The sequence below is a fragment of the Pleurodeles waltl genome, chromosome 2_2, assembly GCF_031143425.1.
Source record: "Pleurodeles waltl isolate 20211129_DDA chromosome 2_2, aPleWal1.hap1.20221129, whole genome shotgun sequence".
Taxonomy (NCBI): domain Eukaryota; kingdom Metazoa; phylum Chordata; class Amphibia; order Caudata; family Salamandridae; genus Pleurodeles; species Pleurodeles waltl.
In genome coordinates, this window is record NC_090439.1 from 1101050704 (window position 1) to 1101122792 (window position 72089).

The 72089-nt window shown below is 44.8% G+C and overlaps 1 protein-coding gene across 2 annotated transcripts; it reads left to right on the forward strand.

Moving 5' to 3' along the window:
- The first annotated feature begins 9951 nt into the window (after positions 1–9951).
- Positions 9952–44121, forward strand: LOC138282879 (lymphocyte antigen 6E-like). 2 transcript variants are annotated; one of them, XM_069220871.1, is made up of 3 exons: positions 9952–10065; positions 11875–11997; positions 42802–44121. In XM_069220871.1, exons 1-3 carry the CDS (start codon positions 10014–10016, stop codon positions 43227–43229), a joined length of 603 nt encoding a protein of 200 aa, XP_069076972.1. In that variant the 5' UTR covers positions 9952–10013; the 3' UTR covers positions 43230–44121. The 2 variants fall into 2 exon arrangements, with proteins under 2 accessions (XP_069076972.1, XP_069076973.1); XM_069220872.1 differs by lacking the exon at positions 9952–10065 and adding an exon at positions 11362–11451.
- Positions 44122–72089: the final 27968 nt, after the last annotated feature.

Genomic DNA, 72089 nt, shown 5'->3' on the forward strand with positions numbered 1-72089 from the left:
GCAAGTTTGCAGATGCTAAGGCCACCCTTTGCAAACCGGGATTGAAACATGCTATGCTCTACCAGCTCACCTTCACGTCAAAGTGGATGGCCAACATCACATCTACACCAACCCCACCGAAGTGGTCAAGTCATGTAAACAACGTGTGAGACTCAACTCCCCTCCGTAGACTCAATCCCTGTAATGCTCATCCCCTGCCTTGTCACAATCAGCAGCAAATTTCACCCACGACTGTCTTTTATAACTGCGACATTTGGGGTCTCGACCCTATATACAACATATACACCAGCAACGTACTTATCTCTCTTTCTAATACTTTCCCCTTTTTAGACTCTTGACACTTTCAGCCACAGATACAATTGCTGACATGTCTCCTTCAAAGAGCCCACCATACTTGAGGCGTTGTCATTGCCCCCAGGAAAATATCTAATTTTTATCTCATGTTTATGTTCTTTTTTTTTTAGATTCACCAGTAATGGGTTACTGGTGTGGGTGTGGGGTGGGATATATTATTTGTTATTGAATCTGCCTTTGTTGGTTTTTGATGCACTGTACTCATTGAACCTAACCTTCCTTATGCGCTTCATCAACATGCCCAAGACACATACCCGTAATGTAGGACATCGATATTCCCCCTTATGTCCTCTAGGGAAGCAGAACTAAGTTGCCTCACATTGAACATTTGGGGGCTAAATAACCCCCGTAAAGGGAAACAAGTCTTGGCATACCCCACCAGGCACCGGATAACGCTACCATTTGTACAAGAGACGCACTTTTCACCCCACGACAGCTGTCAATTTGCTTGCCCTTGGGACCTGAATCACGTATTTTCCTTTAACAGTACTTACTCCCAAGGGGTTTGCTTACTGCTCCAAAACTTCCTGCCCTTCATTTACCATACAGAGATCGCTGACGAGGATGTTAGCTATCTCCTCATCTCCAGCACCCTACTGGGCAGGATATTCCTGTTATTTAATGTTTAAGCCACTAATGATGATCTGCCTGAATTCTACCACACACTCACAACCTTGATACCTGTATGCCAGCAGGCCTCTTTCTTCTCGGTGGAGATTCCACCCTCTATCTAACTTCACCGGGATACCTGTTATCAATAAACCTCACTCCTTGTGGTTTGTTAGACTTCTACCACCGCACAGATGCGTGACATACACACTATTCTCATACTAAAGACTACACTTTTTATTCCGCCCTGCAAATTCCTGGTTGCCCATTGACTACTGTTTTACTTTCCCCAATCTTTCACTTTAGTCGCGAGATGTGACACATGTGTCCCGCACACTCTCCAACCATATGCCTGTGCTCCTCACCCCTCTGATAGCGCACTCTAGCTTCACACCCAAACAGTGGCATTTCCCGGAACTCGCACTCCAAGATACTGTTTTCGGATCGGGCCTTCTTACAGCCATTAACAAATCCTTCTCATTGAACTCAGGTTCTGTCTCTAAACAGGCTGTTCTATGGGAGGCTTTTAAACCTATATTAGAGGGGTCTGTATCTCCACTCTCTCAAGAGTGTTAAAAAGCATAGGCAATGACTTGGCCCGAGTGGAAAGGGAACTGCTAACCATTGACTCGGCCACCTCTGAGGGCACCCAAACATCAGCGATGCGTAAGAGATCGCTCCACTTACAGGAATTTCAAAACTTGGCAGATTGGGAGGTGGCCTTTCTTGGCCAGATCGCCCGCACCCAGACCTACCGGTCCATACCCTAGCTTGAATTAAGCGCCCCCAACTATAAAGCCACATATACCACGAGTCTGTAAACTGATGATGAGGCTGTGATCTTCGATAATGATAATATTGTCTGCACACTCCTCGACTACTACCGAACCCTATACACCTTGTGGCATGCAGACACTGCTGAGGAGATCGCTTCTTACCTGTCTGAGGTTGCCATGGTCTGGCTTTCCTCACTGCTCACATCACGCAGAAGAAATCTCCCAGGCCATCGGCGCCCTTAGTGGATCTGAAGCCCTCGGGTTGGATGGCTTCATGGGCCATTTTTACAAAGCCTTTAAATCAGTCTTAGTCCCACATATCTCCGAAGTCTATGTGGAGGCTCTCGTGGATGGCATTCTCTATCCCACTTTATAGGAAGCTGTTATTACCCTTCTTCTCAAACCTGGCAAACCTCTGCAACTTTGCACCTGGTAAAGACTTCTGTCACTACTCAACTGTGATGATAAAATGTTGCCAAAGATGATAGCAATGCGACTAGCACTCCTCATACAGCACATCTCTCCTCTCCAGGTGAGGTTTGTACTGCACCGTTCCACCTCCATCAATCTATGTACGATATTAGCAACAAATAATCAGATTAACCCTAAACTCCCCGTAGCTGTCTCCCTTCTTGACACGAAGAAGGCATTTGACTCCCTCGCCGTTCCTGTCAGCCATGCTCAAGATGGGTATCCCCTGGGGCTTCCTAGATCTGATTTTCCTCCTCTATGCTGCCCCAATGGCCCACGTGCAAGTAAATGGGCATCTCACTGACGCCCTACCCATATCCCTGGGCCCTCAGTAGGGGTGCCCCTTTCCCCTCTTTTTTTTCATTATCACCCTTGACTCCCTATTTTGATACTTTCAGGAGCGTCATCTACATAGGGGACTACACTTTCAGAATGGCCCCATTTTAGACACTGTTTACGCAGACAATATACTGCTCTTTGTTAGGGATCCCACCACGCACCTCTCTCCCATCATCCGGGAAATTATCTATCCAGCTTGGCACCCTATCTGGCCTCTTGATAAATTGGCATAAATCCGAATTATTCCCTCTCACTGAGGCAACAGTTCCATGCCCCCTTGAGTTTCCCCTAAAATGGTATGATGATTCTCCTAAATATCTGGGCTTTTTTTCTTCACCGACAAAAGGATGAAGTGATCCGTCGCAATTACGGGCCTGCTATAGACACCCTTTATTCCCAAATAGGTGGATGGATACTATCCATTGTGGGTAGCATTGATATCATGAAATGGTTGTGCTTCCCTGATTTCTTTACCTGGTCCTGAGCATTCCAATCCCACTGAACATTTCTTTTTTCTCTACATTGCGAACCCTCCTGACATTCCTAATATGGGCGGGCTGCCCCCCCAGAATCAAATGGGAAACCCTTACCCTCCCCTAATCCAAAGGCGGCTTTGCAGTACCAGACCTCTAGCGCTATTATCTGGTGTCACAATGCCACTTTTCCTACTGCTAGTACCACCCAGATGCCAGACTCCCATACCTAAAACCAGAACAACACCAAGTGGACCACCTTCCCTTGGCCTCTCTTCTCCCAAAGGGATTGCCCAGAGAACCCTGTGACATTCACACCCTCTCTCGCATGTTGGGCCTGGTCTAAGCTCTGTTAGTACTTAGGGTTTAGCATCCTCTATTCACCAGGCATGCCTCTTCCTAACAACCCATGGCTCCCAATGACTCGCAAACAGTAGTGCAATGGACGCTATCCACACATCAGATCCGTGCAGTGGGGGACCTCTTCACTAATGGTCAACTATGGACCTTTTTTGTCCATCTTCGATTGCACAGTACCCTATGGGAGGCATTACCCACGTTTCCTGGCAAACCTCCAGACTTTCCCCTCTTACTATGATTATGTCGATAGTTGAAAACACTAGGCTGGTCTCTTGCCTTTATCACTGCAGTCTCGAACTGTGACCCTCGCTCTGTGTTACAGCACAAGCGGTCTGGTAGGGGGACTTGAAACTCCTCCATTCCACAAAAAGTGTGGAACTTCTGCTGCCTGCATACTAAGCTGGTTTTAATGAATAGTTAGATAAACTCTTGAACTATAAGTTCCTGCACCGAGCATACACCACTCCCGAGGCTATTGCTAAATTCGATCCCTTGCGATCACATAAGTGTCCTAAATGTACGGCAGCCAATGCCGACCGCTCATCTCACATGGACCTGCACTATTATACAGGACTATTGGCAGCCATATTTTCACTTCACGTTGACATGTTAGACCATGCAGTAGCCCCTGGCACCCTCCTGGCACTCCTGGGATATGTTAAACCTCTTGCACCACAACACAGATGATCTGCAGCAATGGCGCTTCTATTGGCTAAGCGGTGCATTGCCATGATGTGAGGCAGCAGTAGACCTACAACTAATAATTGGCTATGCGACATCATCTATTGTGACCCCACGAGGGAACCGTACACCTCACTTCTCCCCCCTGCGTCAAGACCTAAGGGTATCTGAGGCCCCCTCGGCTCATGCTTACTGACTCATGACATGCCTATCTTACCTGTAGTTGTGTTCGCCTCCTAAACTTTTTGCAGGGCCTCTGCCTGTTGGGGGCATCGCTTTAAAGAATGTGGGGAGGTTTTAGAATGGGGAATACGTAGGGAAGGTGGAATGGAATGTGAAGGTCTCCACCAATAAATATAAGAGTTATACCTCGTTCCTGCGTGCTGCTTCCTACAGATTTGACGACAAATGTCTGGAGGACCCTTTTGTGCCGCTTCCTGTGTGCAGTCTCATTACTTTTGCTGCCGGAGTCCTGCCTGTCCTGCCGCCGGGCGATCGGAGAAACACTTCAAATCGAAATTTTCACTTATTAAGAGACGTGGCCAACGCCTCTGACGATACCGGCGGGCAAGTATACCTAATTGCCCTCGTGTGTTGTTTGTTTTTCCCATAAAACTTTACAGGAGGTGGAAACAATTCAGTTGTGGTTGCTTAGCAACCACGGACGCTCCTCAGCGCAAGCACGTTTTGTAAAACGCTCGCTGCGTTTAATTTCCTTATCGCATTGCGATGGTCTTTCCGAGGTCTGTTACGGTTGCCTAGCAACCGCAGACACTGACCATCGCAGACGCTATTTGGAAAACGCAGGCTATTTTTTTTTTATTTACGGACTGTTTCCTTTAAAAGTACTGTAAAACGACAAGTGTTATAAAACGACTGTGAAACTATTTTCCCTGGATATTTACTGGTATTCCCAGTTTCGGCCTGTCTCTTGCCGGTGATGGCTTAAGTCTCTTATTTTTGCTGTCGTAATTGTTTTTTTTTTCATATTTCCTTTTCATAACATCTTGCAACAGTAAAAAAAATTATTTTTCCCCTTTTAAAAAAAAAACACAATAAAACTGAAATGCAATTTGAACCTCCTGCGAAATTTTTACAACTAAAAGGGGACCCACCTATTCCTTGGTCTAGGTGGAAGGAAGTATTTTTAACTTACTTAAAGGCAATTGATGAAGATGGAATGTCTCAGTGAAGGAAGAAGAACATTTTATTACAATGTTTATGCTCCGAATGGCAGCTCATTTTTAGGACACTACCACAAGTAACGATTCAAGATGAAGAAATTGATGTTTTCAAAGATGCTTTATGCAAACTAGAAAATAGATTTAAACCAACCATGAGCATTGCGTTGAACAGATTTAAATTTTATACTAGGACTCAACAAGAAGGTGAAGCATTTGATGAATTTTTGATGAGTCTACGCAGTCTGTCTATGCAGTGTAATTTTGGACCCATCACCGACGATATGATCAGGGATCAGATCATCGTGCATGTGAGGAGCAAAAGGATTCAGGAACAATTATGGGTGATGGGGGATCCAAAGTTACAGGATGTAATAAATACGGCGAAAGCATTAGAACAATCAGAAAAGTGGATGAGGACGGTACAAAACACTGAGAAAAGTAATTTATCATACTGGGATGTGGTTGGAGCTGTTGGTAACAGTACTGTCTATAATAAATTCATGTCGAAGAGTACTACAGGAAATAAGAGGGATGACAGAAATAAGAAAATAGATAGAATGTCATGTTATAGGTGTGGGAGTTTAAGTCATATTGCAAATACTTCGCAGTGCCCTGCAATTGGTAAAGAATGCAACAAATGTGGAAAGTTTGGACACTTTGCCAGAGTATGTAGGGATATTAAAGGGGGTGATGGCAATGAAAAAAGGAAAATCTCATACATGCAGGATGAGAGGGAAAAAGGGGTAGTGTTGTCTGTTAAAAATGATGTTATCGACAAAACTGGGAAGGAGGTGAAACAGCCTAAGTGTACAATAGTGGTCGAATGTCAAGAACTGGAACTCATGGCGGATTCTGGTTCTCCTTGGACAATCATCACTTGCGATTATTTTGCAGAGACGTTTCGGTTGGTTTGGGGTGTATCTGACTTGGCTTCCTCAGACATTTTGGCTGAAGGGTTTGATGGTACAGCAATCAATATTCTGGGGTATGTGAAGACAGTTCTGTGTTTTAAAGAACGTACTGCAGTAATCAAGATGTATGTTGCTGAGAAAGGTGTTAACGTCCTAGGCTGGAGGGACCGAGCTGAGTTGGGAATAATTCTGAACCCCAGGGTCAGTGAACCAGTGATGTTGGTGGGAGTTGGGGAGAAGTCTAGTTGGATTACATCCGAATTTCCACATGTGTATTCTGAAACCTTGGGCAAGTTGAGAAATTACAGCCATAAGATTAGACTGAAAGAGAATGCTAAACCGGTTGTGCAGAAATTAAGGAACGTTCCCATTGGTGGACGTGAGGAGTTGAAAAATATCTTGGGAGAAATGGTTAAAGAGGGCGTTATTGAAGAAGTGGAGTCATCTGAGGGGGTTTCACCCATTATTTTAGCTCGCAAACCAGATAACTCATTGAGACTGTGTGTAGACTTGAGAGCATTGAATGCTAATATTATAGTTAATTGCCATCCTCTACCAAATATAAATGAAGTAGTTAGCATGCTTGATGGAGCGAAAATCTTCTCTACGTTGGATTTGAGGTCGGCCTATCACCAAATTGAACTCACTGAAGACTCCTGTCATCTCACTGCGTTTATCACGCCGCAAGGACTATACCAGTTTAAATGTATACCCTTTGGATTAGCATCGGCGGCATCAGTATTTCAGAGAGCAATGTTTATAATGTTTAAGGATATGGACAAATATGTTAAGTGTTTCGAAGACGATGTTTTGATATATTCTAAAGACGAAGAGGAACACAGAGAACATCTTGTTAAAGTGTGCGTTGTGTTCAATAGGAATTGGCTAACCTTGAACTTCAAGAAATGTCATTTTTTGTGCGGAGTCAGTTGATTATCTGGGGCATACCATCTCTGGGATTGGAGTTGTACCCAAAAGTTCCCTGGTTAAAGCTATTATTAATGCACCTATGCCTGACAATCGGGAGAAACTCTTGTCCTTTGCTGGGTTATGTGAATATTATAGCAAGTTCATTGAAAATTTTGCGACTAAGATGGAACCTTTAAGAGAGTTAACCCGTAAGAATGTGGAGTTTGTGTGGTTGGAAAGGCAGGAGCGTGCATTTGAGGCTATCAAAAAAAGAAATTGCTTGTGCACCTACTCTCAGGCCATTCAATATCAGAGCTTAATGTATTGTGACAGTGGATGCCAGTATGTATGGTGTTGGGGGTGTATTGTCACAAAGATGTGGAAAAGATGAATGGAATGTTACGTTTGCTTCCCGCACTTTGAATGATGCGGAAAGGAGATATGCGGTTATCGAGAAGGAGTTGGTTGCATGTGTTTGGGCTATTGAACACTTTCGTAACTACATATGGGGCTCACGTTTTGTACTTCGTACTGATCATAAACCCCTTGTAGGCATTTTATCCCCGGGTGGTGGTTGGAATGCAACTGCCCGCATTGCAAGGTTGGTCTCGAGACTGCCGGAGTATTCCTTCGATGTTAAATATGTACCAGGGAAAAGCAATTCTGTGGCTGATTGCCTATCGCGACTTCCTCAAGAAACCCCGGATATGCCAGAGAGAGGCGAATCTGGAGATTTGGACATTGTTTCTATGGTGTCTGAATTCATTGCCAACGAGTTTAAAGCTGTTGAGGAGAAAGAATGGTTTGAAAAGGATCAAGAGGACTTAGTGTTACAGCAAGTCAAAGGTTATGTGAGATCGGGTTGGCCAAAGAAAGAAAGTATTTTAGAAGAGGTGGCCCCTTTCTTTAAGATAAGAGAGGAGTTGGAGATTGAGAACGATCTTTTGTTTAAGAAAGAGAAGTGTATTCCACCTATGGGCATGCAATCGGTGATTTTGAGTTTGGCCCATGTTGGTCATCCGGGTATGTCGTCCATGAAAAGATTAATACGTACCTCCTTTTGGTGGCCAGGCATGGATAAGATGGCGGAGAGGACGGTTAGGGAGTGTATGGTATGTGTAAATGCTGAAAAAATGCTGAAGACTGTGCCTGCGCCTTTGCGTCCTGTTCCGTGGCCAGATTCTCCATGGCAAAAGTTGGGGTTTGACATTTCAGGTCCATTCCCATTTCTACCTCATGAAGCTAGGTTTGCCTTGGTGTTAGAAGATTACCATTCCAAGTGGCCAGAAGTAAAGTTGGTACCACAGGTGACTTTGACTGTGGTTATTGAATTCCTTAAGGAAGTATTTGCTAAGGAAGGGTATCCTGAGATTCTTGTATCAGATAATGGGGTTCAGCTTGTGTTGAAAGAGATACAGAATTTCCTCAAGTACTGCAACATCAAACATGTGACCACTTCGTTATATGAACCACAAGAGAATGGTCAGGTTGAGAGATTTAATCGTGTTCTAAAGGAATGTATTGGTTGGGCACGGGGTTTTGGAGGATCTTGGAAGGAGAAAGTGAGGGAGAAGTTATGGTATTACCGTATTACCCCTCACAGCACCACAGGTGTTAGTCTGTTTAGATTGTTAAGGGGTAGACATCATGTGTCTAAGCTTTCTCCCTGGTGGTTCAAAAAGAAATGTGGCAAAGGTTCTGATGAGCTTGATCTTGAGAAAGTTAAAGATTTTGTGATGGTAAAACAAGGAAAAAGCAAGGAATCATATGATAGGAAGTGGAAGGTGAGAGAGCCGACATTAATTGTAGGTGATTGGGTTAGGGGTAAGAAAATCAGTATTGATAAGAAAAGGCATGCCCAAGTTTGGAAAAGCCATGAGGGTTGTAAAAGTGTTCAATAAGAAGGTGATTACACAGGATGGCAGAGTTTGGAATGTTAACAGACTGGCAAAGTGTTCTCCTGAACATGGTGGTGAATTGAATCTTATGGTTTCGTGATCTTTAATGAGTGAGAGATCTGTAGAACCCATTTGTGTGGATGTGAGTGATAGTGGTGCCAGAGGTACGGTTGTTGAGGCTGGAAATTCTGTTGAGGTTGGAAATTCTGAGTACAATAGAGATTGGGAGAGTAACGAGAGCAACGAAAGGAGTAGTATGTGTGAGAGTGTGGAAGACGATTCCATAGCATCAAGAGTGAAGTTCGATGGGCGCACTAGACAGAAGTCTTCACGGTTAGCTGATTATGTGTAAATATGTATATTATAATACACTATGTTCTTAGTCTATACGATTAGGATTATTTAGTTTTTTTTATTTTAGGTTGTTAATTCTTATGTTTATTTTGTTAAGGGGGAAATGTGTTGTTTTCTTTTGTTAATCTTTTGTTAATGTTGGGGGCATCGCTTTAAAGAATGTGGGGAGGTTTTAGAATGGGGAATACTTAGGGAAGGTGGAATGGAATGTGAAGGTGGAACGGGGATCATTGAATGTTGTAAACTGAAGAGATCGGATGCATTTTGTCTCTACCAATAAATATAAGAGTTATACCTCGTTCCTGCATGCTGCTTCCTACACCTTTTAGCAGGGCCTGTGCCTAACACCCTTTTTGGGGTTGTGCATGTTGGCTGGATACAGTGTTTCTCCTACAGTGCTCATTAAGCTATGCACTACAGATTGTGGCTGTGCATGTTCTTTGAAAAAAGCATTAAACACATTTTTTTTAAAAAAAATGCTGTCCATTCCTTACCCTAAAGCACTTTCCATGGCCCTGTAAATAGAAAATTATTTCCCTGGAGGGGACCTTGACAGTGAACATTTTTCAGTCTCCTCAAAAATGCTGGCGATGGTGACCTGACCTCCACTGCGAACAAAAAACAGCTGAGAGGGTATATATAGACCACGGACAGCCCCAACCTCAGGTTTGAAAGCTTCCCGTGTCCTGTGAAGATGAAGGCACTTCTCACCGCCCTCCTCGCTGTGGCCGTGTGCGTGCAGAGAGGTATGTGGAAAAGAGGCGGGAGGGCAAGATGCACGAGGGGGACCACATGCCCACCGGTCCCAGGACCAGAGGTGGGCGAGGGGCTCAGCTTGCCATCCTGCAGCGGGGGCGCGCTTACCAATACCTCTGTGGGCCTAATGATGCCAGCATTAAGAATCCTGAAACTGAAATGTAATATTAATCATCATCATTAGGGCGATTATGTTTTATTATTATTATTATCATCGTCATTAACGAAAATGCTGACATTATAACAAGTATTATTGATGTTATTGTTTATAATAACAACAATAAAAATAACAATAATTCTAATAGTAATAATAATAATAATCATCATCATCGCGTTGAGAAGAACCACAATAACACCAACACATAAAAACACTAATAGTAGTACTAATCGATTATTATTATCAGATATCAATGTCTCAGTCGGATTTAATCTTTGTGAATGCGGCTTGAAATGTATTTAGACCAACAAAACCGATTTATTTGGTGAATCTGAGTAAAGAGGCCGATGTGCAACACTATTTTGATTGTAAAGTAAGTCGTTTTTTTATGTGTTTTATTTTCGTTATTTAAATTTCACGGAAAGTGGAAGAAAAGGCAGGAGAATGCGTGGCACAGTATTGTACAATCTACGCGGGTTCGGTCGGCAGCTCACTAGCTCCCGCGCACCGCTCACCGCACACCTCACGCGCACCGCGCACCTCACACCGCGCACCCGCGCACCTCACACCTCATGCGCACCGCGCACCTCACACCACGCACCCGAGCACCGCACCCCTCACAACGCGCACCTCACACCGCGTACTGCACACCTACATTCTACAAGACTAAAGATAGGAGTGGGAGCTCAGAACTGTAACTGTAAGGGGGGCCACTGATGTGTCCACATGCCTGGTTCGTGATTGGTCGAGGACGGAAATTAACGAAAAACATCAAAGGGGGCTTTCTGTGATGCGGAAGGAGGGTCATGCTGTCATGGTGAATGCATTCATTTACCACCGAAAGGAAGAGTAAAGAAACAGACTGCCAACTTGGGGATGTATGCCCCCGCACCCCTAAGTGAGTCGTCTGCGTCACTCCTGTGGCTTTCCACGGTGGGGTGTCGTGGCCTAAAAAGAAAGGACTAGTGGGGAATGATTACTCTTCAGGTGTTGCTGACGTGGGTCTGTGACCTTTGAACTAAGGCCCTGACGTAGCTCAAGAATTTGGAATACCGCCCGAGAGTCAACCACAGCCCTCACTTCCGGGTGCTTGTCCCTAACCATCTCCGCCCCATTCTTTGTCCTCCTGTCTTGGAGCTAGGTTTGAGCTGTATGACTCCCCTAATACATACATGAATACACTCATTCATACCATGTATGCATCTTTACAAGAATACATGTAAGTACAGAGACGTACAATATAGAACACATTCCAGTGCCAGAGGTGCAGGGATGCAGGTGAGTGACGTAAACGTGTTATAATTCTTACATCTTTTATAGCGCCCAGCTTTGCGCTTGCACGTACCCAGAAGGTAAGTGTAGAGGTAACAAGCCCTGTAGCGTTACCCTTGCACTGAAAGTAACACTACTGCCTAGGCATGTGACTAACAATGGTCCTGATTTACACCGACATTCATCAAACTTTCCAGCCCAGTGGTTAAGAACATTCCATCGCAGGTTCTCCCCTGGATTCAGCACGTGCTTCAGAAATCAGAGGAGTTGTTAATACCCCTCTACCCTAAACCGAGCCCTGTGTCTGTTGGAGGGGGTGGGGACGTCAGTACCGTGGCTCCTTCCATTAACATCTGCCTTTTCCTTGCAGCGCGCTCCCTGCAGTGCTACAACTGTGACAACCAGGCGAGCGAGGACACGTGCCTGAAGGTCACCACCTGCACCCTGTTCGACGGCAACATCTGCCTGACTTCGGTGAACGTGTACCCCTTACGTGAGTACCCGCGCATTGCACATACACACCGGGCGACTTGTTTGTGAAACCGAGGACACGCACACTGGGCAGCTCCACGTGAGTGACAGCAGCTGCGAATGAGCACCTCACAAGACGCGTGGCCACTTACAGGAACTTTACACTAGCGGAAGAACGGGCCAGCTCCGTTTTGTACTATTCCTGCTGTTTGAAGGGAGCAAACACATTTCACCCCACTTCACATTAAGGAGAGTGTTTTACACCGGGGCAAAAAATACAAAGAAATCGTATTTGGAACAATTTCTAAAGAGAAAAAAAAACATAATTATTGGTTGTAATTAATTTTTAAGATATACTAGAAGTTATCTTAAAAAAACTAAGCAAACTAATTATTTTTTTAAACCATTTTTGCAAACAAAAATGCCCTAGCTAATTTGGCCGCTATTTAGAACCACGTGCCATGTCCTTTCTTCATTTCTTATTATATAAGCATAGCAACAACAACTTGCGTTCAGTTTGCTTATATTTGTTCTGGTGCAGATTTTTAGTTTGGGGCAAATACTGTTTGCAACATTCTTTGTTTCCCAAAAGCAAAAATAGTGCAATGGAGGGTGGCCGGTGGCGGTGTATAGCGTCTATAGATGACCTCGGGTCTCACACTATTACTCACCACAATGACCGATGGCTCAATCAGGTGCAGACAGTCGGGAACGTATTATAGATATGGTCCCTGATTGTACTGCCGTGCACCTTTAGAAGGTTGCACTGGGCTCAAACAGGGGCAGTGCGCCACGTTACCGACAATGCGCCACCCCTATGCGGCCATAAGCTCGCTCTGCCCTGAGAATGGACTGGTCGTTTGAAACAGCTGCTCCGCCATTCACAGCGGAGGCAGTACCCGGCCTCCAATGGGAAGGGGAATAGAAATCCCCCTGCAGGTGAGTGCTGTGAGTGACTCGGGGCTCCATGACACCCACTTCCCCCCATTTAGGGTGACCACCTGGCATTGAGGCAAATTCTGGACAGGATTGTAAAAAATTCAGGACAAAGGGTCAAAATACAAAAATTCAGGACAAAGGGTCAAAATTCAGGATAAAAATTCAAGAACAAACGTTTTATAGACACACGCAAGAGAGGCCATGCCTCACTATGTTGTCAGTGCATTTATGTACTTTTTTTTAACATAGCTCTATTTATTCACTGTGGTCTTTTTGTGATTGCCTCCTGGTATGCTACATTCAGGTGTCACATTACGTCCCTGTTCAGTAGTAAATTAATGCCCTTCAGTACTGCGGCAAGGCCATCACCCCTACCCAAATCTACCCGATCTTTCTTGAAGAGAAAGTAACAGCAAAATTTTGATTATGTTTCCGAACATTTAAAAACCCCTGGCAAGCAGTATGGGAAACATTAAGGTAATTAACCTTATTCTAGTTTAAACAAATTGAACAAAAACATCTGGCTTACCCCAACCACCAATGGACTTTCAACCTTTTTTTTTTTTAAAGAGGTTGGGCAGAAGGTGTGGGCAACAGTCTCACACCTAATGTCAGGATGTGATGTACCCATAACTTGTCTCTAGTCTCACTGCACTAGAGTGTATGTCTGGGACTCTACATTTACCTCAGAAATGGGAGCCCGGACTACCAATCAAAGATAATAAAAGAGTAGGATGAAATCGAGATCAAATGGGAGATCCACAGCAAGTAATTCAAAGGGTTGTTGCTAAAGACTGGATAAATAAAGAAGAGAAGAACAAGGTGGGATAATTCCTAAAATCAGACAAGATGGGTCCACCAAGACTATTCTAAGGTATTGGATACCTACGGAGTTGTCTCTGCACACAGGAGCGAAACAGAAGAGGCACTGTCAAGTGGGTGAACAAGCAACACCCATCCACCTTGGCAAACTCTTCTGGTGCAATGGTACACTGTCCATGCTTGTGAAGGGTGAGCAGAGGCCAGACCCCTTGCCAGGTTGTGCAAGGCAATTGCCCGCTTTATCCATGTCTTTAAATGGTTTTGAAATTGAGAAAAAGCCAAACTAGAGATCTGGGTTATCCCTAAGTGTCAAGTACACATACAATCTTCAAAATATTTGGCATGTAAATTTCACAAACAAAATGTACAAATTTTAAAATGTAATTAGTGTTTCTTTAACATATGGCACTGTTTTCCCCTTTATATACAATTAGATCTCAGCTTGAACTAGGAACCAGTTACCTTTTGATACCTAGTGATTAATATCTACCATTCTTACACTGATTTCCGGGATGAAAATCTCGGCAGAGTGAACGGTCCCTCCAAGCCCAGTTTGCTTTTTGGTCTTCTCTTCTGCTTCCTGTAGTGGGCCACATGGCACTAGTGAAGATGGTGTGCTACCTCGATAATAGAATTATTTTGCAAACCTTCCCCTGCTCGTCCTTCATTCCTTCTTCAGACATGCCACACATCTGATTTGGTCGCTGCGGCACCGTCTGGTAGCTCTTTCCACTCTAAAGCTACCTGTGACTGAGGGTGGATTAGGTCTTCTGGACCTAGAATGCTATTATTCAGCTGCAAGGGTCCAATGGGTGGCTCGCTGGCTTTCTGCCCACCTCCCTGCATGAGATGGGGTTTACCAGTAAAGACTTTTAAGGAAGGCTTAATGCACTGCTCATTGTTTCCTACTGACCATTCTACGGATCACCATCCGGGGTTATCATGCCCGGCTTTCACTTGCCTTGCCAGAACTTGTAAACTCACAGACACGAAGAAACCCTATGCTCCTGCACTACCTTTGCTAAGCCTTCCCACTCGCACAGGATGGCTGTGCTCAGAGCAACTCCATCAGTGGTATGTTGCAGGTATCTTAAAATTGGGGAATTTGTTTCTGGACAACAAGCTACTAAATTTCCAAACCCTTGTGGCAGACTACCATCTTCACCCCGGTCAACTCCTTACTTACAACCACCTTAAACAATCATTAAATGCCCTATTCCATGTCTGCCACCTAGCACTAACCCTACAAGAGGTATGCCAGAAGCTCTATACCATAGGAAATAATGGCAAACTGATAGAATTGGTGTACAGACCTTTCCTGCAACATGGAATCCACTCCAGGTCTTCTTGTCATACTACCTGGGTGATTAATGTGGCCAAACCTCTGCAAGATATGGACTAAAATACTGGCCTTTCCCCACAACATATCCCATAGCTGTCACTTTAAGTAAATTCATAGTGCTTCCATGTCAATGCATTCTGCCCGTTGCTTGCCATTGGCCTTGTGGTTTGTAACTCACAATTTGTTGCTTTCAATTTGCTGGCTTTATTTGTTTTAGACTATGCAGCTTGAATTCGTCCCTTCCCTTGACAGAACCTTATTTACAGTATCCTCCCGAGTGCTCTCTTTCTGTGAACAGGCCTGTAAATCTTGTTCTTATCTTATCATATTTGCTGTGCATTCAAAGAACAAAGTCAAATGTCAGGCTCTGTCTTCGGTGGGAACTTAGTGTTTCCTTTCCTTTCTCTGACTTCAAAGTGAGAGGATTTATGCAACAATCTTGCTGGATACTGAGGTTAGGAAAGAGTTTTTTCTATCACATGAAAACATTTAAATAAACTTCAGAATATATCAGAATTAGGAGTACAAATGAAGCACATTTTTGTTAATTCTGAACTGTGCTGGAAACAAATACCTTTACATGATTAAAACAAATCATTGCATTAGGTGATGCAATTTCCACACATCATCGCCTGTACACAGTATGTTTCAAAAACTGTATATCTGTGCAAATATAATGGTCATTTCAATCAAAAATGTGTTGTCTGTAATGGCAGTGTATTAGCAAACCATCCATACTGCACTCCACTCTGCTCTGCACCACTCCACACCACTGCACCCTACTCTGCATCACTCCACTTTACACCACTCCATGCCATTGCACTCGTCTCCATTCTGAACCACTCCACATTATGCCACTGCACTCTATGCTACTTCACACTATGCCTCTTTACTCTACTCTGTACCCCTCTACTCTATGCCACTGCACTTTACGCCTCTCTACACCACTGCGCTCTGCTCCTCTGCACGCCATACCACTCCAGTCTAGGCAACACCAATCTAATCCGCACAACTCCACTCTCTGCCACTCTGCAATACTGCACTGTACGCCACTGCACTCTAAGCTAATACACTCTATGCTAGTGCACTTTACTCTGTAACACTCAACAAAATGCCCCTGCACTCTACATCAATACACTGCACATCACTCTAATCTACTCTGCACCTCTGCACTCTATGCCACAGCACTCTACACTACTTTACTCTATGCCATCACACTCTATGCCCCTTTATGCAACTCCACTCTAACCTGCACCTCTCCACTCTAAGCCACCTCACTCTACTGTGAAATAATCTATTTTATGCCACTGCACTCTGTGCCACTGCATTCTATGCCACTGCACTCTACCCTGCACCTCTCCACTCTATGCAACTGCACTCTACTCTGAAACAATCTATTCTACGCCACTGTACTCTATACCACTCTGACCACTGCACTCTAGTTCAATGCACTCTACACCACTGCAAGTTGACACTCTACTCTGCAACACTGCACTGGCCGCCACTATACTCTACACCACTCTGCTCTGTACTACTGCATTCTGCACCAATACACTCTGTTCCACTGCACTCTATGCCACTCTACTCTGCCCATGCCACTCTATGCAACTGCAGTCTACACCAGTGCAGTCTAAACAACTGCACTGTATGCCACTGCCCTTTACTCTGCACTACTGTACTCTATGCTACTGTTATCTGTACTACTCTACACCACTGCACTGACACTCAGCTCTACACCACTCTACTCTACACCACTCTACTCTATGTCACTGCACTCTAGGCACTTTACTCTACTCTACACCACTCTACAATACTCCACTCTGCACCACTCTACACCACTGCACTCTATGCCACGAGTCTACTCTGCACTTTGATACTGCACCACTCTGCATTACTGCACTCGCTGCTACTCTATTGTATGCCACTATACTCCACTGCACTCTGTAACTCTACCCCATGCCACTCTATGCCACTGCACTCTATGCCAATACACTCTAAACAACTGCACTGTACGCCACTGCCCTCTACTCTGTACCACTGTACTCTACACCACTGCTCTCTGTGCCACTCTACATCACTGCACTGACACTCTACTCTGCAGCGTTGCACTCTCCACCACTGTACTATACACCAATCTACTATTTACTACTGCATTCTATGCCAGTGCACTCTATGCCACTCTACTCTGCATCACTCCACTCTACACAACTGCACTCTACAGCACTATACTCTACTCTGCACCACTCCACACTATGCCACTGCACGCCCTGCAACGCGAGTCTACTCTGCACTCTATGCCACTGCACCACTCTACACTACTGCTCTCTCTGCCACTCTTTTATGCCACTCTACTCCACTGCACTCCATGCCACTCTACTCTGTCCAACGCCACTCCATGCCACTGCACTCTACGCTAACACACTCTAAACAACTGCACTCCACTCCACTGAACTCCACTGCTCCTATGCCACTTTACTCCACACCACTATGCACTAACTTTAAGCCATGCTGAACAGCAGCTACTCTGGTGTATAACATGGCTAATGGCTAAAACACATTAGTAAAGCCAATAACTCTTTCGTAGATGAGACCTATTGGCTTTGCCAATGTTTCTTAGTACTATTAGGTACCGAGGTCCCTGAAAGAACTGAAAAATACAATTACATCATAATAAAGGCTGCTACAAAATGTGCAAATACATTTTGGTTAAAGAAAAAAAGTGCTTCTCAAATACAGATTTGAATAGTGTACAGTTTATACCTAGTGCTAAAAAATTTATAACACTCCATTAAAACCACACACTCCGCAGCTCACCTTGGAACACCATTACAATACCTCTCCAAAAGAAATATCTTTGCCACCAGAAAACTTCAAGTGACTCCTTTCAGTAAAGTCAATGCAGGTTTTCAAGCCCCTTTGCCTTTGCAGATTTACCAGTTGCCCACATTTGCATGTCTTTAGGGAAGAAGACCCCCTGGCAAGAAGGTCTGATTCTTATCTGTCTGCCCCTCCCTCAGAGCGCACGAGACTCCCAGCCTTTGAAACATGCTGGGGAAACTAAACTGCCATTAATTTCACCCTGCTGTCTTTTGTCCTTTTGGTAAAAAGCTAAAATCAGGGACAAATTATGGGAAGTCCGTGAAATTTATGGACGGGTGGTCACCCTACCCCCATTGCGGGGCCACACTCCTGAGGCATAGCAACTGCACCACCCCCATGCGGCACACTATTAGTGTGCGTCCTGATGGTCTTTTTGCTTCTGCACCCATCCTCTTAATGTGGCGCTGGCACAGAGAGAAACTGTCTCCCTCATTTGCATGTGCCAAGCCCCTATGCAAATGAGGAAATACTCCCTAAGGATAACTCCTGCGCCATATCTGCGCCTGCGCTCTTTGTAATACTCTCTGTGCGAGCATCTTTGGCCCCCTCCGTATAAGTCTATAACATATCATGCCAGTAGAGCTGATGGTGCAGTATATCGTAGCAGAGTGCCATGTGTGGGCGCTTGTCGCGCACTCAGCATGCGCTATGATAGACTTAAATTTAGACGATGCGTGTGATACTCCTTTTACTTTTCACCCACCACAACTGCTGTAACAAATATGTTTGAGATATTCAGACAAATTTAGAACACATAATCAGGCAAATTTAGAAGACATACCTTTGATAAGCACATCAATATAGACTATAGCCCTGAAGAAGTCAATGGTGATAATGCCAGATGACGAAGCGTATTGGCTAGAGTGCTTGCAAGTGTGATGAAGCAGAACAAAGACGAGACTGATTGTGCAACAACTCAACTCTACATAGCACTTGGGTTAACGAGTGCCTGGAGGTGCAATAGATACAACCGCCTTTGCTCTACAATACGACTTCTAGCAGCCACTGAAAGCCAATACTATATATATAAAAAAAAGCTACTGCTGTATAATCCAGCTCCTAGCAGTCACAGAGTGTACCTAATCCAGGGCCATGTAATCCTGCCAGGTAATCCAATTCCTACCCCCCCCCCCCCCCCCCAGTGCACCAACAATAATCCTGCCTTCTTGTCCTGTGTAATCGGATAGTGACATCCACAGACTGCCCACTGATAGATGTTGCTCGTGAAGGGTAGTCAACCTCCTAACTGCCCAGTGGTCTAATAAACCTGCATAGACCGTGACAAGGGTGCACTATTAGTGGCAAGGAAAGAAGGCAGAACGGTGACAAGAGATCACCATTAGTGGCGAGGAAGGCAGAACGGTGACAAGAGATCACTATTAGAGGCAGGAAGGCAGGGCAGTGTCAAGGGTTCACCATTAGAGTGGGTTGGCAGAGGGGGAAACTGCCAAGAGTTCACTATTAGAGGCGAGAAAGGAAGGCAGGACAGTGACAGGAGTTCACTATTAGGTGGGCGGGGGTTGGCAGACAGGGGGTAACAGTAACGAGAGATCACTTATAAAACGAGCAGGGAGGGGGTCGGTGCCAAGAGATCACTCGTAGAGCGCAACAGTGAAAAGAGCGCTCTCAGCAGCGGAGCAGAGAAGGCGGGCGGTCAGACGCCATCAGCATCAGAGTCCGGACCGGGAATGGTGTGGTCTCGGAGGGGCCCCGCAGCAGCTGTGTAACACAGACCCCGGCGCAGGGGGCCCTATTCAGCCCAAAGTCTATGAATATTTGTGGGATATTGACGACTCGGGGCCCCTTCTCACATTCTGCCGAGAGGGGGCCGACATTTCGCGCTACGCCGCTGCCCCGCAGTTGAAGCACGAGTGTTTTTAGTGTTTTTAGACTCAGTCCTGCCGGAGAACCGGCTTAGCCGAGTCTTTGTTCAGAAGGTCGCGCCCCTGTCCTTGAGGGACACTTCTTTCCCCGGGCCAGAAGGGAGGATTGACACGTATTCAGCGTTCTCTCCCAAACATGACTAGCTGGGCTGGACCAGGCGTGGCCTGAATACTGTGACACACCTATATTTAAGGAACACACCCAAAGGGCTGGGCGGTCTCCGGAGGGGCAGCGCTGGAGATGGCCGTCTCAGGCTGTGACTTCAAAGATGCACCAGCGCCTGGAGGTCCTCACGGCCGATTTGCTCCGTTTTAATACATTTCGATCAGTGTTTAATATGTGCTTGCTGTTTCCGGTGCGGGGCACCGGTACTTATTTTTGAGGGCCGCACTTATTTTTTCTGCCTCAAGCATTTACTGCGAGCAAAAGACACATGTGGGAAAGACGAGGAAGAGAAAGACGGAAAAGCGTCACAATGGGAGAAAGCAGAAAGCTTCAAGATTGGGTTGAAGAGGCAGGGAGTGGCGGTAAATGGATTAAAGAGCTCTTAGATGGTTTAAGGATTAAGCTGCCTCAGTATCACGTGTTCGCACATTTAATTGTAGCAGCCACGTGTTTAAGAGGAGGGCTCTGGTCACCGGCACCTTTTCATTTACAAATTAAGCACTGACTGATTCTCGATTGTTGTAATCGAAGCACCAAGCACGAGCTGCTGCAGTGGCATTTTGGTGTTTAACGTGCACTTTTACAGTATGTTTTTAAGTTATGTCAGTGGTAAACCCAAATAAATTACAGCAGATAGCTGACATACTGCCCCAAAGTAGGAGCCAGCTTTCTGTTTACACTTAGCCTTCTTGCCCCATGCTGAAGAGCACACCAGCTTTCACTGTGTGCCATGAAGTCTGCCACTTTATGTTAAGAGATGGGAATTGTGTCAAGGTTTACCCAGCCACCAATACCATACTGGAAGACCCTCTGCAGTCTCTGCAGGGAGAACAAGCATTTGCAATGCAATGGGTCTTGCGTTTGCTCGAGTTAGAGCTATTAGCGTTGTAAATTCCCAACTGGGCTTCTCTTGCCACATAAATTGAAAATGAAAAGTAAAACAGTTGACATAAGCGAGCCGATTCAAAGCACCAATGCCGCCATGAGTATGGACGCGAAAAAGAAGTTTGCTCGCAGTCAAACGTATTGGCAAAAGTGCAATTATCTATGTAACAGGGTTGATGGCCAAGGCAGTAACAAAACAGAAAGCATTTACCAATGATGATAAAGGATTTTTGAAAGGCAAGCCCATGAATGAGTGAAAGTAATGGGGGTGCGTTGAGCGTGGTTAAAAGCCCAAAGATAGATTACAACAGGAGAAAGCGCTTGCGCGCTCAACCTAAAAAGCTACCTGCCCACCAGACTGCAACCTAAAAAGGAAACTATATAAAGTTGGACAAAGTTGTGGTCAGCCATTAAGATGCAAAAGACGACAGCTCGGGTTAGTCACGATCATTGGAAAGGCGACGCTTGTTTTTCTAGGAACCCCAGGAGTACCATGAAGATTTGGCCCATGGTTCTTAAAAGATTGTCGCAAGAATCCCTATATTTACTTATTCAAAGTGTTGTCACATGGAATCATTAGTGAGGTTGATCCTGTTTTAGTAAATACTCACTTGTTGTCTGTTTAGTTTAAACTAACAACGACTGGTTGTCTGTCAACACTCGTTTTGGGGAACTTTCCTGTGTGAATCAGGAATGATTATTATAATATGCTTTTGAGCAGCAAGCATAGGGTTTTGCTGTTGTTTTCTAGTTGCTCAATTACATCCCATTTTAGGTAGTTTGCCGTGTGTTCCATGGTTATGTAATGATTTGTCCATTTGCTTGTGGTCTTCTTACATCCTACATTGCCAGGATATTCATCTATCCAGGTTTTAATCTTTCTGCAAGTCATTCCTATGTATTTAAGACCGAGAGGACAGGTAACCATGAATATTGCATTTCTCGAGTTGCAATGTTTATGTCTTTTCAATGTCTATGGCACTTTTAAACCTAACTCCATTGTCCTGGTCTGTCCGGCTAGATAACATACACTACAGTAGCCACATGGGTAATGCCCCACTACCTTAGGAAGGCTCCATGCATGAAGTGGAGGCTGTGTATTCATTTTTGTTTTTTTTCCTCTTCCATGTACCAGGGCGTCTCTGACACTCCTTGCCCATTTGTGTGAAAACTTGGGTTTTTCCCAGGACAAGGAATTTATGTTTAATATATGCCAGTTCCTCTAGATAGTCTTTTTCACCTGATTCAAGGCTATGTCATAGGTAATAACACATAACAGTCCTGGGTCAGTATTGTCCCAATTTCTCATTTCTAAGGGGATGTCCCTATTCTGGTTTCTGACCCTCTTTTTAGGTTTCTCTCTGATATGTTCAAGGTAATCACGTCCCCTCAGTTTCCTAGAGAGGGTCGTTGTCTGAATTTTGAAATCGGAAATCCTGCTATAATTCCTTCTAATTCGTTAAAATTGCCCATAGCGAAGATTCTTCCGCAATGGGTGGGGGTCAAAACAGTCAGATTTCAGCAGACTGTGTTTGTCTCTGGGCTTGTGATGTCTGTTTGCGTGCAGGACACTATTCATCCATTGGAAAACAGGGACAGTCAAGTCCCTAACGCCTTTTCAAATAAACAGAATATCATCAATGTACCTGTTCCAAGTCAATATGTTGGTTCTGAAAGGATGTGAGGTGCTCAGAATAAACTTCCTTTCCAAATTATGACGTACAGCCAGATGTACTGGGAGCAAATGTACTACCCATTAAAGTACCATTGATTTGTAGATATACTGTGCCCTCATACTCAAAAAAATGTTTTGTCGACGCTAGTCTTGCGTACTCCATCATGAAATGTCATGGGCTAGATAACCACAGTTCGCAGAACAGAGGATTTCTTGTATGACCTGCAGTGTATCCTCCTGAGGTAAGCGTGTCTAGAGACATTCTATATCTAAGCTTGTTAGAAGATTGTCTTCTGGGTCAAAGCTGATGTCTTTAAGGACTAACAAAGCCTTAGCATCCTTTAAGCAGGTTAGAGTGCTCTGTACCATGTTTTTAAGGAAGAAATCAATGATCTGGGACCAAGATTCTAAAATTGAACCTAAAGTTGAAACTATCAGGCATGCCGGTGGGGGTATCCCGTTTCTGTGTTTTTTAGGGAATATATAAAAATATGGTGTTCTAGGGACATCCGGTTTGGCCCAGAAGACAATATTTGTATAAGCTTAGATATAGAAAGTCTTACCTCAGGAGGATATACTAGAGGTCATACAAGGAATCTTTTACACAGCAAACTGGGATTATTCTACCCCATGGCAATTTGTGATGAAGCACTCAAGACTAGCAGTACAAAACATGCTTTTGAGTCTAACAACAGTATTAAGGCATTGAGCAACTTTGTATAAAATGCAAGTTACCACCTACATACCTCAAGCAGTGCTCTCCTCTAGGCACACTGACACTGTAAGCTTTTTTTGTGATTAAAACATGGTGCCAGAGACTACACAATTATGTCTGTAGCAAGTGCATTGGCACATGAGCTCTAGTACCAGTATTAGGTTCTGAGGCTTGCTGGACTCGCACAGATGTCTGCAGAACGTTTTTTAAAATGCAGTCTGTATTAAGCTAGGCAGAATAGGACTACATCACATTTTTCTTCTTGTCAATTCAAATAGGTGCGGAGTTTGTACAAATAATGCACATGTAATATTAGATCACAGACTGACCGTCAATAACTCTGCTCTTCGTGATGCTGCCCATTCATAATCCCTCTTGATTTCATCCTCTTGTGGCCTCACCCCCTCCATCAATATGTGCGTTTCAGAATATTTTCCCCTTTTCCACTATTGGCCCACCGAGCTATATGGCTGGCTATGTTTTCCTTGCCAAATATATTCATTAGCACTATAGCCTAGTGCATCAAGGTGCACTGTTTGTAGCCCGCAGTTCTTGGATTCTAATACTAGTGAGATACATCACTTGGTCAACTTGTTTTCTGTACAGATCTGTCAGTAAACTGCAGGTTGAAGACTTGAGTTCTCATAAGATGGCTCAAAAAGTCAAAGTGCTTAAGCAGAAAATTGCTTATAACCTGCAGGTCATAAGTTTGAATCCCAGTAAGAAACTTCAGTTTGGAAGGTGACACAGGGAGGGCAATAGGTTGTTGGGTGTACTCTACAGGTATCATAGGAAAGTGTTAGTGGTGAGTAGAGAGCAATACCCTCACCTTACTTTGTTAGGGGGAGGGCCCTTCATCTTTTGCTACTTCACTGGTGGCCACCTTCAAGCACAGCTCTCGGGTACTTTCCAGTGAATTGGCCTTCTCACCCAATTCACCTTCTAGGCCTAAGTGCCATGTGGGATATAATGGCAGGAAGGTGGAAGTCTCACAGCACGCCAGAATTCTCGTTTGGGAACAATTTGTGAAGTGCTGAGAACAGACCAGCTCTTCTTAAACTTCTTTCTTGCAAGCACTTCAGACCAGCACACACTGTAGCCACATTTTGCCATTGAGAGTCTGAAGCGCTTGCGAGAGAGACGTTTATCGTATGTTGTGCAGTTTAACATACATATGTGATAATTGGGGTTACCAGCCATCCGCACTGATGTATTTGACAACACCCAGTTCCAAATTGAATGCTAATTGGACCCCAACATTGACTTATCAACAAGGCGTTACAGGTAACTTTCTGCCTGGGAGTCTTATTCAAGATTCTCCAGTTACTTGCTGATAAACCTGTCAGTGTTAGGGTGGTCTTCCCCAAGTTTGTTTGCTTGTGTGCCTCACATTTTCCTGTATCTTCTTTGTTGGCCTGAAGGGTCTGAGCACTTTACTACTGCTGACCAATGTTAAAGTGCATGTGCTTCTCCCCTAAACACGGTAACATTGGATTATCCACAATTGGCATATTTAATTTACTTGTGGAGTGCCTCTGACCTTATTTGGTTTCTTATCTTTAATTTATAAAGGGACACGTTAGAGGTTCGATGGACCTATTGACCACGCTCAGAGTAAATCCTACCATAGGACTCAATTTCAATACCAATCAATAGCAATATCAATCAATAAAATCATCAATCTCGGGAGTCAGTAATTTCCATGCACCATGACCTCTTTGACCATAACCACAACTTTATGTAAGAGTTAGAATGTTTATTTCCCTATATTAACAATGCTAATATCACATAACTTAATCTCAATATCAAATGATAAACATACAGAAACAACACTGCTTGACCAAATCTAAAAAATCTCAACTTATTCAAAGCATGTATGGTTACGCATCCTAGGATTACAATGCAAATCGCTAACAAGAATAACTCACAATAGAAATAGCATATGTTTAGGTTCAGCAAAGAAACTTCATTAACTGTTGTTAATAATTAGCAAACATCTTCTGTGAGTCTCCTAGCTAACCTTCAGATTAGAGTAGCATGTTTGGGCCTCATGCAAAACAATTTAGTCAACACAAATTTGGAAAAACATCTAGCTATAGATCTATCAAAATTAGCAGTTGGTACCTAGGAACAAAAGACAAATTACATCAATCAATAATATTTGGTTAATACCTTGCCTCAATATGGGTCAGCAAGCTGCGACTGTCTTTGTCAATTGATCATCTGTTCGGTCAGCATCAGCATCGGACCATGAAAGGAAATGGTTCAGAACAGGGGACTCTAACTATCTGAACCATTTGTAAAGCATAGTCTGAGGATCAGCATTCAGCATCAAAAGTTTAAGAAATAAATTTAAAGATAGAACTAAAGTCCTCACAAGCTGTTCAGCTCCTCAAACAGAATAAGGACGCTCCTCTCAGGAGGATATCAACGTTGGAAAAAGCTTATCTCTTTTCAGTGCAGTCGGGCTAAGGTAAAACCACCCAGAACACTTTCCACATTGACATTGGTCAAAGAATCGTACATTTACATTTAGTCAAATGAAAGTAGAACTTCAAATCTAAAATATAACTAAACTGTCTTTCACATGTAAATGATTGGCTCCTCTTCTCCTGTTCTCCGGACGCAACCACCTCAGATGCATCCTTCTCAACACCCGCTCAGTCCACAAGCACGCCATCGATCTCTGGGACCTTCTCGGCTCCTCCTCCCCGGACATCGCCTCCCTGATGGAGACCTGGATGAAGCCATCCTCAGCACCCGACATCGCCATAGGCATCCCGGACGGCTACAAGATCACCTGCAGAGACCGCACCAACAGATCGGGAGGAGGGATCGCCATCGTCCACAGGAACACCATCAGACTCTCAACCAACACCGAAGACACCCTCAGCACCGCCGAACACATGCACTTCCATATCCACATTGATCCCAAGACCACCCTCAGAGGTACCCTCATCTACAGACATACCGGACCTCGACCTCAGTTCAGTGACTCCATCGCCGATGTCGTCAGCACTCAAGCCCTTGCTTCTACAGACTACATCCTCCTCAGAGACCTGAACTTCCACCTCAAAAACAGCAATGACAGCAACTCCACCACCCTGCTCGACAACCTCGCCAACATCGGAGTCAAACAGCTCATCGCGTCACCCACCCACTCCGGACACACGCAAGACCCCATCTTCTCCGCCAGCAGCCACACCGCCTTCAGCCACACCACTGAACTCCACTAGACCAACCACCACTGCATCCACTTCAACTTCGAGAAACCCACCACTCACCAACACCCGCAACCAATCCCCCGCCACAGCTGGACCAGCTGATCTCTGCCCTCGCCCGAGCCCCACCAGCCGACACCACTGACACGACACAGCTGCCCGCAACCTCAGGCAATGGATCGACGATTGCGCCAACGATGTCGCCCCGATCAAGAAACCCTTCTACAACCCTGCCATCAGAAAGGCCACCTAGTTCACCACCGACCTCCGGACCTCCAAACAGACTTGCTGAAAACCCGAGAAGAAGTGGCGGCAAGAACAGACACCAACCACCCGCATGGCCCTCAAGAACGCCATCTGCAAGCACCACCAGCTCATCCGGACCACCAAGAGATCCTCCTTCAAGGAACGAATTGGCAACAATGTGCACAACAGCAAAGAGCTCTTCAACATCGTGAAGGAACTCTCCAACCCCAGCTCCAGCACCAACGACATCCCACCTTCGCAAGACCTCTGCGTCACCTTCTTTCACCGCAAGATCGCAGACATCCACGATACCTTCAACACCAAGACCCCAAAGACAGTTGCCAACACCTCCGACTCATCGCCCCCCAGCCACACCAACCTCCTGCTCTCCTGGACACACGTCAGTGACGTTGACACCACCAAAGTAATGAACACCATTCACTCCGGCTCACCATGTGACCCCTGCCCGCACCACATCTACAACAAAGCGAGCTCCATCATCGCCCCCCAACTCCGTTTGATCATCAACAGCTCCTTCGAGACCGCCACCTTCCTGGAAAGCTGGAAGCATGTCGAGATCAATGCCTTATTAAAGAAACCCAGGGCAGACCCTAAGGACCTCAAAACCTACCAGCCCATCTCCCTGTTTCCGTTCCCAGCAAAGGTCATTGAGAAGATCGTCAACAGGTAACTGACCCACCACCTTAAGGAAAACAACACTCTGGACCTGCCCCAATCTGGTTTCCGCAGCAACCACAGCACCAAGACCGCCCTCATCGCTGCCACCGACGACATCAGGACCTTCATGGACAAAGTCGAAACCGCAGCTCTCAATCTCCTGACCTCTCGGCCGCCTTTGACACCATCTGCCACTACACCCCGCGTACACGCCTCCATGACGTAGGGATCTGCGACAAAGCCCTAGACTGGATCACCTCCTTCCTCACCGGCAGAACCCAGAGAGTCCACCTCCCTCCATTCTGACCTGAAGCCACCAAGACCATCTGTGGCGTGCCACAGGGCTCCTCCCTCAGCCGACCCTCTTCAATGTCTACGTGGCACTGCTCGCCAACATTGTTCGATCTCACAACCTCAACCTCGTCTCATTTGCTGATGACACCCAGCTGATACTCTCCCTCACCAAGGACCCTGTCACTGCCAAAACCAACCTCCACGAAGGTATGAAGGCCGTCGCCAACTGGATGGAGAACAGCCACCTAAAACTGAACTTAGACAAGACAGAGGTCCTCATCCTCAGCCCCACCACCTCCGCCTGGGACGCCTCCTGGTGGACGACCATGCTGGGAGCTGCGCCAACACCCACCAACCACGCACACAACCTGGGTTTCATCCTTGACTCATCGCTCTCCATGACCCAACAAGTCAACGCCGTCTCATCCTCCTGCTTCAACACCCTCTGCATGCTCCACAAGATCTACAGGTGGATCCCTACTGAAACCAGAAGGACAGTCACCCAGGGCCTCGTCAACAGCAGACTGGACTACGGCAACGCTCTCTATGCGGAAACCACAGCCATTCTCCAGAAAAGACTGCAACGAATACAGAATACCTTCACCCGCCTCATCCTCGACATCCCCTGCCGTAGCCACATCACAGCCCACCTGAGAGACCTACACTGGCACCCCGTCAACAAAAGGATCACCTTCAAACTCCTCAACCACACCCACAAAGCACTCCAAAACGCCGGACCTGCATACCTCAATGATCGACTCACCTTCTACACCCTAAACCAACATCTCCGCCGACCTCGCCCTCGCCACTGTTCCATGCATCCATAGGACAACAACCGGCGGCAGACCATTCGCATACCTCGCTGCCAAGACCTGAAACACCCTCCACATCCACTTACGACAGACCAAGGACCTATTGACCTTCAGGAGACACCTCAAGACCTGGCTGTACAAGCATTAGTAGCTCCCCACCCAACCCTCAAGCGCCTTGAGACCCTCACGGGTGAGTAGCGCACTCTACAAATGTACTTATTCATTCATTGATTGATTGAATCTCATCCTCGGACTCGTCAAGTAACAATTTTGTATCTCTCTGTCCTTCCGTCAGTGCATCCATCGCCACTCCAGAGATACCTCCAAATCTGACAATCTCATCCAATAACACGTCAAAGTTGCGTGCAGGGTCACTTACATACAGTGTCACGTCGTCGGCATACATGGAGATCAGAATCGCTCTCTGACGAAACGGCAGCCCCCGCACACTGTGGTGCTGTCTCAAAAAGGCCACAGGCGGCTCCATTGCGATCGCAAAAAGCAATGGCGACAGGGGGCATCCCTGCCTAGTTCCATGCGCCACCGCAAAGGGCTCCAACACACATCCGTTCACCCGTAGACGAGCCACTGGCTGTGAATATAACAAACGTATCCAGTTCACAAAACGCCTACTCATTCCCACCCTCTCAAGAAGCGCAAACAGATATTTCCACAGCAATGAATCGAACGCCTTAGTAGCATCTAGGAACACCACCACAGCCGCATCATCGACGGAAACTGAACCAGCCACGATGAAAAACGTACGCAGATTATGTGCAGTGGACCGTCCCGGGATAAACCCTGACTGATCCGGCAGCACCAGTCTCGTCATAAGAGGCTGCAGCCGTGCCGCTATCAATTTAGTCAATATCTTGTTGTCAATGTTGATCATCGATAGGGGCCGATACGAGTCACAGCTAACTGAAGCCTTACCAGGCTTAAGAACCGTAACAATAAGCGCCTCGCGCAGAGAGGCCGGGAGGACTCCCCCCCCGCAGGGTCTCATCGTACACCTCTAATAGATAGGGCGCCAAGATGTCGGCATATTCTTTATAAAACGCCGGAGTCAACCCATCCAACCCGGAGCCTTGTGTCCTGGAAGGCTCTGAATTGCAGCCTTGACCTCTTCTATAGTGAAGGGAGCATCAAAATATTCCCTATGCGCCCTGTCAAACCAGAGGAGACTAATGTCAGAGAAATATCCCTGAATCACCTCCACGGGAACCGCAGAGGGAGCAGAATAAAGATCCTGAAAAAATGCAGTGAAGACCTTCAAAACCTCAGACGTACCCGTCACTCGCTCCCCACTCGGATCATCCATTTCGGTCACTTAACTGCAAATTTCCCTAAAAAATGTAATTCTCTCAGAGACGCCTCTTCATACGCGGAGACTGCAGCCCGCAAGGCTGCCAATGTATCTCCGGACCAGTCCGACAGCAGCCGAGTCTCCAGGTCCGCAATCTGCCCCTCCAACTCAGCCAGCTCGCGACGCAGCGCGTGTAATACACTGTGTTGCTTTGAAATGCATATCCCGCGTACAACCACCTTAAAGGCTTCCCACAGCGTACCAGCAGACTCTACCGAGCCCGCATTCTGTTCAAAATAAAGGTTAATGTCACGGCGCAATTCCTCACAGAACAACTCATCTCTAAGTGCCCCGAGCGGCAGCTTCCACACATAGGTCTGTGCAGGCCCACTAGGTATCTCCAGCTCTACTCGCACCGGGGAGTGATCAGACAGCGTGCGCGCCAAATGGTCAACCGAGCGGGTCCATAAAGCCACATTGAGTGAGCCTATCCAGCGATCAAGGCGCGACCAACTATTATGCATATAATTAACACAGGTGCCTTCCCGAACCACAGGATGTCTCATCCGCCACAGGTCCACCAACGACGCATCCTCCATAATTGCAGACAGAACGCGAGCAGCAGCAGTACGCTGCACCCGAGCCGAGCTTTCTCTATCAAGAATGGGATCAAGGGTCACATTGAAGTATCCTCCCCATAACACAGCTCCTCCCCCAAGAGACTCAATCAATCGCCAGACCTCACTGAAGAACTCAGGGTCATCCGAATTGGGTCCGTACACCGACGCGAGGTGGCACGGCTTATCCATCAGCACCCCGCTAAGCAGAACATACTGCCCCAATGGGTCAACAATCACCTTACGAGTATGCCACTGTAACCCCTTTCGTATCAAGATCGCTACGCCTCTAGCATAACGCGAGTACACAGAGCCGTGGCATTCCCCAGTCCATCCCGCCTTTAAGTAATGCAAAGTATTCTCCACTAGGTGCGTCTCCTGTAGCATGCATATATCTATATTCTGCCTCTTGACATAAGCCGACATAAGACGCACCTTCTGTCTGTCATTTATGCCACGCACATTCCATTTTAAACAACGGATCAAAGACGCTCTCATCGGTGTCATCCCCGCTCCCCAACAGACATACAGCAGGATTCTATCGCTCCTCCATCCCGGCCAACCCCTCTCATACACAGAAAGAAAAACAGAAAAGCACATAGTGCAACAATCCCAAGATCGCCCCCACCCCCCAACCACACAGACCCCCCAAACGGGTCGAATGTATAGCCCTCCCCCCAAAAACCACAGTTACCCAAATATGTAAATAGTGGGGACTCATCCAGAGGGCGGAAGCTAACCGCCCAACCCGCCTAGTATCGGGCAGGGAAGGCAGGCAGGGGGCCCAACGCAAAAGGAGTGTCTTCAGGACGAGCGGCACAAAATTATCTCACAGCCAAATGCAGTGGCACATTCTCTGCTAGAAGGCGTCTGTATCAATCAGTCATTATCACTCAGCGACTTCCGCTCTGCAGCACGATCTTCCGCAGGCGCCGCCTCCGACCTCCGAGGGAGAGACTTAGCATATCTCGCCGCCAGCTTCGGATCCGTAAAGAATTGAAGAGACCCGCCATGTTGCACCGTTAGCTTCGCCAGTTAAATAAGCGAGAACCTAGCGGCCGTTTGGGCCAGAGAGCGCGTCACTGGCAAAAACGCCCTACGCGCCGCCTGCACGCCAGGGGTGTAGTCCGGGGAGAAATTCAGTTCAGTGTTTTTATAGACCACCGGGCGGCACTACCTGGCCAGTCGCAGAATCGTGTCTCGGTCCCGATAATTTAGGAGTCGGAAGATAATAGGGTGCAGGGGAGTCCCAGGCGGGGGCCGCGGCCCCAGCGATCTATGCGCTCTCTCCACTACCAGCAAGCGGGACAGCTGGCCGGGGAAAAGATCGGACAACATTCCCTCTACAAAATCCTCCATTCTGCCCATGTCTGTGGACTCGGGAAGTCCTATCAGCCTAAGGTTATTCCGGGGCAACCGGGCTTCCAAATCTTCATTTTTAGCCCGGATGACCTCCAGCACCCTCTCCATGTGCAGCAACTGCTCACTCTCACCTCGTTGCGTGTCCGCCAGCCCGGAAGTACGCGCCTCCAACTGGTCAAGGCGGGAGTCATGCTCGTCCACCCGAGTCTTAATGCGATCAGGTTGCTCCGTCACGTGATCTAGCTTCCCATCTATGCCAGCCAGACTAGTTTTGACCGATCCATCTGAAGGCTCCCCATCCATCGTAGACACCTCCGACTGAGCGGCAGGTGCATCCCCCTTCCGTCGGCCCCCCTCAAATGAGAGCTTAGCTTGTCTCTGCTCAGCCTTCCCCATCACTCAATCAGTAAGTCGTCGCCGAACATACACCACTAACCTCCGTGGGAGTTCAAGAAAGGAAGCCAGATACTCAGTTCTCTTCCACAGATTCCACCATGCCTCTGCCAGTCGGCTCTATCCGGTTCCAGCAGCACTGTTAATCTTGCAAGTTTCCAGCACCAGTCAAGCCGCTGCACCAACGGCAGCCGGTCAGAGCCCCACCGCGCCAGTCCTCACTCCAGTCCTCTCCTCCACCACCACCGTATCTCCAGGCTCCGGCCACAATCTCGTCCTCTCCGTTGGTCACCAGCCTTTAAATGCATCCTCCAGGTCGCACACCCGACTCCGCCACATCAGCAGTCCACACAGTAATTGCACCAAAGAGGCACCGCAGCCCCACTGACCTCTAGAAATCGGGCCCAAAGCGCAGGGGCCAGATCACACCGATCCGCCACTCCTCGTATCTCTCCACACCAATCTCGGCAAATTCAGGCCAGCCACCGGCAGCAAGGCCAACTGTCTCCGGCCAGGGGGGAGGGGAGGCTGCGGTCCGACCCGACTGCCGAACGGCCCCCCAGGGACCCCCAGGTATCAATGCGTGTCCTCGACGGAGGCAGCCTCCAATGCCCCCGGCCGTCTCCCAGCAAGGAGCGGCTCCCAGGTTGTCCAGCGCACGGAGCCGCCCGCGCGGCCGCCCGACCTCCAGGCCGCGCTGCAAACAGCTCCCGAGGCCCAGCCGCGATCCGGCGAACACCACCAAGCGCAGAGGGGGCCGCGGCTCGACCCCACCGCCAGTCAGGCCTCCCAGCGCACCTCAAAAGTGCGATCCCGGGAGCCCTCCAGGTCTCCCATTGGACAGCGCAAAGCGGCACTGTGTCAAGCGCGCCGGCCGAGAGCACGCCGCACCACGAGGGAGCCGGATTCACCTCCTGTGCCGCCGATCAGCCTCCACAGCTGCAGCGAGGGGACGACGCCGACTTCAGGCGCCCCCGCTGTCTCACTACTTGGCCAGCTCCGTCCTGACCGGATAAATAGGCAAAATGGACCCGTGCCGGAGCAGAGCCTCACGAAGTGCCGGCCATCTTGCTGGCTGGCTAGCTCGGCCCCCAACCAAGGCCTACCTTAGGCGTGACTTATATGTAACAAAAAGCAAAGGTTTGGGCTTGACAAGTGGGTGCACTTGCCAAGTTGAAATGGCAGTTTAAAACTGTACACGAAGGCTCCGCAGTGGCAAACCTCAGACATGTTTAAAGGGCTACTATAATGAGTGGCACAGTCAGTGCTACAGGCCCACTAGTAGCTTTTAATTTACAGGCACTGGGAACATATAGTGCGCTTTACAAGGGACTCAAATCAAATATGACAATCGTGGATAAAGCAATATCACCATGTTTTAGAGCACATAGCACCTGCACTTTAGCACTGGTTAGCAGAGGTAAAGTGCAAAGAGTCCTAAAGCCAGAAAGAATAAGTCAGAAAAACAGGAGGTCAGAAGATAAAAATCCCAGGGAAACCACACCAAGGATGATAGGTCTAACATGTGTCCTCCCCAGGTGAAAGTGGCAAGAGCTGTCCAACCCTTGGGCGTTCTGTTCACTAAGGTGGAAGAACCTGAAGAGGTGACCAGCAATGGTGTGGTCTGTTCCAGGATGATGTTCCACTGTAAAGTCCATTCCCAGTAGGGAGATGGACCACCTCAACAGTTTGAAATTTTCACTCCTCATCTGCGTTAACCATCTAAGAGGCCTGTGGTCTGTATGAACCCAGACGTGAGTGCCAAACAGGGATGGCCTTTGCTTCCTCAGTGGCCAGATTGCAGCAAAGGCTGTCCAAATCACCTGAGGTGGCTGCTTTTTAGAAGTCAGCTCTGTCAAAGGAGCAACAATTGGGCCATATCCCCTAATGAATCTCCGGTAATAACCAGTGAGGTCTAAGAAGGCTCTTTCTTGTGTCTGAGTCTTGGGGGGGTTCCCAAACCAGAATGGTTTCAGTTTTGGCCTGGAGGAGTTGCACCTTCCCACCTCCTACTTGGTGACCCAAATAGATCACTGAACCCTGCCCTGTCTGGCACTTACTGGCCTTGATAGTCAGGCCTCCCCTCTGCAAAGCGTGAAGCAATTTCTTCAGGTGGCGCAGGTAGCCCTCCCAGCTTGAACTGAAGGCTGCAGTGTTGTCAAGGTAGATGGCGCTGAAGTTCTCAAGTCCAGCTAGGACCTAGGTTACCAACCTCTTGACGGTGGGAGGGGTGTTCTGTAACAAAGGACATGACCTGGAACTGGAAGTGCCCATTTGGGGTAGAAAACGCAGACCTCTCTTTTGCTCCACCATTCAAGGCAATCTGCCAGTACCCAGACGTTAGGACAAACGTGCTAGGAACTTGGCAGCTCCAAGCCGATCTATGAACTCATCAACTCTGAGGATGGGATGTGCATCAGTCCTGGCACTGAGCCCATGGTAGTCCACACAGAACCGGGGTTCCAGTGTGACACCTGGCGGGGCAGCCTTGGGGACCAGCACCACTAGGCTGGACCAAGGGCTGATAGGGCTCAATAACCCCAAGTGCTAACATTTTCGAGACCTCCTCCTTAATGTTAGCCCTCACTTCATCAGACAACCTATACATTTTGTTTTTCACAGGTGGGCTGTCCCCAGTGTATAAATCATGGAAACCCCATGTAGTGAGCCCTGGGATAAGTGAGAAACGAGAGGCATACTGCCCCAGCAACTGGCGGCAGTCTCTGTTGATTTAGGGTCAATGTAGGGGAGAGACTGACACCCTCCACTGACCCATCCTACTCATTGGAAGGTAGGAGGTCAGGGAGAGGTTCACTCTCCTCTTCCACCCCATCATCAGTTACTAGGATCTTGGTAATCTCAGACCTCTCAAAGTGGGGCTTGAGACGGTTCACATGCAGGACCCTCAAAGGGTTTCTAGGAGGTTTGGGGTCCACCAAGCAGGTGACATTGCTGTTCCTCCCCTTTACCTCGTAGGGCCCAGACCAACGGTCTTGCGGAGCAGTGGGCTCCCCGGGCTGCATTACCCACACTTTCTAACCAGCCTGTAACCCCATCATAGTGGCATTCTGGTCATACCAGTGTTTCATGTCTTCCTGGCTGGCTACTAGGCTCTCTTGGTGAGCGTCCTGAAACACGCTGTCTGGTTGCGGAGGGCCAGCATGTTGCTGACCACATGCTGGGGGTCTCTCCCAGGAGCATGCTCTCAACCCTCCTTTACCAAACTGAGAGGTCCTCTCACAGGGTGCCCATAGTCAATGCTCTTCTGCGGTACATCCTTGTAAGCGAGCAAAAGGCATGGCGGGAGGACGTCCCACTTACACATCATGGGTTCAGGTAGAACCATAATCATGGTTTTGAGGGTTTGGTTGAAGCTCTTAACCAACTCATTGGTTTGGGGGTGGTAAGGAGTGGGGAACTTGTAGGTTACCCCACACTCCTTCCACAGTGCCTTTATGCAGTTATGGATGAAATTGGTACCCCTGTCAGATACCACCTCCTTGGGGAAACCCACAAAGGTAAAGATCCCCATTAGTGCCCTGGCCACGGCAGGTGAAGTTACTATCCTGAGGGAACAGCTTCTGGGTTCTGGGTGGCGATTGGGGTGGCAGTTAAGGGATAGGGTGGCTTGCCATAGCCTTAAATGGCAGTTGAACTGCCTGTGAGAACACTGTCTTTCCAGTCTGCAGTGGCAGGCTTGGCCCCATTTTGTACTTTGTCTCACAAAGGGTGACAGAAACAGTGCTGCTGTCCTGAGTGGACACTGTCTTTCATGCCCGGGGTACCATATACTAGAGAATTATAAGCTAAGTCAGAACTTGCCAAATGGGTGTATCCAATTCAACATGTACATTGTATGGGGTTAAAACACTGGCACTGAGGTCTGGTTAGCAGCCCTCAGTGCACTCTCAGAGTCGAAAAACCAGTAGCACCAGTTCACAAATATGGAGGTAAACATGCTAATAGAGGCATTTCCTTACAGATGGTTATGAACTATGCTTGCTCCAGGAGACATGGCCTATGAAGAATGTTTATAGGGCTGGATATTGGAGCCTTTGCATCTCAGCTACATCATCAAGTGCTGGGACAGCTTCTGGGGGCCGTAAAGTATAGATTAAAATCTCCTTAACATCCTTTGTAAGAAAGATAAACATGGGTTCCCCTGATATTCAGAGTTTGCATATCTCCACCGACCAAGAGATGTCCCTTCTTATAATCAACATATGCAATAGAAATACAAATGCGTTAACTTAATCAACCACCCTTCAACGTCACAACAACGTGCTGTCCTCTTATATTAGTACACATTATCTTACAGTTTCAAGTGATTTTAATTCAACGTTCAAACCCTGGTCATTGATTCGCAATCTGACCAAGGATGAGGATGCATTATGAGGCATACCAGACTTAACAGCTCCCATCTAGGATGCATCTGACCATATCTGGTTGACATGACACTTACTAATGGTTTCTGTGCAGGCAATGGTCCCCTTCATCCAACACCAGGGCTTCTTTGACATTTCATAGAGGGGCTTATGGAAGTAATATCGACTATATTCTGTTGGATATAAGGGTTCAGAGTGCTATGGTTGGCATGATGGTTATTTATAGAGAAGACTGCAATCTCTCAAAATACATGGTTTATTTCTTGTTGAATAGACATGTAATCCCTGCTACAGCTCTGATGCCTTGCCATTTAGTAACAATCATAGGATTGTCAGATGGAACACCATCTGAAACTCCAATGATGCCTTCTCAAGGGTCAATGAGAGCAAAGGTAGAGCCCTAAGCCAAATAACGGGGAACAATGGTGTGCCTAACTCAGTTCTAAAGATTCACAGCAACCTGGGAAACTCAAAAATGTCTTTCAGAACGAATACAAACCAATTACTAGAGTTTCTAGACTTCTAGAAGGGTTTACATTGACTTGTAAAGCCATCAAAACTGCACTCCTGGCATCTATTAGGCAGGGCGACAGGGCTAAAATATCAGTAGCTAGGGCACTTTGTAAAGCTATGTAATGTTAAAAACAATTGGAGTGGGAACTGGAAATGTGGGAAGGCTTATTAAAAGCAGCTGATTGGGTGAACCACTTTAAATCGCTTTATGCCTGCCCTCTCCCCCAGATTCCTTCCACGATGTGAACTGCCCCTCCAGAGGAAGTGGTATTACACAAATCATCACCTTCTCTTTGCAAGGCGCTGAGAAGGCTCTTACGTCCTGAGGAAGGGGAAGGCACTTGGTTTGCATACAGTTCCTGTGGACGCGTTCATCTCGGAGCCCAAAATCTTGGGGCCCTACATTAATCACATCTCCAAAGCCATAGATGCGTGCTGTTCAGTGCCCTCCTCATGGAAGCGCACTGATATGGTACCCATCCTTAGTAAAGGTGGTACAAACAGCCCAAGAAACATTTGCCCTATTAGTCCCCTGAATCATATCCAGCAGATCCTTGCCAAACAAGTCCTTTACAGGTTAAGCAACTGGATCAAGGAAAATCATATTCTAAGCCATTATCAAGCAAGCTTTAGGGAGATAACAGGAACAGTGGATCAGGTCTTGATATTTCTGGTAACTACATGAAATACAGTGGTAGTCGCAGAGGAGAACCTTTATGTTGCCTTTGTCAGTCTTAGAGCCACATTTGACCTGGTCCCCAGAATAAGGTCATGGGAAGTGTTTGCTGAAATTAGAGTTACACCCGACCTTTTAAAAATAATTAAGCATCTTCAGGAAGATAACTTTGCTCAAATTAGGTGAGGCACATTGGTTGGAAGGCAACTCCCAGAAGACCAAATGTATGTGTTTTAATTGACGTAGAAATTTGGGGGGGGGATATGAGGCTGGTAGTGAATCGCCCTGAGAGAGCATATTTCATTATTTGAAAATTAGGCTGATTCTAATTCATGGGTGTCACAAATCAAAAACACTCCCTTCTCATTAAGCAGCTTCGGCCATTCTTAAGTTTGCTAAGCACACTTTTTTGCACCCAATTTCTCCTGCAATAGAAATGGATAAAGTTCGAGCATTTAACACTGCTCTTTATAGTGCAGAGTTATGGTGATATTCTGAGGTTACAAACCTAGAGATTGAAGAGAATAAATGTATAAGGTTCTTAACTAACCTTAACCAGATTATGCCTCTATTACCTGTAAGGTTAGGTCTTGCATTGAACCTGTTGTAGAGCTCACCAGACTAAGGCCTATTTTCATTGGCTTTGTATTTGGTGTGTTGACAAGCTAATGCCATATTTGGGCGCGCTCTACGACATTATTACTCAGCCACAAGCCTTGACGATTCCTTGGCTAAGCTATATTAAGATACCCTTGTTAGAAACAGTCCTGAGAGACAGCTGATAAAACCCATCCGCCATTGGTCCAACTGTAGTTGACAGAGTAACAGCCAGGTACTGGGAATTATTTATGCAGAAAAGGGAATCCTCTGTAACTTTAGGTACTTTATCACAAGCATTTTTGCACCACACAATAGTATTTAAGTGTGAGGAATTTTCAGATCCTATTATCCTACCTCTTCAAATATGGTGTCTTGCAGTTAGCGAAATGCGGATTCTCCTGGTCATTCTCTCCTTTTATGCCTAAACTGTTTCTTGTTTGCGGTTTGGCAGAAGAATCAGAGGAACATCTGTTCTTTTTCTGCACTGTTTATTCCAGACCCAGAGCTAAATTAGTTCCCTCATTTGGGTATACCAGATCAGTTAAGAATTTGTAAAACTGACACTAGAATGCACGTAGCGTTTGCTGTTACTAAAGTTCTGTATGCTGTGTGGCTCATATGATCTAAACTAGTGGACAGGGCCAACACTTGTAATGTATAAGATGACTATGGGCCTGATTTAGATCCTGGCAGTGGGTTTACTCTGTCACAAAGGTGACGGATATCCCATCTGCCGTATCACGATCCCCATAGGATGGAATGGGATCGTAATATGGCGGACGGGATATCCGTCACATTTGTGATAGAGTATTTTCCTCCACCAACTTCTAAATCAGGCCCAAAGTTTTTTATTAGGTGTTTTAATTTTTTTTTTAAATGTTTGTTTATCTGATTAAATACATTTGAGTTTATTTAGGATTTATTGGTTTTTATGCTGAAATTTGTTGATGGATTTTATTATCCGATCTGACAAAAAAGATGATGATGATGAGATCATTCATCTGGGCTATAACATAATAATTTCTCTTGCTACTTAGAATCAGTAGCGGCTTGTGGGCGGCGGAAGGGGTGCGGTGGCGGCCAGGGTGGTGAGGGGGAGTTTGGGAATAAACTTTTTTTTTATTTTTTTAATTCACTTTACCTCCTCTTCTGCTCCTCTGTCCCTCAACGCTCCTCGCCGCAGGCACAGGCCCCCAGCCTGCCCTGCGCCAATTCCGACACTGCTCAGAGCAGTGCCAGGCTTGGCTAGGAGCGCCAAGTCAGGGCGGTCCTAGGCAAATTGGGAGCCTGTGCATGCTCTCTCCAGCCCAACAACTATGTTGCTGGGCTGCAGAGAGCCTACTGTGCATGTTTGTTTGGCCGGCCCGAGATGGCTGGCCAAACATACATGTTCACAGAGGGGAGTGATCTATGCTCTCCCCTCAGTGCTCGTCACCCCAATGCCCCACCTCTTTGCACAAAAATCATTTTTCTTGTAAAGGTTTTGCAGCTGCCGCTGCTGGCGGGGGGGGGCACGCTCCTCCACCCACGCGGAGGAACCGCCACTGCTTAGAATGTGAGGATCGTTATTAGAATATTTGGATAATTCACTATTTTAAGCTACATAAAAGATATTTGTTTCTATCAGCTGAGTTCTTAAGTGCCTTCTGTCTAGTAACTCAATAAAGAGACTCCCTTACACATATTGGCTTGGATGATGTGATCAATGAATACGTAAATGTAAAAGCCACCCAAGTGGTATGTTTCAAGGTCAGAGTATATTCCCATTTTCCTCTTGTACATCAGAGCACCATGTTTTTCTCTGGTTCACATATTATTTGTGTTGCAGGAGGGTATTCACAGAAAGATGAGTAGATTACAGATTTAACTGGCCAGATGTAATCAATAAGTAAAGATAAAGTAGTCAGTAACACTGGGCGAGCAACTGAAGGCTCCAGGCGCCTCAAGCCTGATGCCTTGTTATCGCTCAGCCCGAGATGCTCTTTGACTCTTGAGCCAAACTACCACAGAAATTTCACGTAGCTTCTGCCTGACACTATCCCCGCAATTAAATTAAATCATGTTATTTCGGACAAAAAAAACAATTATTTGAAAATGCATCTTAAGTATATACAAATTTAACCACTGAAATCATAAAATAATCCGTATTCTGGAAGCGATTATTAAAAATGTATAATTCCTAATCAGAAGTTGCTGAGACGTTTGTAATTGTAAACGTTCACCATCCAAATGTTAAACTAGGGAAAGAAATATTTAGTTCAAATGATCAATAACAGAAGTTTACAGTAACCAGTGTTTGGATATAAACTTCTGAGGCACATCATCATCTCAACTGCCATCTGTTAAAAATAATTACCAACACTATGTCCCTATCCGAGCACTTTCACAGCACTTTTCAAGGTCTTCATGAGCCGGCGATGTGAGCCCACAAATACCCCCGTCCATCCTCCATAGTAATCAGCATTTCAAACAGGCCGCAGTCACGTGTGAAAGTTTGAGCTGAGAAAGCCTGTGTGCAGCTCAGCTCTGCATTTAACATGAGTCTCAGTAAATACCTCTAACTAGGTCTCTGAGCCCTGATTGCTTTGTTGATACCACCTAATTGCCTTCACTGCATGATTGAGCATCTACTGGAATCAGTCCCTTTGGTAAGTCAGCAAAATGTAGATATATCAACAAATAACAGTGGCAAGCCTTCCCTCAACTCTATACTTGGATCTGAATTTTTTTTTTTTTGCCAGCTTGATGTTTATTAAACACCGTGTACTGATGAAGCATCCCAAAGAACTGAGGCAAAAACATTGGACTTTGGTGTAACTTAAGAGGAGATACCGAACCAGTGGCTGAACTGCATACTGTAAAGCCAGAAAACAAGGGATCTGCTTCCTTGCTGGACCAAATGGAATGATCCTAATTTACTTCACTGTGCTTCCTTTTCCCTGATCATTACATTTGAAAGCACCTTGAAGTACATCAGTTTGGGATGTGCACTCTGCAAAAACGTCTCTTGTATATAGCTGAGTAGACTATAATGTTGCTGCGTCTATAATAACTGTATTGACAACATGTAAGGACGACAAGAAAGTGGCACGACACTTGGTTCATGAGTGGCATCTTCGGAGATGAGAGGGAGGATTGGCCATTCATGAAGGTTTCTAATTTCATGTTTGTAGACTAATAATACTACCAGGTGCCACCAAATGTATTCATGAAACCTAAGGTACTTAATCTAAACACCCTAAAATGTTTATATGACCTTTGGTGTGTAATTTACATACCAGTTATATTGATGGCTCAGCCCATGGTTAGTGTCTAGGAGCAAAGACGCGCTTGGCTTGCCTCAGGTCTGCCTGTTAGTCTGGTGGCTTACCCCATCTCTAGTACATAGGAAGACTTTGTATCAATAATATTTTGCCTTACTTCAGGGCAGTACCAGTGAGCCAGTGCATCATTTTGAATCACTTTCTCAGTCCCAACTTAAGAGAGCAGTAACAACACATTGATCAGAGATGGTTGAAAGGTCCAGCACTGAAAAAAAGACAACAGAAGATTCATTCTTCCTTTCCTCAGTCTGGTGCTTTTATAATCATACAAGACCGTGTTAATTAGAAAGCGTAAGTCGCATCTTAAAATGGGTGTAAATTACACCTTTGTCTTACTCACAAGATGTTACTAATTAATAGAAAACATCGAGCTTACACTCTTTTTCCTTGGACTGTGCATGACTGTCTACACCTGGACACCTTCCTTAAACTACACATTTTGAATTTGTAAACTAATGATAACTTTTGAAATCTTTTAGTTTAACATATATTTTCTAACACATGTCTAGTTTCCCACTACCTATGTGAAATGGCGAGAGCTGGTCACTTCCTCACATTATCAGCCGCCTCGATTTCTGGATCTTTCTGATGCAACCCATGTACCCATCTAAAGGTGGGCAATGAAGTTAGAAATATCTTCCAATGTTCACCAAGACCTAATGGGTGTTCTCCATGTCTGTAGAGGGCTTTTCCGACCACTGTTCTGATACCCCCTAAGGATCTCCACTAGGTAAAGCAGACAAAAATGTTTGGATGTCATATACGGAGCACATACCTCTGTACTTAGCCATCTGTGACACATGCAAATTTGACATCGGTCAAAACCTCTTTGTAAAGAGGCTTTTATGTGATGATGAAAACGCCAGCCATGCTCATATAGAATTAAGTTGTGGAAGCACGTACTGTCCGTACGATAAACACAAACACAGGTGCATTCTACAGTAGATGATCTTAATCTGAACTGGTGTATACTACAGGGACAGGAATGGTATAAATTACTATCAGGCTCAATCCGCATAATGTGATGCTTGCTGAAAATGATGCCTACATCCACAGCACCTGATGACTGTCTTTGCTCTTTTTATTTTTGCAGTTGGCACCCAGATCAGCAAGCGATGTGCTTTGGTGTGTATTCCATCTTCCATAGCCTTAGGCGGCGTGGGCACCACCACCACCTGCTGCAGCACAGACTTGTGCAATGGCATTGGCTCAGCAAATGTGGGGATTAGCAATGTAACCATCATACCACCAGGTGAAACAACCAGCAGCACAATAACCAGTGTGACCAGCAAAGCAACCACCACAGAAACCACCAAAGAAACTTACAAAGCAACCAATGAAGCGACTACTAGAGCAACTAATGGAATGACCACTCGCATGAACAGCCAATTGACCAGCACAACCACCAACCTTGTAGATATAATCATTGGTCTGAATGGAGCGATCAGCCTGAAGATCAGCTATATTGTGCTGGCAGCCACTGCATGCTTTGTTGGTCTCTTGTTTAGAGGTGTACTCTAGCATGTCAAGCTGACAAGTATGATGGGTAAATTTAACAAATGTAACAGTCACATGATGTGTGTCTTTTTCACAGGGGGTGCATACCACATACATCTATCTTGAATAGCAAATACTGGCCTAGAATGTGTGATAGTTCAGCAGACATTCCAATATTGTCAATTTTCCTACAAGTAATTGATTCAGCATCAGTAGCACACATCGTTGCTCACACCCCATCTATAACCCAAATGCGAGTGATGCACCAGCAGTTGCTTCACCAAAACCAGTTCATCATCCATTGAGCAGTATGCAGGTCTGCACCACTCATAAAGGAGACACCTAAGCATCATGTGCCAACATGTAGGTTGTCTCAGTAGAAATCCTAGATGTGCCAGATCTCAAACTGGGTGTGGGAGCTTGGGTGACTCCTGTAGAGCACTATAAAAATAACTGATAATAAACCCTTTTGAAGACAGGATGCTTTCATTTATGGGATCTGGCCCTTTTCTGCACTGAAATTGGACACGTTTGGTCTGTGGCATTTATAAGCAATGCTGGATTGACTTGGACTGGCTCCTAACCCTGCTCACTGCCTCCTCTGTCAACAGTAGCTGTAGACTACATTGCAATTATTTCCCAAACATGTAACAAACAATCTTTCTCTTGGTGTTTTAGCTTACCAACTGCCCCTTTAACCAGTCCTCTGGCTCCCTGAGATTTAATGGTCTAGTCTAACTGGGTAGTACTGAATACAACCCCCTTTGGAGGCACATAAGACATTGCTGATATGCCTCGCCACATTTGTTTCCTCTGTGGTGCCATGCTCACTTTCCTACCTCTTAATGGTCTTCTCAACAGTGACCTTTCTATTGTCTGTAAACTCTGAATAAATTGTATCATATATAAACCTGAACATGTGACCTCAATATGCAAGCTGCAAGCCCCAGCCAATCAATAAATCATTAGATTTGTAAAGCGCAACTTATCACCCTGGGGGATATCCAGGCGCTGTGGGTTTTTGTTGCGAATCAGTAGCTACTCCTCAAACAGCCATTTCTTGCGCTTTCTCCTGAAGTCAAGGAGGGTGTGGGAGGTGCGCAGGTGGGAAGGGACGTCGTTCCAAATCTTGGCAGCGAGGTAGGAGAAGGAAGAGGAGAGATAAGAGCAATGAAGGCCAAAGGGCACTCATTGCCCATTCACAGGAAGGGGGTACAGCTTTACAAAATGTTGCCACGTGAGACAGGATGAGGGGCCGTGGAGGGGGCAGGACCTTGAGAATGGGGCTGAGCCTTTGGTCCATCTTGGCCCAAACAGACATTAAGTGGTGGGGTCATTATGAGGAGCAGGATTTTGGGGGTGATTCTGAGACTGGCGGGCGGCGGAGGCAAGACCGCTGAGAGTATTTTGAGATTTGCCCTGGGCTGGCGGGCGGCCGCCAAAAGGCCGCCCGCCAGCCCAGGGCAAATCTACCTTCCCACGAGGACGCCGGCTCCGAATGGAGCCGGCGTAGTGGGAAGGTGCGACGGGTGCAGTTGCACCCGTCGCGTATTTCAGTGTCTGCTTTGGCTGTTTGCAGACACTGAAATACTTTGTGGGGCCCTCTTACAGGGGCCCCTGCAGTGCCCATGCCATTGGCATGGGCACTGCAGGGGCCCCCAGGGTCCCCGCGGCACCCCCTACCGCCATCCTGTTCCTGGCGGGAGACCCGCCAGGAACAGGATGGCGGTAGGGGGTGTCAGAATCTCCCGAGCAGCGGAAAGTCGGCGGGAGACCGCCGACTTTCCGTTTCTGACCGCGGCTGAACCGCCGCGGTCAGAATGCTCGACGGAGCACCGCCAGCCTGTTGGCGGTGCTCCCGTGGTCGGTGACCCTGGCGGTCACCGACCGCCAGGGTCAGAATGACCCCCTTAGTGTCGGCCACCATCTTAGCCCCCCTACTAAACACCCTAAAAACAAACAAGGCTTCTGAAGCAGCCCTGTATGACTGTGAGGCATAGAAGCCGTAAGGTATTGTGTATGTGGACAGCCTAAACCTGTGGCCTGGACATCCACTCATGCATGAGTTTCCAGCCCACCCTTTGTTCACCGTGTGATATCAGCTCTTTACCAGTGTGCAGAGCTCTCATATCATGTGCCACATTGTAGCACCATGCGAGCTGGATGGTCTGTATTGAAGAAGGCCACTCACTGAATGCGTGGCTGCTGTTTTGGCTGTTGCGCATTAGAAAGAAGGTTTTACCTCATTTTCATAGAGGTGTCCCCATGCAAAAAATAGAATGTCCTTGCCACCCACCTCTGTTTGCTCCCACAACTGAAGCTTGAACAGGACCAGTCGCTCAATGCCCATTTTGCTAAAGGGGTTTAAGCCCCGCGTCGTATGCTGTAACCCAGGCCTCAAGTTCCTGGATGCTTGTCTCAGGGAAAGGCTGGGCAGAATACTGGTTGGAAAGCCAACGTTGGAGAAAACATTTTCTTTTTTTAAGAGAGGCACATAAACCTTTTCCGATTGTGCAGCTGCACCGTATTTCGCATAACTATAGATTTACCAAATTTGCCACATAATCCGTCTGCAGTATAATCTACAAAATCTAACAAAAATGTTTGTCTAAAATGGTTCAAAAGTTACAAAATGTGCCATACTGTGTGCATAATTTGCATTTTCTTGCTGAATAACTTACTCAAGCTTGCTGCATAATAATATGGCCCTCCTAGTTGTATGATTCCAGTGGTCCTGGTTGTAAGTAATTGAATTTATTTAGAGCTTACTTTCCTTGACAAGAGGTAGCAAGTGCTATATACATGCAAAAAAGGGGAGAAGATTGTTTTTCTTACATAAAACGGTATTAAACTGACTCAATGTTCATCTGGCAGTCCAGAATGTTTTACAAACAGCATCTTGCATTTTGGGGCACAACATCTCCAATTACTGGCTAAAAAGTCAGAACATACAAAGTGATATTGGAAAATATGGGTCTGGGCAGCGGTCACTTTGTTTTGGTGGTTCATGGCAGGCGGTACAAGCACACATTAGTGGGTTTAGTGACCTTTATAAGATGGTCCTGTGGGAAGTCTCTGAGCAAAATGCTCCTGGCTGCCTGTTCAATCTCAGAATGAAGGCCAGCCATGGCCACACATTTATGTGGCCTGTGAGTCTCTCAGGCAGTATTGGCGCCAGGATGATGGTTTGACAATAACAATGTCATACAGTTACTTTAATAGTCATGCAGGAACTCTAACACCCCATACAAAGGCAGCAGAGAAGAGCAGCCCGCCACTGTGCTCCTTGACCTCATTATTGCTATTTAGCTCAGAATGGGTAAGCCGGGACATGTGCACCACAATAGGGACACACTGGTTTCCAATATTTCACTGCAACCTATCAAGGGCTGCTGGGTGCTGACCTCTCGCAGTCCACCTCAAAGAACGCTGTATGGGCCTTCTGGCATGGGTATTTGTTGCTTACTATGTAATAGACTGACAAGTGGATCTACATGGCACTGTGCATGGACAGCACTGCACCCACCAAAGCTTTCTACCACAGCAGCTGGTGCCAACCCTGCCTTCTGCTACACTATGCCAACATCAATCTGGCAACTGTAGTCCTGTGCGTTAATGCACCTTCCGCTGAGACACAGTACAGATACCTCCCATTGTTTGAATGTCTGCCTAAAGAGGATATTTTAAAGTGCAAGCTAGTTTACAGAGACAACAGTTCACATTAACACAAGCAAGGGACTCTCCAAAGTTGAGTGGGAATGACATCCCCATTAAAGCAATGACGTAGCCTGAGGCCACAAAAGTTGGCTTTGAGAATGAAACATTCTTGGGCCATATTTATTTTCCTAGAGACACATAATAAAATGTCTTGAAATTTAGACACTTCAAAATATGTATATTGAACATCATTATCAATACAAGGCTAGACATGAAATTTCCTGCCTGAAATTCTCAAAATCATGGTTACCCACCGGCTGACCCTTCCAGCACCATCCCCAAGTAAATGTGATTTGGTACCACCAGATTTCCACTGTGACTCCTACTTAGTTTTTGACAAGATGAACTCTGCTGCTCCTCCATACCAGGGAAGTCCCCTTGTGTCAACCAGTAAGTTAAACACTAAACCATTCAAAAGCAACAAAAAATGGATACACCTGGCACCTTTTGGAAGATGGATCTGGGTAACTTGGCCATATCTTGGTCTCCTGGTGCTAGACCATCCTCAAAAACCAAAGGAGGGACCGGGAGATTAATGGTCCAGTGTACAGTCTCCCGATATGAATTCTGAAAAAAGGAGTACACTGTTCCAATCAAGAGGGGAAGAAGAAAAGAAGGGAGGCCTGATTCAACTGGAGCGAGAACCCTCAAGCATCACACTGGATGACAAGTTTCATCATTGGGAAAGCTCCTCGTTAGGCTGGTGCTGCAACGCCTAACGGGCTCCCCAAGGGGGGCTCTTAACCGTATTGCAGATGGAATCAGATCGTGTCAGTGAAGTAACCGAATTCAAGTACCCAAGCAATAGTGGAGAGAGAATAATAAAATTGGTTATCCATCTTATAATATCAATCATGAATTTTAATCAGTGTTAAATAAGATGGAGACCAATATTAAAAACAGAGTGAGAGTCAAGGGGTGAGTAATAATGCTCACGTGCTCTCAACAATTACGCAAGAGAAACAGACCAATTATGGCGCCTCTAGTCATCAGGTCTACATGTTTCGCGTCTGGTTGTCGAGCTGGATCCATTGACGCTTCATCAGGACCAAAAATACTTATATAACTTCTCCAAAATTAAACTAATTTAACCCTACTCGGGAGGGGAATACAAAAGCAGTCACTTACTTTTATGTGTTTGCTATGTCAAATAAGGTCGCCCTAAAAATCAAAAGATAATAAAATACAAAAAGTAAATAGGGAATGTATAGTACACAGTGCATTCAACATTGTGAGAATGGTGACTGAGTGCATCATTCGCGTGAAGATGTGAGTAAAATAGGCTTACCATCCCAGGTGTCAGGATAGAGCTCCTAGGAATCGCATGTCAGAGGCTGGAACTGACATTCTAGGTTTTATGGTAGTCATGAGAACAAATAATAATAACAATGATTATGTCACCATATTAAGCAGAACAATGTACATCTCATATGAGGGATCACCTCTGGTCATCTTATATATCTATAGGATTTAAATCCATAATAATGCCAAGTCTATCATTATCTAATGGATTCTCAATTATAAGTACAACAGTCTTATATATCGATAATCAGTTATGGTAGTGATAACACGCACGTCTTTAGTAAGGGTGAATATGCTTCTTAAAATAAAAGGTGAAAACGGAAGTCAAAAAATGGTGAAAATGCTCACAGAGGCTCTTGGTTAAAGCTAAAACTAGATGCCAAAATAGTCCGTAGTGAGGGCATAGAAGTATCCGTTTATGATCAGCCAAACGTAGATAGGTTAAATATAGTGCCGAACTCAGTCAAGTAAAATAGTTAACGGCAACAGCACACCTGCGATGTTACATACAAAAAGGGGAGGTCCATCCTCTACATCACCCCCTGGCATTTTTAAAGAAGCACATACTGGAAGCCAAAATATAATTACAGTAGTGCACAAACTGCACCCACCTGCAGACTTCTGCTCCACATCTCCTCTATGCAGTAATAATAAGAGCCAAATCCAGAATTCATCTGACCGTATATTGCTCCCATTCCCAAAGGATTCCCTGCCTGCTTTCTAGATTCTACTAAAAAGTTAGAATTTTTACAAATGACGGCAAGAACTCCTATTGGGCACCACCTCCTTCCTCCCACTTGCCCCTGCCTAAATGCTGAAGGCTCCAACATGGAGACCCCTTTGTTCACATTAGGTCTTTGTCTTTTGCTTTTCTGCCCAGGTCCACTTTTTCCTTCCCCTGTACTGCAGTGCATTTTGACTTCTATCACATTGTCCATAGGCAGTGACCTGGGTTTCAGCACTGTTCATAATTTCATACTACTATGTGTCCCTATAGTCATGCTCTCAATATACCCCTATATTTATTCCTGCTTCCAGGCACCCTAAACTGAAGTTGTTTGCACTTCTAGAGATGTGCCAGAATACCTACAAGACATAAGTTAGTTCCTGCACAGATAGAATTTGTTTCTGCACTTGCAGAGAAAGTAGGGGTCTGTCATAAACAGAACTTGCCTCATTGAAGAGTAGAGCTCATTCACAGATAGAGTTTACTTTTTTCACAGTTTTCTATAGCACAAACTCTACCTGAAGGTAATGGAGCACTTTTTATGTGCACCAGTGACATTACACAAGGTCACCTTCATTTTTTTGGCACAGGCAGATTAAGGGATTTGCCCAGAATCAGGGGAGATTGAGCCGGTGCTGGGACTCACATCTGGTTCCTCAGTTCCAAAGTCAACAGCTCTGGATGTAACACTATAGCTGAGTCCATGCATTCATTGTGCGGAACACCTGCATAGATACAGCAACGTTTATGCAAAGATGGAGCTGAGCTCTTCCAGATATAAGGTTGAGTTTCTTTGTAGACAGTTTGGGGGTCATTCTGACCCCGGCGGTCATGGACCGCCGGGGCCAGGGTTGGCGAGAGCACCGCCAACAGGCTGGCGGTGCCCCGCAGGGCATTCTGACCGCGGCGCTTTGGCCGCGGTCAGAAGAGGAAAACCGGCGGTCTCCCGCCGGTTTTCCGCTGCCCATAAGAATCCTCCATGGCGGCGCAGCTCGCTGCGCCGCCATGGGGATTCTGACACCCCATACCGCCGGAACAGGATGGCGGTATGGGGTGTCGTGGGGCCCTTGGGGGCCCCTGCAGTGCCCATGCCAATGGCATGGGCACTGCAGGGGCCCCCGTAAGAGGGCCCCACTTTGTATTTCAGTGTCTGCTTTGCAGACACTGAAATACGCGACGGGTGCAACAGCACCCGTCGCACCTTCCCACTCCGCCGGCTCAATTCTAAGCCGCCATCCTCATGGGAAGGTGTTTTGCACTGGGCTGGCGGGCGGCCTTTTGGCGGTCGCCCGCCAGCCCAGTGCAAAACCCAAAATACACTCAGCGGTCTTTCGACCGCGGAGCGGTATTTTGGAGGGGGGAACTCTGGCGGGCGGCCTCCGCCGCCCGCCAGGGTGAGAATCACCCCCTTTATCTCTTGCACCAAACCGGAGCGGAGTCCCGGTATACATAGAGCTGTCCCCTAAACAGCAAAAATCGTGTTGATTCATAGATAGGTCTTGAGCCAGTTCACAAGCAGAGTTCAGTACATTCAGTATTAATTCCTGCAATGTAAAATATGAACTTCTGTTAGGGCTGAGATACCATTCACCAGCTCCTACATTTTTGGAGTGGTTAGTGTCTAGCATTGCCTCTTTCCGAAAGGGAGTCAGGAGAAGAAGGTAGGAAGGAGGATGAGAGTGAGAGGGAAGAGGAAGAGGAAAGAAATTGTGAAAAAAGAGCTAAAAAGAGACGAGATAGAGACTGGTGAAAGGGAAGAGATGAAACATATAAGAGAATAAGGAGGGACGAAAGAAAGGAAAAAGAAACGAGAGGAGAATGTGACTGAGCTGGGAAAGAGGAGAGAAAACATGTGAAACAGGAGATGGTAGATTGCCTGAAATGTGAACAAGCAGAAATAAATTATGCTAAGGAAAACTTTACTGTACACTTCACCTATTACTTTTGTTCTGTCCTTCACCAGAAGTCTGACTGTCACCAATGGCACTGCTAGTTGTGGATGTTGCAGGTGCAAAGAAACACTTTGGGTAACAGCACCTATTTTTCTTTTACAAACTAAGCACTGTGTGGGGTTGAAGCTGCTTCACATATAATATACTCTCAGGTCCTGCTGCTTTCACTCTGAGTACTGCAATCAGTGGATATAATTCATGCCAATGCCCTGCTTCTTCAAGACATTATGCACAATACTGTCATCGACTGGTGATACAGCTGTCAGTCCTGCTGTTACCACCTCTCTCCAAGCTTGATTGCGGTAGTGCAACCCCAAACTGAGTGGATGAACGTGTGAAGCATTAAGCCTTTGAGAGTAGGTCAAAGGAGGGCTTTCCTTCAGCAACCGCAGGCTGCAGTAATGGTTCCCTCAGCAGGCAAAATGTCTAAGCACTCCCCTAGACTACAAAATATTCCTTCCATCTTCCTGCAAGAGATCATCGGCATCAGTTCAGGTGGAGGAACATGAACTCCTTAGTGGTTGTTGGTGCAGGTGATGCCAACCTGCTGGAGCTACAGCATCCTAGTGTGAGGGGGCAGCAGGTCCACAAGCATGCTCACTCCTTCCCACACACATGGGTCTGTGCCCAGGTCTCCATCTGGTTTTCCTCATAGCTCACAATCTAACCCTGCAAGAGTGTGTCTTGTGCTGTTTATACTCACCGTGTGAAGATTTAGTCTAATTTTCACACAGCTTCAGCTCCTTCATAAGCATGGTTGACAACATTATTTACCATAGTGAATTTCTGGTGCAGCATACACAAATTTAAATTTTGACATCTTTAGCCAATCCTCTTTCTTTCGGAGGAAAAGAAAATGTAACTGAGTGCAAATTTGGCTTTGGCAGGTACCTATATTTTTTTGAAAGATACTCAACCTGCAACGCTCAAACAGAAGCTGACTTCGTAGTGGTAATTTGCAATATTGGTGCTGACTTGTCACAGCAGCGCATAGCTAGATAAGAAAGGAATGTAGTGCCAGATACTGAAAAAAAGATTTATAAACACTTTGTATACCATTTTAAATTATAGAAAATGCCACAGTAAAAAAAGGACTCATCAGTTGTGCCATGAACTCTGTTCAACCCTGATGTGCACAATGGAGATGGCATCACTATTAATAAATCATTACATTGTTTATAACAACATAACTATTTATATGTCACATTATACTCTAACCTGTAGTGCATATGCATATAGACAACACTGAACCTTAAACGAGAGACACTGTAATCAAGGTGTAATCCCTGTATAACATCTACATATCACAATAATTTCCATTCGGTCTACTCATTAGACATCATGGGGAACACAGCATAATACCTGTGGGAAAATATCAAAAGACTATGGGACAGATGTATCATCACGGCCCTTTGCGATTCGGAAATAGCGATTTTTAAGAAATTGCTATTTCCGACTCGCAAAGTGCCATGTATCACATTTGTGATTCAGTAATAGCGATTTCTTAAAAATTGCGATACCGGCCCCATTCGCAGCTATGGGCCTGTTGGCCCATATCTGTGAATTTTTTGCATGTCCAAAATTGTGATTTCTGAACCAGATATCGCAATTTTGGAAATGCAAAACCCCAGGGTGCTGGGGGGCTAAGGCCCCCTCTGCTGCACCCCAACATTTTTTGGGGAGACATGTAAGGTGCACACATGCCAAAAGGGCATGTGTACTTTACATGTACAATTTAAAAATGCATTTTAAATGCATTTTTTTAATTTTGCACATGGTTACCACCAAGTTCAACTTGGTGGTAATTAGCGATTCCTAAATGCCAAATTCGCATTTAGGAATTGCTTCATACATGTGCTAAGAAATTGCAAATAAGGAATCCTTATTTGCGATTTCTAATTTAGAGAGTCGAAATTTGCGACTTTCTAAACAGGGTCGCAATTTTAAGGAATTGCTATGTTAGCGATTCCTTAAAATTGCGTTCAGAATGTATTTCATACATTCTGAACTGGCATTTTGCATTTGCAAACGGGCATTCGCACCGTTTGCGAATGCAAAATGCTTATATACATCTGGCCCTATAAGTGTTCACAAGAATTGGTGAATGTGAACTTTGGGAGCACTTTCAACTCTTAACCTTTTTTGAATGTTTTATTACATCAGTGGTGGGCATCTAATTCAACACAGGGACTTGGTTTTGAATTCATCTTGGCACTTGACCTAAAATTGTGCAGTTTCAGGCAAATCACTTTAGCTCTGAGGATGCCTAACTTGTGTGTAACTGTGTATTTCAAAAATCTGAGCCCACAGTTGATGTATTCAATCTTGCTTTGACTTCCATCACTCGCCTTAATATACAACACTCCTTTCATCCCAGTTAGGTCAGTGCTATGAAATATGAACACATTTATGTTTTTATCTTCTGAAGTTAACCCGTTTACTCCAATCTGTGAGTGCCCCTTCATTTTCAGCTCTTTGTGAACCCCGCTCATTTTGTAATATTCAGATAGAAGTCTCATATAATTTTATTTATCCTAGTACAAGTGTCACACGTTTATTAGGGTTCATCTAAGTCTCCTTCTTGATATCTGTGGGAGCAGTTTCTTATGTTTATTGGGAGATCACAGAAGCATATCTTTTTGTTCCATGGAGGTATTAGTTTATTATGTGTTTTTAATTGCTTTTGGTAAGAGAAGCCTACTTTTCAATAAGGCTTCAGCGCTGTCTTTTATGTATGTTAGACATGCACAATGTTCGCTCTGTGCCAACCATCTTGCAGGCATCTGATGCTCGCAGGTCTGGTGAATACTGCTGAAAGCCAATAGATCTGGCTGTAATGTGCTGAAGCATGAAAATTCAGACTTGCACAAATGCTGTTTGCATGCGTTAGCACATTAAACCCAGGCATATGGGTACTGTCTGCTCTCATAATGGCTCTGAGGATTTTTCTACCCACATTGCGTGATGTGATAGACCCACTACTCTGGCGTGAAGTATTAGCTTATCCCCCTGTGGGTCTGGTTGCGCCCCTGCACAGGGCCAAAGTGGATCGAGGGGTACAAGCTGAATGTCTACCACACATGATCGGGTGGATAGTTTATGCACCCAGGGGTGGAAGTTTAGCAGGTGTTAATGAACTGGTTCACTTTACAAATGTTGCCCAGTGATGAACAAGTACACACCTTGTCAGTGCAGCTGTGGTGAATTAAAAGGATTGACTCTTCTGGCTTTTTCCCAAGTGAGAGGAGCCTCAGGTCCCCAGTGAATGTCCAGCTGCTTAGAGCACACTACGTTTTAGAACTGGCCTAACAGCGGAGCTGTCTGCAAGACTTTATTGTAGCCGTTCTTTAGAATACACAGTGAGGGCTTTGACTCCACCCACAGTAGTATTATTATTTTACTATTGGCTATTTGATACATCATTGCAGTTACTGCCGACATTGCAATGCAGAAGAGACGTTTTTACACCTGGAAAGTACACTCATTCATCATACTGTTTGTCACTTTCAAGTTTGTATCTTCTGTGTGCATTCTATACAGATAGATCCCATGTTTGTATGCATCACATTTAAACAGTGTCTGTGATCGCCTTTGTTTTAATGTGTTGACACATTAATGCCAAACCTACTTCGCCAATGCTTGCTTTTCTAAATTGTTTAATTGCATTAGTTTGTGCACGGCCTGTGTTTGAACTCGCTTTGGGTCATGTGGCCACACACTATAGCACCTGGAAATAAACTGCTATTCCACTTTGAGAAAACCACTCTATCAAGCAACTCAATTAGCAATTTTCCATGAAAGAAGTTCAAGATGCACACAGACAGGATTTGCCTAGTAGTCCTGGTGCTCACTTAAAAAATGGATAGACCCTGCTGGGAGTATGCACGCTTTTGCTGCAGTCACATCTGCTGATTGGGTGCGGTCAGGCTCTTGTTAAAGGGAGACAGATGATTGGATGTAAGGAGGACCTGGCAGGTTGGTTGTGCATGGAGCTGTGCAGTTTGTGGAGCTGTCTGCCAGGCAGGGGCAGTTCGGACCACACCACCAGGGGTATCTGGTCTGGCTCCTTTAGTGGTCAGAACAGACAACCATGAAATCAGTCAGTCCTAAGTGCACAAGCAGGAAGTCCTTCTCAGGGCCACAGCATTCTCTCTTAGCTGGCTGCATTTGCAACATTACAACTCCATCCTGCACCAGAAGCAGGTGAGGGCGCACATCATCAGAGCTGAAACCCGTTGGATTGGGAGGGAATCCCCACATGTAAGATAGCCATCTGTCAGCATCAGGATGCAGTAGTGTTCTTAGATGAGGGTGTTTTTCCTCACAATCCTATAGACCAGGGGTCTTCAAACTGGGGGGCGGGACCCCATAGGGGGGCCTCAAGTGATCCCAGGGGGGGCGACAGGCTCTGATCAAAAGAAGCATTATAGAGATAACAGGGCTAAAAAGTAACATTACTTAACTGCAATGTTTAAATAAGTCTAGACATATTTAAACATTGTCAGCTTTAAAAAATAATTGTGAAAAATTCTGAGGGGAGGGCCAATGGTTTTTATTTTTCAACTGGGGGGGCGCGGCATTAAAGAGTTTGGAGACCACTGCTATAGACTGTGTTGGCCAAAGAAGCCCCCAAACATAACATCGTCTGTACTGGTGCATGTGTAGTGTCTGTCCCCGGTGATAGTGCAGAATCAACACAGCAAAAATGTAAACAGCCTTAAAATGCCTGGGGTGCTCACCCAAAGCCCTTACTGTATATAATGCATTGGTTTTATCTCTTGCAATGAAAAAGCTGCCTGCAGCCACACCTAATTTGTTGCCCACTTCCATCTACCCAGTGCCTTGTTCTCTAGGCCAGTGGTTCCCAACCTTTTGACTCCTGAGGACCCCCAATGAATCATTACTGGAAGCCGGGGACCCCCAGCAATTTATACGATTTAATTTGCAAACATTAAAAGAGTAATTCGCAAACAATATAACAAGTACACACCAAACAAATACTCAAATTACTAAAGATAAAATTATTTTACATTGAAAAAATATGCGAAAATCAAAACATCTTATTGGAAAGGTTGGCGCTGCATTTCGGCAACTACCTTTTCAATGTTTGGTTTTATTTAGGAAAGGTGAATCCTCAGGTCAGATTCTACATTTCTGGAGCGATTTCTGTTTTTATTTTTTAGGTATGCAAGATCTGAGAAAGCTTTTTCACATAAATAAGTGAAGGGGAAAGGAAGTAAACCATAAGGGCCTCTCATCTCTCCCTAGCCTCTCTGTCACATGTACTTCATTTGTTTGATTGCACCTCTCGTAACACTGTAGGGTGTCAGGGCACTTTACAGAGGACTACAAGATGTAGGATTCACATCATCCACACTGGTAGGCATTTTCTAAGAGTGCTTGGTCCGGAGAAGCACAAACTTAGGATTCAGAACACAGCACAGTGATTAGCGATGACGTTAGCATAGTGCTTAATTTGTAAATAAAAATGTGCTGGTGCCCAAAGCCCTCCTCTTAAACATGTGGCTACTGCAATTAAATGTGGGTACATGGAATACTGAGGCAGCATAATCCTAAACCATCTCTGGCCTCTTCAATACATATAAAGCCACTCCCTGCCACTTCAGCTCACTCTAGCAGCTTTCTACTTTCTCCCTTTGTGACGCTTTTTCGTTTTTCCCTTTCTCCTTCTTTCCCATATGTGTCTTTTGCTCACAGCAAATGCTTGAGGCAGAAGAATAAGCCCCCGCCCTCAAAAGTAAGTGCCGGTGCTCAGCACCTGAAACAACAAGCACAAATTAAGCACTGCGTTAGCAGTAAGAATGTATTTCTACACAAGCAAACCTTTTTAGAAGCATAAGGAAAAAAACAACTTTCTAATTTGTGCCATGCGGTTTGCATGCAGCTCTTTAATGGCAGTTCACAGCTCACTGTGCTAGATTACGATTATGAACTGCATAGTAACAAAAGAATCTCTGTGACAAAAGCAGTAGCCCACTGTGCCATGCACATAAAATACTGTTTTTTGCATGATACATATTCTTTGCAGCAGTCATATTAACAATCTGCGCTACCTTTGAGTCAAAACTGCCACTGTACAAAACTCCTATCTCTCTCCAGCAGATACATTAATTATTTGAGTTAGCGTGACGCTTTTATTTTTGCAGTACAAGAAGCTTTGCAGTGTGTTTAAAACTGCTCAACAAAGGAAGTAATAAATATGAAAACACGCATGCACATGTTTGTCAGAGGCACCAGTTGGAGAAGTGCCTTCCTCCCAGCCCAGGCCTGCGGACTCCCTGGGAATGTGTCAGGTGCCCCTGGGGGTCCGCAGACCACAGGTTGGGAACCACTGCTCTACAACATTCAATTATAATTCTCTTCTCTGATATGCTTTGGCCATGCAACCACTGACGTGTTATGTGTGAACCCGCTCACATAAGGAAATCAGATTTGCAAGCAGAAGAATTATATTATCGCTATACAAGACAATGTGTTACTGTTTGGGACCTGGCGGCAAATCTTTCCCCAGTGATACATGAAATCCAGCAATATTTTGGAGTTTATGGGCTCAAAATTAACTGAGGTAAGTCAATACTCTTCCCCTTAACTGAAAATACACCTTCGACCATACTTGAATTCCCACGGAAGTGGGTGTAGGACTCGGTTAAATACGTTGGTAACAAAGGGCAATTGGACCCTTTATTGATATTTAGGGATAATTATGGAGCAATCCTCAAACAGCTGACATAGACCGATGGAAAAACTTTCTTTGTTGACTGGGTGAAATGCTATCAGGAAAATGTTCATCCTCCCAAGACTGCTTCATTTCTTACTCAATACACTTATTTCTCCCACTAAAGCATTTTTCAGCACATCTCAAGTGATAGGACTAACCTGGGCAGGCAAGCAACCAAGAAGAAACTGGGACAGGATCACACTTCCATATGAGAGGGGGCATTCTCATGGCCCAATCTTGAGCTATACTACTACACAGCGCAGGCACAATATGCCTAGTCCTGGGTGCATGGGTCACAGGACGTCATACACCTGGTGGCTGGGAAAGAGTCAGTATCACTCTAACATCTAGCATGGTAATATTACATCAGCTGGGTAGACCTAGGGAAGAGCCAATGCTATGAGTTCTGTCAATGCGACCCCACCAAGAAAAAAATGAAGACCATTTTTATGTAAGCTGACAAACTTTACTTAATATTTTATCTGTATTGATTTTAAGAGTATCCCTAATAAAATTACAATTCCTGATCCCCAAGCATTTTATCTCAGTTGTATTCTAGGAAAAAAACACTACAACCTACTGGGATGCCATTTACTATTACTGGTGACTTGGGAGAAGAATATAATAGTAAAATAAGATCTAATAATTTGGGACCACAACTGTGCCACTTCAGCACTTCCATAAGAAACTGCCAATTAACTTTGTCAAAAGCTTTCTCTGCATCAAGATTAAGTGCAGGAATAGGGATGGCCATTTTAGAAGCTTTGCTGATAATTGTTTTAAAAAGTACCAGAGGTGTCCAATATATTTCTAATTTTGATAAATACAGACAATTAGGTTCTGTATGACGTTAACTGTTCTAAGAGCCAGCGCTTTTTGCAAATATTTTACAATCAGTAATAGTTAGAGAAATAGGTCTGTAGTGCTTGCATAAAGATATATCTAGATTTTAGGCATAATACAAATCATAGTATCCTTAAAATAACCCACAGAACTATTGAAAGAAGGAAAGTGATTAATCAGCTTAAATAGCATAGGAAAAAGAAGTTTTGAAAAGTGCAAATAGAATTCTCCTGTGAACCCATCTGGAGCCAGTACTTTCCTTGTTGGAAGAACTTTAACAGCAGAGTATAACTCTTTAATAATTAATGCATTTTTTTTTAGAGGTAGCAAATTTGTATTGTCTATTTTGCTTTTCTTGACCCTAGAGAAGTAAGAATTAATGAGTACCTCAGAAGGAGTCATTTCAGGACAGTATAAATGTTGGTAGAAGTTTGCAAAGCAAGCAGCAATATCAGTATCTCTGGACAGTTTCCTGTCGAAGTCATTCATAATAGATTTCACAGCTGACTTTTCCCTTTTGCACTTCAGATGCTTAGCCAATATAGAACCAGCTCTATGTTTTCCCACCATAATACCTGGAAGCTTTTTCAATAGTGTATTTCTTAAACTGTGTTTTGGCCGCCATCAACACATAAAGATCAGCTTTAATATTTTTTTGAAGTATGGTATTTACGTTCTAACCTCTTAATTTTATCAAGAATAGATGCAGATTGTTTTTCTGCATTTTTCTTTTTGAAGGACGCACAACTAATTATAAAATCTCTAGAGGCTGTTTTCAATGCATCTCAGGCAAAATGGAAAGGAATGTCCCCTGTATTATTATCATCAGAATATTCTTAAAAAAAGATTTTGTTGGTGGTAATAAAAGTCTGATCCAAAAGCAGGGAATAATGAAATCTCCATTACGATCTCCTAGAATTGCTAGGTCTGTCCAAACTGCGGCAAGGCCCGAAATCAGAATAGAGCCAATTTCCAAATCAAGCAAATGTTAAACCATACCTTTACTTAAAAATAAATAATCAGTTCTAGCTTGAGAGTTCTGAATGGTCGACTAAAAAGAGAACTCTCTAAGATCTGTGTTCAACAATCTCCAGGAGTCAGATAGGGAGCTCTATGAAATAGTATTTTTAAATGCCTTATGAGCACTGTTGGGAACAAATCAAGGTGAGGAATTCTTATCGAGAAAGGGCTCCATTAATTGATTATAAATCCCACCTAGTAGGAAATTATCGTCAGAATGTTCTAGTATTTCTTTGAAATGGGTTTCCAAACAAGTTGATGCAGTCGAGCAGAGCCATATACATTCATTATTGAAAGGATATTATCCTCTATTTTTTAGATTAAATCCAACTCATCAGGAGCGGCTTGCAGTGCTAAATGGGAGCAGGCGGCATGCACGCAGGTGGTAGGTCGAGAGGGGGTAGGGAGAATTAATTAAACAAAACAAAAAACGTACCTCTATCGTCGCCTCCATCACCATCGCGCTGCTCCTCTCGCAGATAGGCTGAAGGCACAGGCTCCCAGCTTGCCCTGTGGCCAATCCTGATGCTGCTCAGAGCAGCGTTAGGATTGGCTGGGAGTGTCCAGCCAGGGCGCTCCCAGACAGACTGGGACCCTGTGCATGCTCTCTCCAGCCCGGAAACACAGTGCCGGGCTGGAGAGAGCCTACTGCGTATGTGTGTTTGGACGGCCCGAGACGGCTGGCCAAATATAGATGCGCAGTGCGGGGGAGTGCTGTGCTCGTCACAGCCTGTGGCCCTGCCCCTTTTAAAAGGTTTGCAGCTGCTGATGCTGGCAGGGGGGTGCGACGATCCCTGCAACCCAGTATTCCCTCAGAATATATTTCTTGTGAAATAAATAAAATAGGCAAATTCTTGTGACAGACTATAGCAACAGCATACTTCTTAGAGAAAAAGAAGAAAAATACTTCAACAACCCATCGCTTCTTACGTTTAACAACCTCAGTATCACAAAGATGTTTTTCTTGTAATAAAACTAGCTGACCCTTGAGCCTATAAAAATGTGACAAGACTCTAGTCCTGGTTACGAACTTGGTGGATGGGAAACTCCATCACAAACGTGACGGATATCCCGTCCGCTGTATTACAAGTTCCATTATATCCTATGGAACTTGTAAAACGGTGGGTGTGCTATCTGTCACATTTGTAGTGGAGTATCCCATCCACCAAGGTTGTAATCAGGCCCTCTGTCTCTTAAAAATGTTTTTTAAACCCTTTAAACTCCACTTAACCTTTCTAAGGTTCAGCACAAATAATGTGATTAAAAAGTATTTGACTTATTAAATGCATATTATGTAACATTCCTATAAAAAAAGAAAAGAAAAACAGAAAAGAGTAATGGAAAGAAATAACAGAAGAAGTGGGAAACAATCCCCAGCAGACTAACAAAGACATGAATCACACCAAAGAGAGAAAGGAAATTCCCTAGTGGCAGTTGAAACAATACAAATATGAACTGAGACACCCCAAAGAATGTGAGGGTGGGGAACACATAAACACAGACATGTGGATCACCATTCCACTGGAGAGAAAAGGAAAGAAAAAATACATAATGACCTAGTAAAACGAAAATAACATGAGAAAGTGCAAGGAAAATGGGTGACAAACTGCTCAATAATGAAAAGTAGAAACATTGAAAAGCAACATATTAACAACTTTATAAAAATCTCCCAAAAAAGCGAACTGGGAGACAAACATAAGAGGAGTTTTATATGGTGGAAACAGAACTGGTGACTACACAAATATCTACAATGAAATATATAAAAATAAGTCAAGAATTACGAATAGCCACGTGATCATCTAATACTAGGAAGGAAGAAACTTGTTAACTGAAGATAGAAATTTCTTGAGCTGATAAAAGACCGAGACAGTAGAACACAGTTCCATGTCTTCAGACCTGTGCTGTCTGAGAAAAACTCAGAACTTGCCATGGTCATCAAATGTGAAAGTCTTATCTTTGTACGTGAACTTGAAAAAGCAATGATGCACTAAACCATATCTAGCATTCATGCACGTGAGTTGCGGGTGAAATACTGTAGCATTGTAGACGTCTTGGGAAAAGAAGACTTTGGGGGTCATTACGACCTTGGCGGGCGGCCGCACTCCCGCAGCACCCATCACGACATTCCCGCTGGGCCGGCTGGCGCAAATCAAGTTTGCGCCCGCCGGCCCAGCGGGGATGAGGCCGCAACATAGGAGCTGGCTCCTAATGGAGCCGGCGGTGATGCGGCCGTGCGACGGGTGCAGTTGCACCCGTCGCGCTTTTCACTGTCTGCTATGCAGACAGTGAAAAGCTGGCCGGGGCCCTGTTAGGGGGCCCCTGCACTGCCCATGCCAGTGGCATGGGCAGTGCAGGGGCCCCCAGGGGCCCCTGGACACCCCTTACCGCCAGCCTCTTCCTGGCGGTGCAAACAGCCAGAAACAGGCTGGCGGTAGGGGTGTCATAATCCCCAGGGCAGCGCTGCCCTGGTGGATTATCACCGCCGGGGCTAAAACGGCGGGAAACCGCCAGCCCCAGCGGTGCGACCGCGGCGCTTCCGCCGCGGTCGTAATAGGGCTGGAAGCACCGCCAGCCTGTTGTCGGTGCTTCTGTCCTATTAGCCCTGGCGGTCTCGGACCGCCAGGGTCAAAATGACCACCTAAGTTCCCTGCTAGTGCAAACCTCTGATTTATTTTAGCTGCTGAATCAATTCTGTGTGCTGCAGGAAGAGAACGATGATGCCCCTACGTTTTGTGCTAGATGAAGAAGAGATCGTAGGGCCCAACCAATAAGCGCTTTGGATGCTGAGTTGACCACGATCCCCAAGCTGAACAATTGAAGGAATAGCCTTTTGCAAAAGTGAGATCATGTTTGAACCTTCAGGTATACCATACGAATGAAGATTATTACTCCTGTTTCTATTTTCAAGATCCTCTGTTGTGTTTGTAAGTTGTTCGATTTCTTTGGCCATATGGAAAACATCTGTTATGGAATCATCAACATCACTCACTATCTGTTCAATGATATATAATCTCTTATTGTGAGAAGACTATTTCTCCTTACTTCTTTGAATAGCTGCATTGGTTTCAACAACAAGAGGTTTCAGAGCTCTAATCCCTTCCATGAGATCTTCCCAGGTCAAGGGAAAAGGTGATTTGGAGGAAGAGACCACATCCTCCTTGGACCTTTTAATAGAGGTAGAAGCGTTAGGCTTTTTTAAACTACCTGTTTAATACTCCAAGCAGATATAGGTGAAACAAGAGGTTAATTTGCAGCAGCAAAGCAAAGTGACTTCTGTAGTTTCCTCTAATTTCTGAGTCACCACATCCTTAATGGTAATGGTGGCAATCAGCTCACACTCAAATATGTCACTCTCCTCCTCAAATTGCTGGCATGGCAAACTTGACAGAAAATCAGCTGTCATGTTTTTCTTTCCTGGCACAAACTCTGTCTTGAAAGTATACTCTTGCAACCTTAATGTGAGCATGGCAATATGAGCCGTTGAATTGCATCCACCCCAGGAGACAATATATTGACTAATGGTTTATGGTCTGTCCTCAGTACAAACTTGCTACCCCATATATAGTTCCTGAAATGTTATGTTGTCCATACACATGCAACTAGTTCCTTCTCAATGACAGCATTTCTCTGTTCTGTCTCACTTAGAATGTGAGATGGAAATGCAGCATTCCACTCTTACCTGCTACTCTTTTAAGACAACACATTACCTATCCTGCACATGCTCTCATCTACCATGATTATACATTCCTTCTTAATACAGAATGGTTTCAACGTGGGAGCTTTCATTATTTCCAGTTTTACGTTGTCAAAGGCTGATGTTGTCTTTCTGTGTATTCATATGCAACATTTTGTCTTAAAAGCTCAATGGTTTAGTTTTAGTAGCAAAGTTTTCTATAAACTTACTGTAGTATTCATACATTCCAACAAAGGAGAGCAGTTGTTCTTTGTTAATGGGTGCAGGTGCCTCAACAATAGCTTCCGAATTTGCTTTCTTGGGCACCACACCATCACCTGACAGAGTATGACCAAGATACTCAACAGATTTCTTAAACATTTTGCACTCATGCCCCTTGAGTTCAACCCATGTTTTTCAAATCTGTCACACATTTCCATAATATGGTGCAAATGTCCCTTCTCATTTCTGTAAAAACAAAAAATCATCCTGACAACATTTAACATACTTATCAATAGCTCTAAATATGTGAAACATAGCTCTCTAAAACACAGAAGCCGCTGAGACTTAATCAAAAGGCATTCTGTTAAACTGATATAGTCCTTGAAGCATGATGAAAGCTGTCAATTTATTAGAGTCCTCAGACAGGTCGATCTGATGGTATGCCAAACTTAAATCTAGAGTGGATAAAATGTTTGCACCCTCAAGCATCGGGACTGCTTCATTGATATTGGGCAAAGGGTGACAATCAACTAAAATGCAGGAATTTAAAGTCCTCAAATCAACACACAGTCTCAATTTTTGATCAGCCTTGTGAGCTGTTGGAAAATGGGTTATTGGTAAGGGCAGGTAGGTACTTACACTTAGCAACAGGCCACTAAACTCCACTTAGGTCCAGTTAGGTCTCAGTAAATTAAACCCAGCTCAACCCTTGGTAGCTTGGCAACGAGTGACAAGGCTTAACTTAGGAGACAGAGTGTAAAGCATTCAAATATCACAAAACAGTAATTAAATAAAACACAGGAAACAGTTAAAAAATCCAAAACCAATTTATAAGAATAGATAATGTTTTTATCTTTAAAATGACACAAAAACAAATAGAATCGGATAAGGGGAACCGGAGATATGAATTTTTAAAGAATTATTGTTTTCTAGCGCCTAGAAACAAAAATCGCCAATCTGGTCATCTGGTCCCACCTCGACTGGGGAAAAGTCAAAGTTTAAGGCCAACCCCGATGGAGCCCTGCTCGGCTACAGCTCGCAGGAGGCCTCGATCAAAAGTTTACCTTCGGACTTAGTCTCTTTTCTGAAGATTTTCTTCAGCGGGACGAACCTCCCAGTCCAATCCGACCTCCTGGAACTCTTCTCTGAATACGCGTCGCGGGAGCCCTCGGTGGAGATTTTTACCTTCGGACTTAGTTGTTTTTCGAGGTGAAAATTCTTCGACCGGGGCAAACCTCGATCGTGATCCGACGTCCCTGGAGCCCTCCTCAGATTCGCTGGCTGGGAGGTCCCGGTCAACTTCCTACGTTCGGACTTAGTCTCTTTTTTGGAGATTTTCTTCACCGAGACGAATCTGCAAATCAGGCCGGGTTGCGGTTGAGGCAAGCCGGCTAGAGTTGTCACGGCAGGTCGGTCCCTCTATGGAGCTTTTTTTCAAAAGTTCTCCAAACTTCTCCAAACGTCTGGGTCTTCTCCCAGATGTTCTTTTAAGGTTCTTTTGGGGTCCACAGCTCACCCAAAGGGTCCAGAAGCTCTTAGAAGATCCTTGGGGGTGTGGACTACAACTCCCAGAACGCACCTATTGCAAACTCCTTTTTGGCCACTGGGCAGTGGTCAGCTGTTGATTTCTTCAGCAGTTGGTGCAGGGGACTCGGGTTACCAATTTTTCACATGTAGCAAACAGGGAGACCCTCCTTGAACCAGTTGAAGCCAGGCACCTACTTGCCTGGGGTTGCAGGATGTGGGGGTGTTGCTGGGTTGTTCCAAATGTCCTTCTCTGCCTTTGAAGACCAGTATGGCAGCCCTCCCCTTCCTGCCTCACAATCTGCTGAGGGGAGATTCCTTCCCACAGGCACATCTCTTTGTGTGAAGCCAGGCCACTTCACACCTCATCAAGGCAGCCTGGCCAGGCTGCCAGAGGCTTGCCAATCAGAGCGCAGCAGCAAAAACAATGCAGGGCTGAAATTGGCAACTTTTCAGGTAGAGTTTAAAACTCTTTACCTGAACAAGTTATATTAAATCCCACAACTGGAAGTTGTGGGATTTATTATAACAATTAATTTGATACCAAACTCTTTGTATCTGTCACTTAAGGGGACTTTTAAAATTAAAATAAAGTCTCCCCATTCTAGCCTATGAAGGCCATTCACTACAATGAGGGAAAAACAAATTTGGCTGTTTTTACCTCACCAGGGGTTACAAAACTACTTTTATAAGGTACCTGCTTATAGTTACATGGCACCCAGCCCTAGGGGCACATAGGGCACACCTTAGGGGTGACCTATATTTAAAAATAAGGTATTTTAAGACTTTGGCACTACTTTTAATTCCAAAGTCGAATTTGCATATAAATTTAATTTGCCTTTAAAATGACAGCAGTGCACCTATGGGTGCACTACCTATGCTGTGGTCCCTAATCCTACATGCCCTACCATATACTAGGGACTTATAGGTAGGTTGACTTAGCAAATTATATTTAGCCTAATTTGCATATTGATTTTACACAGAGCACAGGCCCTGGGACTGGTTAGCAGTGCCCAGGGCACCATCAGAGTCAGGAAAACACCGGCCAAAAGTGGAAAATGGGGGCAAAAAGTTAGGGGGCCTCTGCAATCAGCCCTGTTATCTCACATGAGCTAAAAAGATGGGAGAAATCCGTTTGGCTGACTTATGGTCCTCCATCATCACAACTTTGACCAATGTCTACAACATTTACTTCAATTCATCCCTGACATTAATAGATACACCCCTCAGTTTCTGCTTCAGAGGCACAGCACTACTCCTTATCCTGATCTTATGTACAAAGTTCTTCAGGTTCCCTAATTTCTCAGTGAACACTTTCGGAAAACGTTCTTTAACCAATTTTTCTCCATCACTCTCTTCAGTAGATAAGACTTGTCCCTCATTCCACTCACCACTGATCATTTCATCCTCCATAGGACCAAAAATACCAGTCATAGACAAAGCTCTCAATGCCTTCAAAAACTCTCACTCCTTTTATGCTCTAGTATCAAACTTGAATCTATTTAATGCAATGTTGGTAGTTGGCTTGAATCTTAACTCCATCCTCAACAATGCTTCTTTATAAAACGATTTTTGAAGGGCAAGCCCATGAACGAGAGATAGTGATGGGTGTGAGGTGGGCATGGTTAAAAGACCAAATAGATAACAACACGTTGTAAAAGCAGCGCTTGCATGCTGCTATGCTCGACCTAAAAAAAAAACACATCTTAAGTAAACCACAATGCAACAAAAAAGAAGGTATTGAGATATCTGCGTGACTGGAAATATTTCCCTGTTATTTCAGCTGAATTATATTGCTATGTGGAGGAAGGCTCAAGAATTACTGGATAGATGGTCTCTCTCTCCTTTGACGATAATTGGGAGGATAGCATTAGGTACGATGTTGATATTACCTTTATTTTTGTTTTTGCTTTCTAATGTTCCCATTTGAAATAAGAAGGCCCTTAGAACTAAATGTGCCATCCTGCAGCTCGAGAAGGTTCAGGGAGGCGTGACACTTCCATATATGACAACGTACTACCAAGCAATTTAGTAGGAAGATTATATGAAGGCAAGGGAGTATTAGTTGATTACCTTTTAAGGAAAATGGTGCAGGAATCTGCAATTCATTTGCCAGATTTTATAAAAATTGCTAAATTGCAAAGGAAAACAAGAAACAAGACATTTCTGGAGTTAGGGTACAGGATAACAGCCTTAAACAAATATATTTCATCAGGCTTTAACAACCTCCAGATTATGGAATGAAACTATTTTTCCCCGTGCTTATCAAGGGCTGCACTGTCTTTTCGGCAATCTCATGGTTTTAAAGAGCGCAGGGTTTTTGTGATAAGCGGAAAATTGATAAAGGCAATCGGGAGGTGTGGGGGCCAAGGTAACCTCTTTAGGTGGAGATTTCTACAGCTAACCCATTTTGTTTCTAATTCTGATGATCTCAGCCAGGAAGCACATCAGGTCTTGTGTGCATTCGTTAAGAGAAGGCTGGTATAGGTTGCTGCATAGTATGTCAAGTCAGGATGTAATACCTGGGTTCCTTGAAATAATTTATCAGAAAACTCAATGTTGACTTACAGAGGAAGATTGGCAGGTTATTTCTGAGTTGGGGGATAAGTCGCTGAGCGCAGCAAATATTAAGAGAACGTCCTTTCCCTGTCGATTGCTGGCATATTACACTCCTAATGCCCTGCATAGAATATATCCGGATCTCCTTCATCAATGTTTTCGCTGCCTATGGGATGAGGCGTAATATTGGCTCCATATATATATTCTATATGTGCCCAAAACGACGCAATTTTTGGGAGGGGCTATCCTCCGCAATAAGTAAAGGAGTAAAACCATTATAGTCCCTGACGCTAGTCTAGTACTATTTGTGGTGTCAAAGGAGAGCTGGAGAATTAGTAAGGCAGAACAGGTTTTTGCTTTAATTTCATGTAGCCTGGTTCCTGATCCTTCAAAATTGGCGGACTAATCAGGTCCCTAAATTGCAGAAATGGTGAGAGAAAATGTCAAGAAAAAAAGAATTTGAAGAAGGTTATGCAAAGCGTTTTGGGGGATATAATAGGTTTTCCACTATCTGGTACCATTTTGAGCCCATGCAATGTATTGCAGGGCTGGTTGGCCCACTGTGAATTCCTCCTAAGTATTTTTTATGTAACACTTCTTGGCTCTACTTATCATCCTGAATAGTTCACTAGAATATTTACTAGTATTAGTTTGGTTGTGGGCTAGCTCCATGAGGAAGTTGGCTACTATGTTTCCATGCAACAGGGGGGTGGTGGGGGGATCCAGCTGCACTATTGCACTTTAATTAGGCTTGGGGATGCCAGCTGTATTTTTCTTTAGCACTTTGGTGAGTTCAAGGTGGTTGCACTTTAATATCATTTAGTACAACCTGATGTTACTTGAAGATATTGAGATATATATTTGGCACTTTATAGCAGTGTGCATCTGGTATGTTAGAAATGGTTCTTTGCGCTGTGGTCCTGCGCTATAAGTAGCCTGCTATGACGTCAATGTATTTTCCTTTGATGATTGTTTTTCTTTGTTGGTTGTAGGAGCTGAAACAAATAAAAATAAATGATTTGCCCTCAAATGTCATCCACATTAATGCTTAAAGGCCGACATGTGTCCTACAGGGAAATGGAGTAAAATCCCCCAAACTAAATCTTTACTTCAAACGGCATTCAAAACAAATTTATGACGTAAAACAGATTAATAACAAACCCGTTCTTGTTGGAGAATTTCAGTCAACATGATATGATGTTACCAGAAAGCTACAAGGCCAGCACATTATCAGAACGCTAAATATGAGATTGGTAATACTTCTACCAACAACCTGATTGCAAATTCAACATGCTTTCTTCTAATCCTTCAGCTAACACGTCCCTCAAAACTGAGCACTCGAATGGTGGTATGTAAAGAAAACACGTTCTCCTACAAAAACTGCAATCAACGGACCTAGTTAAACCAAAATATGGTTTCATATTATGGTTTGTACCAGAGTGTTAGTCAGTAAGACTACGTGATTTCCGTACACGGTTGAGTAGTGGCCAAGTAATAATTTGCCTTGTGCTATCAGAGAGTAAAAGCGATATTCTACAGAAAAACAGTGGGTTTAACTTTTGCGACGGAGAGCTTTAGACTCAATGAAATCTCTTGTATTACGGCATAGGGGCAAATAGATTCGCTAAGGTTACTGTAGTGAAGACGCCATAAAAATGTAAGTAGATTTCAATAATATTTATTAGTACAAGAAACCACCCTAGCGACATGTAATAAAGAAGCTCCTCTGTCCAGCTTCTTCCAACGCTCACATTTCCTTTTCAAAATCAAAACGTTCGGCACAGAGCGCTCACCGAACGCGTCTCGTGCCAAACTGGTTCGCGAGAGCGGCGCGCGGGTAAAAGAAAATACTGCGCGCCGATGCCGCGAGCCGGCATACTGCATGGGTTTTCTTCTTCCAAAAAAAACAAATGAAAGAGAAAACATATAACAATACTTTGGGAAGCTATATATATACTACACTAAGAACATAGCACTATTACAAACAGTAGTTATACTAAACAACTCTATTTAGACAATTACAATGGAATTTAAGTATTGACAAAAAAACAAATAACAATATAAAAACAAAAAAAAAACAGCAAGATTAATAGAACAATTAAATATATAACACCAATCATCTGAAGGATAATAAAAAAACAACAATACATTTATTCATCTGAATCTGTAAGGCTTCGTCTTATATGAGTACTTCTTGCAACCCTCATCCTGGAAAACAAAAATTTTTTGAAACTTAGCTTCAGCAACTAACGGGCTCATTTTGGCTGGAGATAGAACTTTCACCACCTTAGACTTGTTCCACCAATGACCACCCTCAACCCTGACAGCATTTCCACATACTTTGTTGATTAAAACCGGAGACGAAAACTTTGAGTCACCTTTCTTGATAAAACCACCAAATTTGATTTTCACGAAATCTCCAGCATTCACCTCCAAATCAGACACTCTCCTCCTTTCATCATAATGGAGTTTTTGTGAAATTTGCGCCCTCGCTACATTCCTTCTCACAAAATGATCTAAACTCTGGACACACAACTCTTGTTTCAATAACTTGAACATCCACGCAGGCTTGAATTCTGTGGCTGGTTTCCTTCCACGTAATAGTTCGAAAGGAGAAACCAAAGTGGAAGATTGGGGTGTAGTCCTATAAAACCACAACATTGATTGAGTAGCAGTGTGTATGTCAACTTTGTTCTGTAAGGCCCATTTAATACAATCACCCAGTACCCGATTAAAGCGCTCTACAAGGCCATTAGTTTGAGGGTGAAATAAAGAACTTTTTAGGTGTTTAATACTACTATTCCTGAAAAACTGTTCCACTTCATTGGAAACAAATTAAACTTCGTTATCAGAAACAATGAATTCAGGGAAACCCTCCCTCATGCACACATCTCTAATAAATTTCACCACAGCTTTTGAATTTGGTTCACTAATAAATCTAACTTCTGGCCATTTTGAGTAATAGTCTATCAGGAATAATGCATACTTTGAATTTGATGGGAGGGTGTAAAAGGGACCAATCAAATCAACACCTAGTTTCACCCAGGGTCTCTCTGGCAGTTCAATGGGCATTAAGGGTGGTACAGATGTTTTAAGAACTTTATCACTAGATGCACAAATAACACAACCCTTAACTACATTATCTACCTCTGTATCCATTTGGGGCCACCAGAAAAATGAACGAACCCTACGTTTAGTGAAAGTAGAACCTAGGTGTCCCTCATGGGCTTTTGTTATTATTTGATGTTTGAACACATGAGGAGGAATCAATTTGTCCGATCTCATGACCAACCCATTCTCCAAAGATAATTCCTCACTAATTTTAAAAAAAGGCTGAATACTTGGTTCCAAATTCTTCTCTTTGGGCCACCCCTCGCCGATAAATTTAGAAACGGTTTTCAAAACAGGATCACTATCTGTAGCCGAAATCCATTCTGCTTCAGAAAATGGACCAGCATCATCTAATTCAAGAGAAGCTATTAAGCAACTCTCATCTTCACATTCATCTTTTAATACCTGAGATGGGGAAGCCGCAGGGAACCTAGACAGAAAATCAGCTCGCGCATTTTTCCCACCAGAAATGTGCTGAATATCGAACTGAAATTGAAGAAGGCGAGCTGAGAACCTTGCAATCCTGGGCGAACAGTTTTTTACATTCCTCCCACTTAGTATGAAAATGAGAGGCTTGTGATCAGTCTGGAGCAAAAACTTTGTACCCCAGAGATAAGTGCGGAATTTCTCTATCGCCCACCAGCAGGCTAATAGCTCCTTTTCAATAACAGAATACAAGCATTCTGAATCTCTTAGGACTCTGGAAGCAAAACCCACAGTGTTTTCACCTTCAGGGGTTTGCTGCGTAAGATCTGCACCTAAACCCACATTACTGGCATCAACAGTGAGTACAGACTTCAGCTCAGGATTAAACGGTTTCAGTCCCACACATTTGGAAAGCTGAAGTTTAATCCATTCAAATGCTTCAATGCACTCGCTATTCCAGTTAAAATCCACTTTGGTTTTCAGCAAGTTAGAGATAGGCCTGACTCTGGAAGCAAAATCCTTAATAAACCGTGAATAAAATTCACAAAGACCCAAAAAGCTTTTAACACCACTTTTATCAGCGGGAGGAGGCGCATCGAGAATGTTCTGAACCAAACCAGGTTTTGGTTTGACACCACAACTAGAAATCACATGGCCCAGATATTCTACCTCTTCTTTGAGGAATTCACACTTTTCCCTTTTCAACACAACACCACGTTGTTGAAAAATAGACAAAACTTGTCTGAGTGTGGCATCATGAGATTGACGATCCGGCTCAAAAATCAACACATCATCTTGGAAAATCGCTACTCTATCAATACCCTTGAGTAAACTTTCCATCACTCTTTGGAAAACAGACGCAGCTGATGCTAAACCGAAAGGTAACCTGCAATACTGATAGGTTCCCCACGGTGAAACAAAAGCGGTGAAATGTCGGGATTCAGGTTCCAATTCAATTTGATGGTAGACAGATGCTAAATCTAATTTAGTAAAAAACTTAGCACCCGCAACAAAAGCTAACAAATCATTAATTTTCGGTAAGGGATGAGAATCAATCCAAATCTCTTTG

Coding starts and splice junctions, on each gene's coding strand:
- LOC138282879 (XM_069220871.1), top strand. CDS start 10,014: ATGAAGGCACTTCTCACCGCCCTCCTCGCTGTGGCCGTGTGCGTGCAG. Junction 10,066..11,874: donor GGCCGTGTGCGTGCAGAGAG/GTATGTGGAAAA, acceptor TTTTCCTTGCAG/CGCGCTCCCTGCAGTGCTAC. Junction 11,998..42,801: donor GGTGAACGTGTACCCCTTAC/GTGAGTACCCGC, acceptor TTATTTTTGCAG/TTGGCACCCAGATCAGCAAG.